At 37.8% G+C, this 72,089-nt stretch overlaps 1 protein-coding gene across 1 annotated transcript; it reads left to right on the top strand.

Moving 5' to 3' along the window:
* The first annotated feature begins 28,437 nt into the window (after positions 1 to 28,437).
* Positions 28,438 to 68,076, top strand: NF-YB11 (nuclear factor Y, subunit B11). The gene is made up of 3 exons (XM_089385131.1): positions 28,438 to 28,812; positions 60,256 to 60,374; positions 67,679 to 68,076. Exons 1-3 carry the CDS (start codon positions 28,628 to 28,630, stop codon positions 67,867 to 67,869), a joined length of 495 nt encoding a protein of 164 aa, XP_089241257.1. The 5' UTR covers positions 28,438 to 28,627; the 3' UTR covers positions 67,870 to 68,076.
* Positions 68,077 to 72,089: the final 4,013 nt, after the last annotated feature.

Genomic DNA, 72,089 nt, shown 5'->3' with positions numbered 1-72,089 from the left:
TATGATATAGAAATCAAGCCCACCAAGTTGATCAAAGGACAGGGATTAGCCAAATTAATGGTTGAATCAAATTTCAATGCTTTAGACATCAACATGGTGTTTTCTTTGGATGATCTTGAGGAACTGGCGACTCCACCCATAGATGAGGCATATTTAAATTCTCCCTGGTATGCAGACCTTTTATATGTTCTTTTCAATTTAAATGCTCCTCTTGGATTATCCAAAACAAAAGCTAGATTTCTCAAATTGAAAGCTGTCAAATTTTGTATTGTTGATAGTATATTGTATTGGAAATATGTTGGAGGTGTTTTACTCAGATGCTTGTTAAAGGATGATGCTAACAAAGTTATGCAGGAATTCCATGAAGGTGACTGTGGAGGCCATCTTTATTGGAAGGCAACTGCAAATAAAATCCTTAGAGCTGGTTATTATTGGCCTACACTATTCCCAGACATCCATAAGATGGTAACCGCTTGCCACAAATGCCAACTTTTTGAAGGAAAGAGAAAATTGTTACCCCTGCCTTTGAAACCCATCTCTATTGAAAGCCCTTTCCAGCAATGGGGACTGGATTTCATTGGTGAAATTCATCCTCCATCCTCTGCCCAACATAAATGGATCCTAACTGCCACTGATTATTTTACCAAATGGATAGAAGCCATTCCTTCAAGAGCTACTACTGATTCTGTCATAATAAAGTTCCTAGAAACCAATATCCTTTCTAGATTTGGTTGTCCTAGGAAACTAATCACTGATAATGCTGTAGCTTTCAAGTCAAAAAAGATGGTGGATTTTTGTCACAAATATCATATCTCTTTGGGACATTCAACAACTTATTACCCTCAAGGTAATGGGTTAGCTGAATCTTCTAATAAAAGTTTGGTGAACATTATTAAGAAGATATTGGAGGACAATAAGAAGTCATGGCACAACAAATTGGTCTATGCATTATGGGCTAACAGATTGACTACAAATAAATCAATTAGCATGTCCCCATTTCAATTGGTTTAGGGTATAGATGCAATATTTCCTTCTTCCATGGGAGTACCAATTATAAAGATCATCCAGGAGATACAAAGTGAACCTAATGATATCCAAAGGAGGATATATCAAACCATTCAATTACAGCAATCCACAGAAGAAGTTTACATCAAAACACAGGTTGTCCAAGAAAATATAAAGAAATTTTTTGACAAAACAACCAAGGTTGATGATTTCAACATGGGCGACAAAGTGTTAAAGTGGGACTCAAGAAGAGAAGACAAAGGAAAACATGGTAAATTTGAGAATCTTTGGAAGGATCCATATATCATTTCAGCTTTCAAAGAAAATAATGCATTTTTTCTCAAAGAATTGGATGGAACAGAATTATCAGGAGTTCCTATCAATGGCAGGATGTTGAAACATTATTTCCCATAAGCATAGAAATTTCCTCACTCCATTGTAAATATCACAAATTTTAGGGTTTTTTATTAGTTTATTTGATAAAAGAAATCAGATTGAAGACAAAACAAATTTGAAAGACTCAGCGCTACTCGTCATGTGTTCTTAACACTTCAAGCTGAGAAGTGCCATCCCCAGCTGGAGCCACTGTTAGGGTCCTATAATTTATAGGATCTCAAGGTGATTAAGCATTTCACAGTTTCCAGGTTTCAAATTGTTCTTAGATTTCAATTTTCAATTGATTTCATTAAAAAAAAAGGGAAAAAGAAATGAAAATAGGGTAAAAAAAAAAACACAAAAAAAACGCCAACAAAAAAAAAAAAAAACCAAAGATTGTTCAAATCATACAGTTTAAGCATGATTGAACAAATTTCAATTTATGTTGATAGGTTAGAAAATAAAGAGTTACCAAATAGTTAAATCTTGGCAAATCAGTAGCTAAGTAGAAATGGAATTTGCTCCATCTGTTTAATCTGGACCAAAGAGGATAAATAAGTGATAGAGTAGGTTAGATATTAAAAGAAAAGAGATCAAAAAGAAAAAAAGAAAAAAAATAATGAAAGGATCTGCAAGTCTAAATGCACCCTATAAATGGAAAAGAATAGCAAATGTTAGGATAGAGAATAAGGGTAGGTAGAATCAGAGAATAAGGAAGGAGTATCAAAGGACCTTCTTAACAATTGGAAGACATTTCCTAAAGTTTGAAGAAAAAACGATCCTTCTAAGGTTGGATAGAAAAATTTGTAAGGTCAAAGGGGTTATGACACATTAATAATCATTCCCCCCCTTTTTAAACCTTATTTATTTGCCCTTTCATATTCCTATAGTCTACTCCCATTCATAACCCGACCCCACCACGCACTCACCCGTCACGTCATCGTTAACCAACCCACCATATTTCCCCTCATCTCCGCTCACTCCGCCCGATCGAATGGCCCACATCTTTTTTCAGCCCCCCCCCCACCATCCGAAAGTTAATCAGGGGGGTCCAAAGTCAGCGGTTTCCGCTCCCCTACGTGTCGTGCTCTCATGAGTTCGCACACCCCCCCCCCCCCCATACCGCCTACCGCTCTGCAGGCCCCCCAAAAAGTTGTATCCAGTATCGTCCAAACCACTCACCCAAGCGACCGTTGAAAACTCACCACCTCACCGCGCCAAATCGAGCCAATCCAACGACCTGATTTCAAATCATAAAACCACCAAAGTTGCTCTTGAGTTCAAACTTTAAATGTTATTGTTCACTTGTAGGCGCTTCCTCCCACTCCATTCATCTATTGCAGAGAACACAAAGCAGAGCAAGAGAACAACAACATAGTCCAGGATTACTAATTTTCAAGCAGTGATCATCAATTCCTATTCTTGAATCCCATTTCTATTCAAATCCCTTTCTTTCTTCCTCACTAAAAATCCCACTTCTTTCATCCTTTTCTGTTACAGAGTAGACAACAATGGCACCTAAGCGAAAAGAACCAGAAACCTTCAACCCAATGGTGCACCCACCACTGGATTTAGATCAGTTAAAATTAGCCAACATGGATTTCAAGATCCATGAAACCCTCTCAGAATTTGATTTTTTTAATATATATTGATGGTGGGAGGACAAATTCATGGAGGAAATGGATGACATAGACCTGTGGGACACCAACCTGCCTTTTCTATATCTTCCCTAAAACACAGAGTTGTCAAGAACTGATCAGGAAGTGCCATTCATGTTACAACCCATAGCAAAGGGCGGTGATGGCCCCAACATGACATATTTTATTCACAATTGATGCTCAATCAATCATGCAGATGATGCAGGCCCCAGTTATTGAAGTAGTTGTTCCTTTTTTCACATGAAGTTTTGATTGAAATGTACCCAAATCTTGATTTCTCCAAAAGAGCTAAAACATTACAGCGTTTCATGGCCGAGAACACGCCTCTGCTAGGAAAAAACCCTCCTTATTCCTCCTATGTTTTCCCTGACAAAACCAGGCATATTGCCTCAGTTCTTTCCTACCTACTTGGTTATTATTCTGATAAATGGCTTGATGAAGATATTATAGTTTTCTTATCTATCCTATCCACTGAATCCAAGCCCTCAATCATTTTCAACTTCAGCCAGTTTCTAGCAGATGTAATTCATGAACAACTTGTCAACTTTTTCACAAAAGAAGTCTTTCATTATTCCTTAGTGTTGGTTTACAAGTTTCTGTATTTTTAGGTAGACAGGTTTCAGTTTTCATTGAGCAAAATGAATGAGGAGGGTGAGCCTCAATCAATGATATTTTGGACAACATTGGTTATGAAATATCAAAAGGATTTTAGTTACAAAACATTTGTGGAAATGTTTGTACACCTAGCAATGAGCCTCCTCAGTGGAACTGCAAAACCAAGGATAAGTGAAGACATAAAAAGAATTATACAGTTGTCTGATCAAGCCAGAACTGGTGATTGGTACTTGTACCAAAACTACACTGAAATAAGAGTGTATGGCTGTGAATTGGCCCCCTACAAGCTGCCAAAGTTCCTCCCCATGAGGATCTTTGCATTAGAGTATATTAGACAGATGATCAGTGCAGATGAGATGCATCTTGTAGCAGCCAAGAAGAAATCGCAATTTAGGATCAAGTCCCAAATGGGTCCCTTCATTTGCAATAACAAAGCTGCAGGGGAGGAGGCAGATAGAAGACTAAGAGAGATGAATTTCACCCATTCACTTGGTCTTATGACCCTTGGGGTATTATTTCTAAGAAGAGGGTGGAAAATAAATCCACGACCTACATCCACACTCAAAGACCTAAATTCTAAAAATACATGAATCAAACAGAGTGGATTCTAGATACATTACAGGAGGCCAAGGAGCAGGTAATCTCCTCATCCAGTGCACAAACCCCAAGGCCACAAGAGAAACAAACTACAAAAGAAAGGTCTGAAAAGGGAAAAGAGCCAGAGCAAGGAATAACACGAAAGAGATCCAGAGAAGAGCAGTCACCAAGAACTGATATTTCCATAAAAGAGTTCAGATTGAAGTACAAAAAGAAAGTCAGAAAACAACACATGGATATAGATAAAGGATCACCACCACAGACAATGATCAAAATAATTGATATTCCAAATTCTTCACCAATTGGAGGACAATCATTTCCTTCTACTCCTACTTCAGAAAGACAACAAACTCTTCAAGTGTCCTCATCTACAAAGGTGACTAAAGAGAAAGAAGAAATTGTATTTGATACCTTCAGGGAAATCAAAATTAGGAATGAAATGCTCAAGAAGAGCACTTATGCTCAGTTTTGGAAGCAGAGTGCAACTACACAAGGCAGACTTCTCTCTGCCTTTGACTCAGAGAAGGGTAAGATGCATATGGAATTTTTGGAGGCACAAACATGAGAGCCTAAAACTCCAATAGACTTCATTTGAGTTTGATGTCAAAAATGTGCATCCAATTGATCAACTGGAGATGCACAAGCAAACAGGTGAAATGATTTCATCTACTTTGACCAACACTTCCATGAATTTGTTCAAAATGCAGGTAGCCCTTTCAAATGCTTAGTCTCAGTTGAAGATGGAGAGAATTTCATCATTATCAAAGGACACCAAGATTAAGTCTTTGGAAGACTTAATAATAAAAATTGGGTATGACCCCTCAGATACCAAGGCAACTGAAGAAGTGATAAAGAAGAAAGAGCTAGACATTGCAGCCCTGAAGAAGCAGCTCGAGTTGCCTACTACACATGACCCAATGACCAAGGAAATAGAGGAAACAAAGAGCATAAAAGCTGACATGTTGAAAATTTTAGTAGAGCAGTCCATCCAAAGCAATCAGTTGGAGACAGAGATGGAAAAGATGGTGCAAGAAAAAGAAAAAGCAGCACATATGCCTATCACCACAATGGATACCCTTCCTCTAATGGCCCTCCCCATAACTACTCCAGCAGGTACAGCAACAGGAGCAGGAAGCAATACAAAACAGTTGGCAAGATCTATGGAGGGAATGAATCTGCAAAATGAAGAAATTAAAAGGCTGGAATCCCAAGTTAGTGTGCTACAATATCATATTAAAAGGGCTGAAGACAACCACTTGGTAGAGATGCAGAGAAAAAAGGCATTGATTGAGAAGCTTCAGAAGTCAGAAAAAGAATCATCCATTGGGAATACTCTAGGGAGGGTTAAGGAAATCATTTGGCACAATATCATAGATCGGATGAATGAAATTTGGCCTAGCATCCAAATTATTTTTTAGCAGAAAGAGTTGCTAGAAAAAGCCAAAGAAGCCATTTCAGCCACCAACACAGAGTTGGGAGATATGCCAGTGACAACAAACAAAATTATCAAGTTCTTGAATGCAAGAAACAAATATGAGCTGGAAGACTTGGGAGTGGCAGACAGGACAGAGACCATACTACAAGTCAAGAAGGTGCTGACAAAGAAGAGTTTAAATGTGCAGCTGAAGGAAAAGTGCCAAGTTTTAGAGTTGACAGTAAACAGGTTTTTTAACAGAATGCAGCCTCTACATCAAAAGGGTCTTCCCTCTCTGTTTGTTATAAATGACAAACTCATGGACAGAGGGGATTATGTCAATAAGCTTCAAGGCATAGCCACAAATGCTAAAAATATGTCATACATCAAAGGTAGCATAACAGGAAAAGCTTTACTAGAAGCAGTCAACAATCAGATTTACATTCAACATGAGCTGAAGCATGTATTTTTGGTCAAGCCATAATTTGCCAAATACACTGATGCTAATGAGGTGTACTAAAGGTTAATCAAAATTAAGATCCCTGAAGGGGAAGCGTGGAGTGACTTATGTGACTACCAGGAAGAACGAGACAAGGATGACTAGAGTAGTCATACAGGTTTGAGTCAACACTAGCCACGTCAGCAAAACCACTCCAGTCTAACTAACACTTCAGGCAACAACATTCCAGAAAAGGAGGGACACATGTCCCAGTCTTCTCAGCGTGGCTACTCTTTAGCTACATTAGTCAATTTTTCCTTCATTGTAATAAATAATAGATTTCCAAGTGTACAAGGCAAATCGTTGTAGTTTTTGTTTAAATACTCCATGCATTGGGAGTATTAGGGGTTGGACCCTAGTCATTTGAACTATTTTTCTATTTGGAGCATTGTAATTTCGAGTTGGAGCATCAATAAAAGGATAGTTTACAGGATACTTGATCTGTTTTGACCTGGTGATGTTTTTCTCTCTGTGTTTAATGTATTTCTGTTTACTTATCCATGCATTTTCACTTCTCATTGTAAAACATAAATTATAGTTTAAGATATGTTGTTGAAGCACCTTACTGCTATTTGTATTTACAATCTCTGTGTTTTCTTCTGAAGTATGATTACAAAATACTTAAATGCTTTGTAATCCTAACTGATATCATTATCTATCATTCCATTTATCATTCTGCTTTAAAGATCCAGTGAGGACAGTTAGCTTGCCCTGTAAACGCTCTGTAAAATTGATGTTCCACCCACCCTGTGACTCCATTGCCCAGTGGAAAATGTTTAAAAATGATCTTTTCTCCAAAAAAATGAATAAACAAACAAACAATCTTTTTATTCATAACATCTAGCCTAAAATATACCAGCACTAAAAACAAATGTAAAACATAATTGTATAAAGAGAGCCCTCTCTAAGTCTAGGAAGGCTAGGTCCTGCACTCATAAGTGGTTTGATGTATCTTTTGTGACCTTTTGTCTTGCCAGTCTTCAAAATCACAGAACGATAACATAGTGGTGCTGAACAAAAACCTCTTCCAGAATTTACACAGGTGTCAACAGTTGTGAGAATCAAAGCCATCTTTGAGCCCGATTTTTCAGGTTTCTTGTTCTTCCTATTTTGGTCATGATTTTGCGGCAGATATTTTGGCGATCTGGAGATGGATTAAAAAAAACGGAAAGAGGCTTTTGTTCATCATGGGATGAGGAACAAAAACCTATCCCAAAATTTACATAGGTGTCTTCAGTTGGGAGACTCAAATCTCTGAGTTTACCCTATTTTCAGCAATTCGACCCGTTTTTCATGGCAATTAGTCCAATATTTTAAGGGATTTGTGTCTATCTATGGTTGAGGTCATTGAATTCGACCTCCTGATCCTAGGAGAGGATCTCTTTTATATATTGTAATAATTCTAATTATAAAGAGGAGGGGCGGAATTCATAAGGAGGGAAGAGTCCCATTCTGTAATGGTTCTCACTGTGTTTCAAGTGACTGTTTGCAAAGAAATAAAAGATTAGTTGTTCAGGATTCAAGAGGTGTACCAAATGGTGAAGTTTTCTCCTGTTGTTATGTGTTTATCCATTGTATTTCTTTCTCTATATTTATGAATCCTCAATTATAAAATAGAAAGTGAGGATTAAGATTTGCTAGTTGAGCACCTTATTTCTAGTTATGTTACAATTTACATGTTTTCTTCTAAAGTCTGATTGGGGAATTCTTAATTGCTCCTCAGTTCCTACTTGATTCCACTCTTCTTCTATCTTCCCAATCCATTTAATTCTCAAAAAATCCAAAGTAGTACACCTATCTTATGTTGTTTCTCTCTTATTTGTTGTTTCTGCTAGTTGATCACCCCAAGCCTTTGACTCCATTGCCTAATGGTCTTTTCCCCTTGCTTTCCCTACCAAACCAATTCAAGATCCACATTTTGAATCCATTATCTAGCCTAATATCCATTACAACAAAGCTAAATTATAAATAAATACCCCTCTCTCGAGCTGGCAGGGCTAGATGCCAGCTCTAAAAGCGGTTTTGATGTTACCTCAGTGATTTTTTTTTCAGCCTCAAAATTACAGAGTGTTAACAAACTTTACACCTACAGGAATAAGAACGTTCACCAGTTTACTATCCTTCATATTAAACCTCTGTAGTATTGTCTTGACAAAATTCCTCTGGTTTAACCAGAGCTTCCTCTTTGCCCAATCTCGTTTAATTTCCATGCCCAAAATATAGTTTGTAGCACTAAGATCTTCCATGTCAAATTTGGAGGAAAATTGGGTCTTCAAATCCTGGATAATTTCTTTGGCATTTCCAACTAGCAACATATCATCCACAGACAAGACCAGATAAATAACATGGTCACCAACTAATTTAAAATACACACAGTGATCTGCTTTGCTTCTGGTGAAGCCAAGTCCCTATATAAATGTATCAAATTTCTGATACCACATCCTTGGTGACTATTTTAACCCATACAGAGACTTTTTTAACTTGCATACTAGTTCTTTCTTACCCTTCACCGCAAAGCCTTCAGGTTGCTTCATGTAGATCTCTTTTTCCAAATCCCTGTGAAGAAATGTTGTCTTCACATCCATCTGCTCTACCTCAAAATCAAAAGCAACAGCAACAACAACTGATAAAATTAATCTAATAGAAGCTACCTTGGCAACAGGAGAAAAAATATCACCAAAATCAATTCCCAACACTTGGGAATAACCTTTTGCTACCAACCGAGCTTTGTATTTCTCCACCTTTCCTTTTGTATTCATCTTCTTCTTGAACACCCATTTGTTGCCAATGGGTTTCCTTCCAGCCGGCAACTCCACCAGATCCCAAGCCTCATTTTTGTGCAAAGATGCCATTTCATCAACCATGGCCGCCTCTTTTCCAGAGTTTGCCATCCTTTGAATCTGCTCCTTCCCTCACAGTTCCGGGATCTTCATCAGTAATCGTTAAAGCAAACTTTGAACAAAAAGTAGAAGGACTATACCTTTCTCATTGCCTTCTTTCTCGAACTGATCTTCTCACAGCTAGGGTTTGTGGCTCTTCATGTTATTATTCCTCTTCTACTATAGAGTCTGGTTCTTCCTCCTTTAGCTCAAACTCTATCTTCTCAGGTTCCTTTGGTAGGACTTCATGTTTAATAACATATTTCACCTCTCTAAACACCACATCTCGGTTGTACACAACCTTCCTTGTTTTTAGGTTCCAAAGCTTATAACCTTTTAAACCATCCTTACACCCAATAAAGATGCACTTTTCAGATTTACTATCCAACTTTGTTCTTTTCTCCTTTGGAACATGTACATATGTATCACCTCCAAATACCCTCAGGTGTGAAAGAGAAGGTTTCTCACCAGTCCATACCTCTTGTGGAGTCTTACCCTCAAATGCTGATGAAGGTGATTTGTTGACTAGGTAACATGCAGTCTCCACTGCCTCTGCCCAGGATTCCTGTCCTAACCCCACACCACTGAGCATGCTTCTTGCCTTTTCCATCAATGCCTTGTTCATTCTTTATGCAACTCCATTTTGCTGAGGTGTGTTTGGAGTAGTCTTCTTTCGTGCTATACCACACTTCTTACATAACTCTTCAAATTCCTTCTTGCAAAACTCTCCACTGTTATCTGTCCTCGGCACCTTTATCTTTTTATTTGTCTGGTTTTCTACCAGAGCCTTAAATTCTTTAAACCTGTCAAAGATTTCAAATTTCTTCCTGAGGAAATATATCGATGTATTCCTTGAGAAGTCATTTATAAATGATACATAGTACATAGACTTACCCAGTGATGGGACAAACACAGGTCCAAACACATCGTTGTGCACGAGTTCTAATATCCATTTCGCCCTCTTAGCACTGAAGGGGAAACTCACTCGATTTTGCTTCCCATATACACATTTTTCACATAAATCAAAATCCAAAGAGCAATTAAAAATACCTTCTATCATACCATTACCATGAAGTATTTGAAGGCCCTTCTCTCCAATATGTCCAAGCCTTTGATGCCATAGCATGGTCTTTTCTCCAGAGACTAATATATTTTCTGCTCCACTTTCAAGAACCACATAACTGTTGCACCCATCAATAACAATGCTACCTTGAAGCTTGTACAAAGTTCCAATCCGAACTCCCCGCATCAATACCAGTGCTCCCCGAACCATCTTGCAGGTATCTTTCTCGAACATTGTTTTTACACCTGCATCATCCAACTTGCTTACAAAAATTAGATTTTTGGCCAATGCAAGAATATGCAGAACACTTGGAAATGTTCTAATCCTTCCACCTTGCAACTTCAACTTGACTTTTCCGCGAACATCAATTCTAGCCTTCCTATCATCCCCTAAGAAGACATCACCACCATCATATTTCTCATACTCGCAGAACCACTATATGTGGGGAGTGAAGTGAAAGGATGCACCTGAGTCAATCAACCATGCCTCATGATCTACATGTGTACTTGAAGAAGAAGGCAAGTACACATCCCCACCTTCATCTGAGGTGGTTTTCACCTCTGCAGAAGGAGCATCATTAGATCCCTTTCCTTTCTTAGGAGCTTTAGATTTACAGTTCCTTTTGAAGTGCCCTTCCTTTCCACATTTCGAGCACACCTTTATAGGTTTTACTGGAGATTTATATCTCCCTCTAGATTTAGATCTCCCACCCGAGGACTTAATTTTATTTCTGTTCTGGGACGTCCTTGTACAGACAAAGCCTCACCATTCTAGCCCTCCAATTTTTTCTGTCTCATCTCCTCCAATAGCAAGGATGAGACTATTTCATCAAACTGCAAGGCAGTTGCATTGCTAATAATTGCAACAACCAGACTATCCCGCAAATCTGGTAGAGAACACAAAAATTTGATGCAATTATCTTCATCTGAAATTTTGATATCAAGAGATAATAACTGGCTTACCATAGTATTAAATGCATTCAGATGCTCTGTCACCGAGTCTCCATCCTTCATCCTTAGGTTATACAGTTTTTTCCGTAGGAACAGTTTATTCACCAAAGACTTAATTGGTACAAATTCCCTAACTTGTCCCACAAAGCCTTCACCGAAGCTTCCCCCAATGCATTCAACAATACTAAATCTGAGACAATGCAATCGTATTGTGCTCTTTGCCTTCCGATCCAACTTCGTCCAGTCTTTAACTGACATTGTTGTTGGTTTAGCACCGAGATCTACTGCAATCCACTGATCTTTATCCACCAGCAGATCCTCCATCTTGAGTTTCCACAACTCAAAACTCTGTCCATTAAATTTCTCGATCTCTATATTTCCAATGCTTGCCATATTCTTTCACCACAAGAATCGATCTCGCAAATCTCCCACTGAATAGGGTCTACCACAGGCCCGAGAAAAACAACCCTCATCAGCAAGGCGTCCCCTTGAAGCCAAAACAACTCTGATACAAAATGTAGGTTTTAACCCTGTACATAAATTACCTGCATACGAATTCTAAAAACATAAAATAAATAATGGCGAGAGCATAAAACATAAAACATATATACACAAAGATTTTCCCTTGGATCCCAAAATCGGGACTACCAGATTGATTTTTCCTTATATTCCTTTCAATGTTACAACACATATATATACATGTCGAAGCATCCATAAACCCTGGATTAGAACATAATCATAATTCCCTTGACCGGATCTACAAAATACTATGGATAGAAAAACATCATGCCCAAAACCATGTGTGAAATCCATGCACAAAACCATAGGTAGGTATGCCCACCTAATATAGGGTCCAAAAAAAAATTCCCAAGGCATTGCCCCAGACCTCGTGTAGGGGGGATACCCCCCCCCCCAGGAGTGCCCTGTACAAGTGGAGCTCCTGCCCCCCCTGTGACCCCCCCCGCACGTCGAGTAGTCATGGAAAGAATATAACACTACTCATACTATTGCTGCAATAATGAGTCTAATCTCCCCAGATCTTGAAGTACTAGCTTCCATAGGGATGCTCCCTCTGAAACTATACTCCCTTTCAGTCTTGGTCTCCATGTGGGAAATCTCTCTTCTCCTCAATCTACCAATGTCAATGATCACAACTCCTTTTTGTGTCACTAAACATTGGCTCACTAATTTGCCCACTAGAAGCCTTTTAGCTGCATTAAGAAGTTTGCACATAGGGTCTTCTGGATCTGCCCTGAATTAGGGCTCCATAACTCAGCCTCCTAACAACTCATTAGTTCTTCAATGATCATTGTACATGAGGACTTAAAGGACTGGTTCTAATGTGAATCATGCTCCGATACCATCTAGAAGTTTCTACAAATATAACTTTGATATCATGCATAAATTATTGTGTAGATTCGAAACTGGTCATGAAATTTACTAAATCACAAGACTCGAAGCTACTCTACTACTCCATGGAATACAATTCACAATCTGGAACACAAATCATAGACATGCAAAAGGAAACATCACACATGCACATAGATTTATCTAGGGGAAAGCACCTGTTCAAAACCCTTTGCTATCTATATTGCATTAATCAAAGAATAAAGATGAATACATATGCTTGCTCAAGCCTAAGCACAACCTTCAAGTGTATAGTCTATCTTTCTACCTAACTGACTGACTCTGGTCAACACTTAGCCAATTTTCAAGCCCTCCAAGCTCCTATTTCCTTGCCTTGTTCCTTGAGGAATTAGGCCCTTGTTATTTAGGAAATTCCCTCAATTGGATTGTGCAACTCCTCTAGGATCTTCCTCTGACTGCATGCACCACCTATACACATTGGAATAGTCTACAACTGATTGTACATTGCCTTCAAATCTCCATCTCAATTGGGTAACTCAAATTCTCTTCATGCATGAGTTAATTTAGGTTGATTAATTAGTTAATTGGTTGATCATTGAGTGTGGTTGAAGTTACACTTCCACAACTTGACCTTCCACTAGTTCCTCCAACAGTTAGAACTAGTTTAACTAACCATAACTCAATTTAACTAAATTAAATTGCTACAACTGAAAATTAACTCAACCTACGCTCCTAAAATTTAGGAACCTACTACACAAAACTAAACTTCATGTCCCTAACTCAAAGTAACTGAGTTAAAGTCCTATGTTTTAGGAATCAAATCAAGTAAAATGAACTTCAACTCATTAGCTCGAATTGATTGTTCTTAAATGAGTGACAAGAGCCATGCCACCTCAGTGAACTCCTCCAAGTTGTCCGTTGATGTGGAATTTTGAATTTCCTCAATTTGATTAAGGTAAAATCAAAATTGAGACTTTCTTGTTTCATTTTCAATAAACTTTTCGTCACATGTTTACCTCGGTGGAACGGTTAGATTGGGTAAATGTGGGAGGAGGGTGTTACACCCTCAATAATGGCTATTCCACCTGTTAAATTAAGAAGGCCTTTTGCTCAACTTTTCATTCCAAACTTAAAAACTTTTCTTCAACATCCAAACATCTAACTCTCATTTCTCTTTCCCATATCCAAAGTAGTAGAGATTGTATTTCTAAGATTTTAGCCAAATGAGCACTAAAACCTTCTTTAAACCCTATAAAACATATAAATAATTATTTAGAATAGCCAAGGATAAATCTAACCCCGTGATTGGCCAAGGACTCTATTTAAATTTCATGATTAAGAGCGACATTGTTTTGAAAATTGGCTTTACATTCTTGTGATCTTTGTTTGCTTATCCTTATTCAACCTAATTGATACACTTATCCTCTCCTACAATGTAATATTGGTTTCCATTGTTAGATTCACTTGCTTTTGAGGTCTTCTGCTCCAATATTGAAATCCTTTGCTCGAGCCTAGTGATTCTACTATGATGTGTAGTGATGATCTCTCCCAGTGTAGAAATTTCCTTCTCAAGGTGCTTGCAACGTTGATTGCATCAATTGAGAGCATACCTAAGAGAGGTTGTGTTTGCTTGTAAACTCTCAAATTTGGAATTACAGGCTGCCTCACATTGGGCATTCCACTACTTTTGAAGTTGAAGCTCTTTGGTTTGGGCCAACTCTGCCCGCAAGCTTTCAAATCATTTACAAGAAGAAATCATGGATCCATAGGGCTCCATTTTAAAGAGAAAGTGAGTAGAGGGGAGCTTAGAGGCAAGGAAAAGTCAAGAGGTGGACCGTAGAACTGAGAAGGAATCCAAGGGAAGGTAGATTTGTAGCCTAACTTGGTTAACTTGTGTGTGATATACGAGAGGCTCGAGAAATCGTGATCCATGATTGATTTAATTTGAATCAAAGAGGGATATTTTCTAGGGGATTGGATCTACAACATCTGTCCTTTTAATTTTTTTGGGAGGAGAGATGGAGGATTACAAGATATCATTTTCTGATAATTAGGTTCGCGGACACCAAATCTGGAGGTATCGATATTGGAGCTAGGTAAAGATGGAAAAAGTTCCATCATGATGTTGGCATATGTTCTCGTAATCATGGAATAGGGATGAGCTTTGTTTCAATGTTGATTTGAGCTTCTCCCTACTTTATTTGGCATGCTCTATTGGCTTGTATATCCGCAACTTTGTTGTTCACTCTTAAAACATGGTAAAATGATACCCCTTCCAAATGAGCTAAGTGATGCCTGATCCAAATTAGGATTTGATTAGTCTCTGTGTTGTTGGCCCTGGTTCCTTTGATGAGTTGGCTTATAAGCATAGTTGAGTCACCCAAGATTATGGGGTGATATGCCTCTTATTCTTAGCGGATTATTACACCTAGAAGAAGGGCGTAAGCCTCCACACGATTGTTGGTTTCTTGCCTAAGACCCCGCTCAAAATAGTTTTCTTCATCTCCTTCAGAGTTGTTGATGATTCCTCATGTCATAAACCTTCCTGGATTATTTTTGGATGCTCCATCAAACAAGAGGCTAGGTTTATGTTGTGTTTTGATCCAACCTTGTAAATCCTATTCTTTAAGCTTAATTTTCACTTTGGCAAGGTGGACGGTTCCCTAGGCTGATTGAGAGCATCGTGGATGAATTTTGGTAGAACAAAGTGGAACCAAGTCAATTTAGTTTCTCGAAGAATGTTGTGGTCCAGATTATATTTGCCTTTTGACACAATAAGCTCAGTTATAAGGCCCTGGGTCTTGACCATGACCTTTATTTGCTTAGGTTTCTTTGAATCAAACATGCTTTTGTTCCTGACATGCCATAATTGCCAGCAAGGGGTTATTGGAAGGGTGTGTTAGAAACATTTGATGATATTTTTCTTCTTGAGAAAATAGGGGTAGTTGGTATTCCATTGGGTGAAGAATTCAGGTAGGGGAAGGCTGAAATTTATATGGGTTGGGAGGGGATTGAGTAAGTATTCCCAATAAGTTTGAGAGAAAGGGCATAGAAGGAATAAGTTCTACAGGGATTCTTCAAAATTCATGCAAAGGGATATTACATTTCCTAAGGTTTTCAACGATCAATATTTCCCCCCTGAGGAGCATCCATGTGAAGAGCTTAATGTTGGGCAAACTTTAAGATTTCCGCACTATTTTCCAATAGGGCCAAGTTGGTTGTTGGATTTATTATTCTTGTAGTGCCCTATATCCACTTTTCATAGTGTATTCTTTCCCTGATAAGTTCCACTTGAAGCCATCCTTTTGAGTGGTTGAGGTAGGGAAGCCCCCATTAGGTTTTCTACAAGCAGACTCTAGAGATGGTATAATCCAGTTAGAAGAGGGGAGGGGGGTTTCCTGGCCCTCTTGATGGCTCCCTCTTTCTCCAATAGAGAAATTTGCTCCAGGTGAGAGATGCCTCTGGAAACACACCAAGTTCTAAGAGACTGAAAGGCAAGAATGGTGGATAGTATGGGCTTACCAAGAATGCTTTCTTCCCAGAAGTCAATATCATATCCACTCCCAGAAATGCGGGATGTATGGGATTTTATGAGAGGAAGGGCCTTTTTGCAGAGCTTCCACGTGAAGGAGTAATTATGGAGGGGGATAGGGGTATTGAGTAAGCATTGGCGAGATGTGGAGAGATATCTACCTTCCACGACCTGTTTCCACTAGGCTTTTCCTTCTATGATAAGTCTCCAGATAAATTTTGCTCCCAAAGCTATATTTGTTAGTATTGGATGCCTTATTCCAATTCCTCCTCTTTCGTAAGGGGAAATGACCTTGTTCTAATTGAGGAGATGATTTTTTTTTGTTTCTTCCTTAACCCCTTTTTAAAGGAACTTCCTGATGAGGATTTCAATTTTCTTTATTATTCTAGCTAGAGCTTGAAGGATCATGTATTCATAAAGAGGAAGAGTTAACAAGGCTGAATTGATTAAGATGCGTGACCTATTAAATTGATCCATTGTGTCGCCAACTTTTGCATTTTCTTTCTAATTTTATCCAATATCTCAACACCAACCTTTGATTTCATTGCATGCATAAATATAGGCATCCCCAAGAAATTGAAGTGCGTCCACTCTATTTTGTAAGGGGCTTTAAAGATCTGAGAAATTATTTTTAGAATTCTAGGGGTGGTGTTCCAGCCAAATATGTTGCTTTTAATTTTATTAAGGATTCCTCCTAATGCTTTGAGAAAGAGGTCCATAATTGCTTTGAGCCTTCATTCCACTCTTAGTGAGGCCCCTACAATCATGAGGGTATCATCTATAAATTTTGAGTGGTTTAGGCCTTTTATTACTCTGTTGAGTTGAATGCTTGTAATCATTCCTCTGTCTTTCATGTTCCAGTTTCCTGCTGAGATCATTTGTCATTATGACATAAAGGAGAGGTGAGAGATGTGTTGAAGAATGTAACTAGTGTCGGTCTTCATAATTGTACTTGTCAAAAAATTATTATTAAAGAAAATGAGTTATTAAAGCACAAGTTTCATGCTTGGATCAATGTTTTCTAGGTTAAAGCCTCCATTGAAGGCTTTTCGGTTTTGTCTTGAGTAATTAGAGTCATTATCATTTTTATTAGACCCTTATTGGGCTTTTGTATGTAAAAAGAATTATATTTGAGTCGAAAAGGTTATTTGTCACCTCGACACTAAGTCGTCCCTATTCCCATGAAGTCGACCTACAATAGGGCAATTCGATCGAGTAGAAAGGTTATTATAGCAATTCACCCTATTTGGAGAATTCACTCAATAAGTTCGGTCTTCAAGGAAGAGAGGCAGAAAAGAGAGCGAAGTAGCTAGAAAAGGACACAATTTGCTGGGAAGACATAATTTGAGTTTTTGGCCTATATATCTCTCATACGTTCGAAGTTTTTGGGTCATTGTCGGGGATGAAATTTTGTGTCTACTGCAGGTCTGAAATTCTGTTGCTGGGGTCAAAGTTCTGTTGTTGGGGGATTGAAATTCTAGATTGAAGTTGTTGTTTGGGAGATGTCACTTGGATTTTTTGTTATGGATCATCTATTGAATCTAAGGGTTAACTTGGTGTTTGGAGGAGGTCTTTTCCTAGGTCTAAGAAGTATGGAAGTGTCTTATCTTGTTTTGAATCTACTAAAGAAAGACTTTTTGACTAGGTTTTCCCCTTGAATGGTTTTTGCTATGACTGAGCGCCTACATCTTGTGTCTCTTATTCGTGGGGTCTTCATATACATATAATTTGGTAATTGCTTGATGAAATATAAACTAATTGAGAAGCAAAATAATCCAACATAATTCACAAGTAATTATCAAGAAAGAGGAATCAAACCCTAATCCCTATAAGCATTGATTTCTCAACATGGTATTAAAGCTAAGGTTGAAGATCACATTGTTGGCTTGGAAGGAAAAGTTAATCCCTATATGGAAAACTAATTGAGGATAGGATTCAATATCATAAGGATTATTGGAACCTGGATTGGAAGAATCATCTACAATCTATCTAGGAAAGTCAAGAGTGAAGTATTCTTTGCTGCACTTATAGGTACTCTTGATGATGACAATGCATGGATCATTGATAGTGAAGGATCAATACATATGACGGGAGAAAGTGGACAATTTAATACTCTATCAAAGGAACCATCACCTCATGCAGTGGAGCTAGGAGAAAACAACAGTTATCCAGTCAAGGGCCTTGGATCTACGTCATTGAAGCCATAAACTGGAGCAAAGCTACATCTTAACAATATACTCTATGTCCCAGGTTTGAAAAAGAATCGGCTTTCAATTTCTTGTTTAGAAGATAAAGGAGATAGGGTTACCTTTGTAGATGATAAAGTTTTGGTTTGGGGAAAGGATTCAAGTATTGAAAAGGCAAAAATTATTGGAGTTCGTGAAGGAATGCTATATAGAGTTACAACACCATCTCCTCAAGCCCTAGTTCACTTGGGGATCAACACTACCAAACTATGGCATAGAAGATATGGGCATTTTCATTACAATATAATACCCTCACTTAATCAAATGGTAAAGGGCATTCCCAACATCAAGGAAGATAATGAAGGAGTATGCAATGGATGTTCTTTGGGAAAGAATACAAGGAAACCTTTTACAAGTAGTTATACAAGGTCTAAGGAGATATTAAACCTCATTCATTCTAATGCGTGTGGGCTAATGTCTAACAAAACTCTTAGATGCCATATTTACTATGTGATCTTCATTGATGATCATTCTAGAAAGACATGACTCTATCCTCTCAAGACAAAGGACAAAGTATTTGAAAAGTTTGAGGAATTTAGATCCGAAGTGGAGACCTTAACTGAAGAAAGATAAAAACTTTGAGATCCGACAATGGTGGGGAATACACTTCAAAATAATTAATTTCACATTGTAAAGAAGCATGTATTAAGAAGGAGCTCATTGTTCCCTACAACCCAAAGGAGAATGGAGTTGCAAAAAGGAAAAATAGAAAAATTGAAGAATGTATATTAAGTATGATATTTGATTAAGATCTACCAATTTTTATATGGGGAGAAGCAATAATGACAACAATATATATACAAAATAGAAGTCCTCATAAAATCCTTGATAATATGACACCGAAGAAGCATTCACAGGGAAGAAGCAATGTGTGACCATCTCTTAATCTTTGGGTGTCCTGCATACATCCATGTTCCAAAAGACAAGCAAAAGAAATTCGATTCTACAAGTATAAAAGGGATCTTCATTGGTTACAATCTTTCTTCAAAGGCTTATAGAATCTACATCAAAGAAGGGAGACAAATTGAAGTTAGCATGGATGTTATATTTGACGAAAATTGTGCCTACAAAATATCCAAGGATATACCAATCAAATACGATGACGAATATATACCACTATTTGAAGAAGAAGAGCATCGTGAAAAAACAACTGCAAACCAAGAAGAAGAAAAATAAGGACCAAGTGAGCCTATTCAACCTGTAATCATTCTCGAAATAAAGAAGAGGCCAAATTGGTTAAAGCTACACTTGAAGATGTCGAAGGACATGGAGCTACTAAAGGAACTTTTAGAGAAAGCAAAAGACCAAAGAGATATCTAGGTTAGCAACATATATGACAAAAATGATAAAATTTGAAGCAAATACAATTGAAGAAGCTGCTAAACAAGAGGAATGGAAAAAGGCGATGCAAGAAGAATATCAATCCATCATGAAGAATGGAGTCTGGGAAATTGTTTCTAGACTAAGTGACAAATTGGTTGTCACCTCAAAATGGATCTACAAAATCAAACATGTTGTTGATGGAAGCATAGGAAAATACAAAGCTATATTCATTACAAGGGATTTCTCACAAAAGGAAGGTATAGACTATGAAGAAACCTTTGCTCCTACTACTAGGTATACTACTATAAGATCTTTGGTTTCACTAATTGCTACTATGGGATGGAATATCCATCAAATGGATGTCAAAACAACATTTCTAAATGGAACCATTGATGAAGAAGTATACATTGAACAACCAAAAGGCTTCGAAATAAATAGCAGAAATACACATGTTTACAGACTCAAGAAAGCCCTATATGGCTCAAATTGAGCTCCTAGGGCATGGTATGCAAGGATGGATGCATATCTCTTAAGAATTGAGTTTGTCAAAAGTTATGTGGATGAAAACCTCTACATCAAGGTGGTGAAGAATGAACCAATCATTATACTACTATATGTAGATGATGTGTTTATTACAAGTGTGGAGCATATAATACTATAATACAAGAAAATGCTGGCAGTTGAATTTGAGGTGAAAGATTTGGGACTCATGCACTATTACTTGGGCTTGGAAGTTTGGCAGAAACCGAGTGAGATATATTTGGCTCAAGGTAAATACATAATCAAGATGTTGCAATAATTTGGTATGATGGATTCCAAACCTATGACTACTCCCATGATCACTAATCTCAAAAAGTTGAGAAGCTCTAACTCTAGTATCATCGATCCTACTAGTTATCGTAAGTTGGTGGGTTCTTTGATGTACTTGGTAACTACAAGCCCTGATATATGTTTTGCTGTAAATGTTCTAAGTCAATTTCAGTTGGAGCCTCGTTATGACCATTGGATAGCTCCCAAGCATACCTTGAGATAGCTACATGGAACTATACATCACTGCCTAAAGTATGATGGAAAGAAAGTCAGGTTAACAAGTTTTACTGATTCGGATTGGGGTGGCAGTGAGAGTGATGGAAGAAGAACTACCGATGGATGTTTCAATTTGGGATCTGCAACGATTTCATGGATGAGTAGAAAACAAGATCCTACTGCGTTAAGTAATGCTGAAGCAGAATATGTTGTTGCTTGTGAAGTAGGAAAGGAAGTTGTTTAGTTAAGAAAACTCTTGTCAGATTTATTTGGCAAGCCTCTGGATCCTATAATGATAAATTGTGATAATCAAAGAAGCATCAAGATGTCTGAAGACCCCGTATTCCATGCAAGGAGGAAGCATATGAACAACAAGTACCACTACATTAGAAGTTTGGTACAAGATGGAGTCATAAAGCTACAATATATCTTGACAGATGAATAGGTAACTGATGTGATGACTAAATCTCTTCCGAATAAGAAGTTTGAATATTTTAAGAGCATTCTTGGGTTAGTTGATGTTACAAATTTAGTTGATAAGGAGAGATGAAGCATATTATGGAAAGATGCTTGGGAGGACATATGGCCGGCGTATGTGTTGATGTCTAGATCTCGAAGAGGGAGGGTGGTGTTGGTCATGGAGCTCCGACCTTGGATATGCACCTAGATCCCTAGGTTGGTGGTAAAGTATAAAAGCCTGATGGTACCTAAAATGACTAAAGATAGAGTCCCCTTAGTTCCACTCAGATAGAATACCCTAGTGAGGTATATAATCTGCAACAGTGAGTGTGTTAGAACTCTTCGTAGTTCATTTCATTTTAAAATCTTCCATGTACTCTTACATGTATGTAATTATGAATACCTCCCTAGTTAAGAGGGAGTGTTGAAGAATGTAACAAGTGTTGGTCTTCATAATTGTACTTGTTAGAATAAATTTTATTATTAAATAAAATTACTTATTAAAGCATGGGTTTCATGCTTAGGTCAATGTTTTCTAGGTTAAAGCCTCCAATGAAGGCTTATAGGTTTTGTCTTGAGTCATTAGTGTCATTGCCATTTTTATTAGACCCTTCTTGGGCTTTTGTATCATGTAAACAAAATTATTTTTGTGTCAAAAAGGTTATTTGTCACCTCCACACCAAGTCTCCCCTATCCCCATGAAGTCAGCTTACAAGAGGGCAACCCGAACAAGAAAAAAGGCTATATGGGGAGGCAGCTCAACCTATTTGGAGCATTCACTCAACAATTTCGATCTCCAAGGAAGAGAGGCAAAAAAGAGAGTGAAGTAGCTGGAGAAGGACAAAATTTGATGGGAAGACCTAATTCGAGTTTCTGGGTTATCTATCACTCACACGTGCGAAGTTTCTGGGCAGTTGCTAGGGTCAAAATTTTGTTGCTAGGGGTTGAAGTTATGCCGCTAGGGGACCGAAATTCTAGACTGAAGTCGTTGTTGTGGAGATGTCTCTTGGAGTCTTTGCCAGGGATCATCTATTGAAGGGAATGTCTGACTTGGTGGTTGGAGGAGGTATTTGTCTAGGTCTAAGAAGTCTAGAAGTGTCTCATCTTGATTTGAATCTACTGAAGGAAGAGTTTTTATACTGGCTTTTTCCCTTATAGGGGTTTTGCCCTAGCTGAGCGCCTATTTCTTGTGTATCTTGTTCTTGTGTTCTTCATATACATATAATTTCGTAGTTGCTTCGTGAAAGATAAACTAATTAAGAACTAAAAGAAACCAACATAATTCACAAGTAATTATCAAGAAAGATGAATCAAACCCTAATCCCTATAAGCATTGATTTATCAACAAGAGGGAACCCTTGCCTTATCCCTTTAGTGCTTTGGAAGAATTGATCGGGCCTTCCACTTACAATAAATTATACTCATGGCTTATTGATGAATTCTTTAAGCATGCCTATGAATTCATCACCAAAACCAAATTGCTTCAAAACAATAAACACGAAGGAGTGTTTAACCCTATCAAATGCATTTGCCATATCTAGTTTGAGGATGAAAACTTGTTCTTCTTTGGAAAGGCTGCAATGCATTGCTTCTTGGACAAGGAGAATGTTGTCTAAAATTTGCCTATGCTAGATGAACCCACCCTGGTTTTCAGATATCAAGCCTGAAAGAATGTCTTTGAGTCAGTTTGCAAGAGTCTTGGTTAGGATTTTGTAAGAGGAATTGCATAAGGATATTGGTATGAAGCGATTGAAGTATGAGGGTCTAGTTTCTTTGGGAATTAAGGCTTTGGAAGTTGAATTGGTTCGACCTCCAATTTTGAGTTTCTTTTGGGAGTATTAGATCATTTTTAGGAGGTCTTTCTATATGATCCCCCAAAAGGATCTATAAAATGATATGGAAGAACCATTAAGCACTGACACTTTGTCAAGATGCAGGCTCCATATGACTTTTGTATTTCTTCCTCTGTGTTTGGCTTAAGTAAGATTTAATTATACTATTCAATTACTAATTTTGGAATAGCGCTGAAAATTTCCTTAAAATCAGTTGGCTTAGGGTCAATTGTCAGGAGCCTTTTAAAACATTGATACGCTTCCTATTTTACCTCCGCAACCCCTTTGACCAGAATATTCCCTTCTTTGTAGATAGATTGGACACGATTTTTTATTTCTCAGGCCTTTGCTTGATTGTGAAAGAAGGTTGTGTTTTATTCTTCTACTTGGAGCCAAAGACTTTTAGATTTGATTCTCTAGTCATCCCCTTCTTTTCTATTTAGTTGGAATTTTTTTCCAGAAGAGCTCCTTTTCTTGAGATTGGAGTTCCTTTGTCTTTGTTTCAATCTCCATTCTTGACTGTATTGTTTCCAGTTCCCTTTGGATGGAGCTCTTTTCTTGAGTAGGTTCCCAATAGTTGTTATTTTCCCATATCTTAAGGGAAGAATTTACCATTTTTAGTTTTGACTCCCAGATAAAGCTAGGGGAACCATATATTTTTGTGCACCGGGCTTGTTCAACTAATGGTTGCACTTCCTTATTAGTGGACCAAATTGGATTGTAATGAAAAGGGAGAGAACCAAAGTTTCCTTTTTCTTCGAAGGTAATACTTACATGCTTATGATTTGATACTGTTGTAGATAGAATTTGGAGGACATTGTGGTGGAGCCGACTATAAGATCAGTATGGAAAATGAACATGTTCAACCGTTCTTTAATATTGTCGGGAACTAGGCACTTGTTGCTCCATGCAAATTTGGCATTTCTTGGTTTAGTGTCTATGAAACTGTAGTCGACCACGATGCTTTCCAATCTATCTCTGCATGGATCAAGGAGATATTTACCACCTATTTTTTCTTCATGGTTCATTATCAGATTAAGATTGCCTGCAAGTATTGAGGATTGACTGCCTTCTTAATATAATTTCAGATCCAACGAGTTCCAACACTATTCCTGATCTTTATAATAGACAGGGCCATAGATGTTATAGATCGTGAATGTCTTTTCATTGTCTTTGTTCCAGAAATAAGTCTTCACCTAACACTTCTTTCGATGTGTATTTAAAATGTTTAAGATTATATGGTTCCATATCATGCATACGCCGCCTGATGCACCCCTAGCACTGATCACTATTCCTTTTAGATATTTCCCTATTTTCTTGATTACAGAGACCATTTCTTCCTCACTTGATTTGGTCTCATGAGTGAGAAGGACTATGGGGTTTTTTTTATCTAACTATATCTCTTATTGCACTTGTTTTTGGGTTGTTCCTAGTCCTCTGCAATTCTCAGAGACCATAATCATCATTTACCTTGGGAAGGGGTGGCAAAGCCCTTGCCTCTCCTTGCTTGGATCAATGATTATTTTGGTGCTTGTCCTTTTCCTTAATTATACATGGGTTGCAGAATGCCCAATGCCATATCCTTTTGTGTTGCTTCATCACAAAATTCCTTGTTGGACTTTCTTCCAGTTCTTTTTTGTGAACCCTTTAGGGGCGTCGAGTGTTCTTTAGACTTGGTTCTGGTTAAGATGCCTGCAAAGGACGAGGAAAATTGAGATGGAGGAATGAGGGGTGGAAAGGTTTATTCAATGTGCATTGATTCGTGAGGCCTTGTGGATTCTTCATGGTTTTAAGGAGGTTGGAGATTATCATGGGTTTGAATGAGAAAAACAGGTTGGTGAATTAGATTCAAGGGGGATATGGGAAGATTGTCCTATGAAGCTTCCCCATCCTCTTGCTTAGAATATATGTTTTGACGATCCTCGAGATCTATAGGGGTATTGACCATGATTTCGAAAATATTAGAGGTGCATGGGATATAGGCTCCAGAGGAGCCTGCAAGGCTAGTATTGATTGGATACAAGATAGATGATGAAGGTTGAGAAGCCAAAGGATAGACAACATATCGAAGTTTCCCATTTGAGGATGGGTTTTTTCTGGTATTATTGGATTTACGCCCAATTGTTGCCTATTGCTCTTCTTTACTTTATGGAGATTCACATGTTCATCGTTTTGGGCAACAATTTGCAAAGTGATTTGCTGAATCCATTTATGCACGCGGAAGTGCATTTGAAACAACAAGAAATCACAACTCGGTCAAGATTGTATTGCTATATTCTAGCTGAAAAAACCATTTTTTCTATTAGTTAGGCTAAGCTTATTTATATTTATTTGTATCTCCAATCACTATTACTTCTCCCCTAATTTAACTTCTTTTTACTTTGCATAGCTCCTTGTTTTTGACTTTTTCTTAAGTTTTAAGTTAGACATGTTTTATTGTTATTCCCCCCTTTCTTTTATGTTTTAGATTTTAAAAGAAATTTTATGTTGGGAGCTAAGCGTGCACACACACACATAGAAGCCATAACTAGGAAATTATATCATGCAAAAATCAGTGTTTGAGACGCACAACTATATTATATAAAAAAAACTTGTATGCCCAAAGTCTGAAGCAAAGGGATCTAAACAAGTGATTGTCAAAATGTCCAAAAATAACATCATTGACTTATGTTACAAGATACTTACAAGAGCTACATTCCAACATTTCTTACATGAGTATATTCTCATAAATTGGTTACATGACAAGATACAAAAGCAATACTGTGCTTTGGGTCTAACTTCTTGTCACCATTTGTTGAGATTCTACAGAGAATTTCTTCTTCTTCTTCCCTACTTTTGTCCATGCTTCTTTTGGAGTAGGTGGATGACTTGTTGATTCTTCCAAGCTTGGACTATCTTGAACTAATGATTCTTCTTGTTTCAAAGTTTCAACTTCTCTAGCTTGGTCTGCCCAACTTGTCTTGACCAAGGTCCTAACTTTCCTTGAGTTTCTTGCCCTAAATCATGTGGGATTGGATCTTTTATCTTTAGGCTTTAAAACACCTGTTCTTGTTGTTCTTCTTGTGAAATTGAATTCAATTGAGATAGAGGATCTGCAGGTGCAAATTTATCATTCAAGACGATTTGCTGATCCTACATATATCTAACCCAACTTCCTTATTTTTCTAAGACCCTTATGAGCACTGAGCTACAATATGACCTATTTTAAAACAAACCCTACAATGCAAAGACACTCTCTTATAATCAAATTTATGGGCCCAAGAAAAGTTTTACCGGTCAAAATATTTTCCGCTAGAAACCTTAAACCAAAGTCCATTTCCACACATACTCTTGCATATGTTGCTATACTGCAACTTTGAGTTTCATGAAAGCCAAATGGAACTTTCCTAAAGTTGATCCAATGGTTTAAAGAGTGGGTAAACCCCAAAGGTGAAGTGACAGATTGGGAAGTATCACCAAATAGGCGTTGTGGCCATAACGTCAATCAAAGGATTAAAAGAGGGAGACTTGGGCTTCATGCACAAACATGTGTTGCCACAAAATTACGAACTTGATTTAAGAATCAGATCATTATTTTATGTAGTGTCAAACTCAATGACAAAAAAAGCTTTTCCACAATGGTGGATGAAAACTTCTTGTTTAATCGCTGGAATCCAATATTTCAAATTCCAGTTATGAAGGTCCTCTGGCTGAGGCCCAAACTCACAAAAATGACAAACCAAGCTACTAGAATTGAGAAAATCCACCTCTTCAAGAGCGTTAGGGGCAATGGGGATGGAAATAGATGGGGCTTCAAGCACCAAAAGAGAGGGCGAGTAAGTGGAAGACTTTTGCAACACAATATCTTTGAAAGAAAAACTTTTAGAATCATCACCGGTGAGATTAGATGCAAATGGTATGCTAGAAGGCATACCAAAAGGAAGGCACAACCCATATCGACAACTGAAGAAGTCACTAGATTTGTAAACACCATGGATTTGATAGTTGGCGATGTGGATTGAGTAGGGAATGGGAAGGAAGGGCAACTTGATTGGCTAGGATTAAACCCTAGCTACGATAGCTAGGAGGAGGATCTCCATTCAAAATTTCCACCATTCATCTACAACAATAACATTGAAAATTGAACTCTAGTCACATTCGGTGTAGCCTTGTACCTCCCTAATTAAGTAGCAATTTTATTACCCGACCATTACATTGGCTTCAAGCATTTTCAATTATTGTTGACAATTAATTATTAATGTTATTACCCAATGTCTACTTTGTTATCTTATCTATTTTTTTTACAATGACTCCATGTTTTTTAATCATCATTGCTATTTACTTACCAATGCTATTACTCAACCATTAATTTAATATTTTATTTATTTTTACAAGGATTCTATGATTTTTCAATCATCCTTAGGAATTAATTTTCAATATTTTATGCAACAATTAATTTAATATTTTATTTTTTTTAAACAATTTTTTTTAGCTATCAATGTTATGATCCAACCGTTATTTTAATATTTTATTTAGTATTATCATCCAATGGTTACTTGAATATTTTATTTGTTTTTTTCGATTCCATATTTTTCTCAATTTATTTTATTTTTACAATGACTTTATAGTTGTTCAATCAACAATTAAATATCAATATTATCATCCAACGGTTACTTGAGTATTTTATTTCTTTTTGTGCAACTTCATATTTTTTCAATAATTATTTATAGTAGTTGTTTTAGCCTTATAAATTTCCAATTTTGTACTATTTTCTATCATTTTAATCTTATAAATCACTAACCTTATACTCTTTTCTATCATTTTAGTTTTATGTAATGATTACTTAAATATTTTATTTATTTTTTTTGCCAAGTTCTATCATTTTAAATTTATGTAAGGGTTATTTAAATAATCTTTTTTAAGATTTCATATTTTTGTTAAATTAATATTTATAACCATTGTTTTAACTTTATAAATATCTAACTTTTACTCTTTTCTATCATTTTAGTCTTATAAATCTCCAACATTACACTTTTTTTTAAAACATTAATATTATAAATCTTTAACTTTATATATATATTTTTTTATCCTTTCAAAGTATTTATGTTTAAAGATGAAAAGTTTAACTTTATAAATTTTTTTATCCTTTCAAAGTATTTATGTTTAAAGATGAAAAGTTTCCGGGTAAACCTTATATAATTATAACTCTTTTTTTTAAGAATATATTTATATAATAAATTCCAAACTCTTACTAGTATTAAAAATAAAAATAAAAATAATTTTAATAGAAATTAGGTAATTTAGTATATTAAAAATCATTTTGAATAGAGGTTAAAATTAAAAAATTAATTTAAAATTAACCCTTTTAAAGTTTTTCTAAGGAAGGTTTTAACAAAATTGTAATGTTGGAGTATTATTGTTTATAATAAAAGATAGATGCTCTTTCTTAAATATTGGTTTATAATCTATTTTGTTATTATAATAAATCCAAATTTGCAAATTCAAAATAAACCATAATTAATCCAAATTTCGAAATTTGTTAAAAAACACACCCCATCAAATGATATATCGTCGAAAACTTTAAAAAATGTATCTTTTTTAATTAGTTTTCTAGTATTAGGTTTAACTTCTGATAGGCTGTAGATCCCGATTTGAGTGCCGGGGCCTCTCAAATTTTCTTCCCGGCGCCCAAATTCCAGAAATTAAAACACAACGAAATTAAATTCCCGTGGAGGCAAAAACTAACTCTCACAACTACTGCCTGGGCTATTAGCAGAGCGGGCCGGGGTTTGAAGGCATTTGCTACAATGGCGAGCACCAGCGAGGTAGAGGACCTTCCGCGGGCCAACGTTAGGAGAGTGGTGAAGGGGAAGCTGAGCCAGCTAATGAAGGACAATCCTTCTTCCTCCGCCAAGGACATCGCCATTCACAAGGAGGCCCTTTTAGCTTGCTCCGAAAGTGCCCGCATCTTCATACACTACCTCTCTGCCACGTAAGTCAACTCTCTTCTTATATCTCAACTTGATCCTAAGTCATGACTTCATTCCATATGCAAGCCCAATTACAGTTATCTTCTTATTTTTAGCTACTATGCTATCCACCAAACTTACCATTTCTGTTCAAGTTGTGTTGGGGGGTTGATTTTTGACGGGTTTCATTCTCTGACAATTTGCTGGATAGACAGAGCCGAATTTGTCTCAGTTGTTGTGCTGAGAGTTCCGTACCCCCTCTGTCCCCTTAGTTTTGGCCTATCAGTTCGAATTTGATGGAGTCCTAAGAACGCCAAACAGAGTCAGAACCCCAATTCCCGAGTAATCTATTAGATTGTAATCTATTATATTGATATTCGGTTAGGACTTTTTGTGATCATACCTACATTCTGGTTTTACCGTTGCACTGGGTAAGTTATTAGCGAATTTATCATTTTTACTAATTCAAGAGCACGGGTATTCATGTGGAATGGATTCCGAGATAAGGATATATCACTGTAGTAAGATAGCTTGCAACATCACATATATAACAGTCAGAGGTCAATATTGGGATTATATTTCATTTTGTCAAAAAAAATTGGATCCCGTGGATTGTAACTTACACATAGCTTGGAGCAGTAGATTTGCCTCGTATTCAATAGAACTTAGTCACTGTCTTCTGCATGTAAATGAGCAAGGCTGTGCATGAACCTCAGGAGATCAGTATCCGTGGTGACAAAGGTGCCCTCCTTGGCGTCGGGTCCTTCCTTCCTGCATTCGGGCGCAGCCTTTGAAGAATGCTGCCCGTTATATTCCCTTTTTTTTCAGTGAGGAGTCAGCTGCAAAGTTTCCATCCAGTGTTCCGGCTTTGGAGGGTTCTAATCCAGTTTCTTCAATCAAGGGTGCTTCTTTTCCTTCAGTGATATCAGTTAAAGATGTGGTTATATCGGCCAATGGTTCTCAACCCTAACATTTGTCTCATGCTGGAAGATTCGTAGTGGAGAGATCAGGGCGTGTAAAAGAAGAAATTAAATCCCATAGTAATCCCTATGAGAGAGAAAAATCAATCTAATAGAAGTGGATTGAGATGGTTTTCAAATAGTTAAGAAGAGGTGAAAGACAAGACGTGGGGTGAAATTCAATCTGAAGCAAAGAGCTGCACGAACTTCCTCAGAAGACAAAGACCAATAAGCTATAAAAAAGTGGAAATTCTAAGGATCCCAACAAGAAAAAATTCTCTGCAGAAGGGTAGGGAAAAACAGGAGGGGAGAATCCAACAGTGATTTAGTTAATGAGACAAGACCTTATTTGTTCAAGTATCAGCAACAAAAAAAATCAGATTCAAAATGCAAGCAACTAATAGGGATAATAGGATTATTAGCTCAACTGCTCTACGTCATAGCTTCTCTGTCTGTTATACTGACGGGTATAGGTGTAGCAGCTTGTGGTTTTTCAATTTTTAATAAGGTTTTTGTTTATATGAAACTAATGAAAAAAATATTCAAGAATTACAAGGTAAGCCATCCATTGTCATAGCCACGGGACAAGTTAAGCATAATTAGTAATTACTAAGCAGATTAACTGTGAAACCGTGTTACTACGAAGCATGATAGACTATAGTCCATTTAATCATCATACAGAATTAACAGCAACCAGCGAGATAATCCAAGCAACTGAGCGCACACATGCCTAATAATGACTGAGAGGGCACAACCACACAGTTCTTCACCACTGCTCACTTGCTTGTTGGTAGGTCCTAATAGTCGTAGTCCTTTTGACTCCATCCATCTTTAGCAGATGCCTCGAGGAGCAAGGGATCTTAATTATTGACTTCTTTCATTATCACTGATTAAAGACTAATATGAACATATAAGAGGATGCTTACGTTGCCAGGGTTGTTTGTTGTTTACCTAAACACAATAGTTTTATCTATGTCAGTAAACCTATGCTTATGTGCTATTGAATATGTAAGCTCACAAACATAGATGACTTACATAGGGTACAGATTTTCTGTTCTGGTACACAACATTGTTGCATTGACTAAGTTTAACACTTTCCCTTGGAAATGGTGGATTTGTAAAGCCCAACACTTGCCTTGGGTGAGATTTGTCAAGTGGCTTTCTGTGGGGGTTATGATGGGGCCACCTTAGAGGCTCCTATCATTTCATTAGCCACGGAGATAATTAAGGAGTTTATTTATTATGTCTGACCAAGGAAGATAATAGTGTTCCATAGAAAACATTAATCAAAAGATGTTCCGAGATCCAGAGGAGGGGTGCATTCTCTTTATGCACTCATTTCCTTGACTAGTTACTATAGATGAGCTTATTGTTGAAGAAACACCTAATGAGCCCATATATAGAAAAATGTTAAATTGCTTATATGCATATGTATAATGTGGAATCATTCTATTTATTAATTCTAGCAACTCTTTAGTTACTTTATTAGCATTACTTAAAAGCGTATTCTCTATAGAAAATGAAAAGGATCGGTGTAATATTATTAACTCTTTAGTTACCCTACGAAATGTCATTACTGTAGTAAGACTAGAGGATATTTCAACAATTCCTCTCCCTCCTATATATGTAGAGCCTTTCACTGGTGGCATTCCCTTTGGAGTATGGGGTGTATTGCCTTAAAGGACTAATAAAGTTGCAAACTTGCTTTTCCATGGACACCTTCTCCACATGGTTTACAATCCACATGGCTTGGTTAGACATATCATTGAAATTGTTGATGGAAGACAAGGAGTGTTGAACAAGAGTATGTTTGTTTATAGCATGATTTTTGTTCTCTCCATAAAAATTATAGAGTCCTAATTTATAATAGTTTTCATGCAGTGTAGGAATCATAAAAAAAAGCCTAAGATAGCCTTTAGATAGCTTGAGATTGGCACTTTTCTTGGAGGAGCATAAGTATGTTTTATAGTGCTAAAGCACTTGAGATTTTGGACCAAACCAAAAAAAGGAAAGTTTCTTATTGCAAAAAGGACAAATGAGGGAAGCAATTCCATCTTTTGTAGTTGTGATCTATAATGGATAGACCTTGGAAGTTACAACCTAAAAAATTGAGGAAATAAGGTATTCTTGGCCTTCACCATCAAAATTCAAATTGTATTTATTTTGGTTAATGAGATAGACAGTTTAAAATTGGTATTCCACTTTCCACTTAACTTATCTAATGTTCTATATTGAGATCGACATAGTCATTCATTTATAAATATCAAATGATGAAAATATATTAAAGGGTGTGGCCTAGTTCAACTTGACTTCTTCTAGTGATAAAATTTTAGTCATGAAGGAATATATCTTTTATTTTTTGCAAAATGTCTTTATTTGAGTTCCTTAACTTATACTTTGCTTTTTTATTTGAACCACTCTTCTAATCTCTAGTTATTTATTCATGTAAGGTGCAAATAGTTTTAATTCCCTTTCTATAGAATTTCAGGGTCTTATAGCAAGGTATTTCTCCTAAGGAAACTCTTTGAACTAGAAAAATGTCATTTACCTATAGTCCTTGGATCGGGGTACTTTTTTTGGGAGAAATGTATTATCTTCACCCTATTGTGTATTAAGCATTCATAGTGATGAAGTTGGTACCTTGTCAACTTGTTGCAAGTTCCCCCCCTCTTCCATGTATTTTTGAATGGAGGATGATATTAACTGCTAGTTGCAATAGTTATTGGTAACCTTGTAGGACTTGGTGGGGATAGATCCCACGATCTTCTTAGTCATGATACCTTGGTAGAAAGGGTTGAACCAATTGAGTTATCACTTGCGGCTTGGTTTATGGGGTGTGTTTGTGTGTTCACAATAATTGAAGAAAATAGTTCAAGTTTGACTAAACACTGTGTCAACAATCAGTAGTTAACATCAATGCTAAAAAATTCTTGTTTAAATCATCTTTCAAATGCAACTTACTGTGCTCAATGTTGACTTTGTATGAGCAATATATGCCTCTTGGAGCAATGAGACCTCAAAGATCCATTTAGTGCAAAAACCAAGAATTTCATGGATTAACAACTTAGTCACAACATCGACAGCAGATCATATGCACAAGGACATATTATAGTTCTTTAAGTTAGGAGCTCATTGCAACTTATAGAATAAAAACTGGCACTCCAGGTCAATGTTATGCTCCTTACTGTGCAATGATTTTTTTAAGCAAAATGGGTCATTTATTACAAAATATCATGGTAAGCCTTTAGCATATTGCTAAACAAATTTTAAGAGGTTGGTTCTTGTCTATGCTTTATCGAAAATTGACATGTAGCTAGTCAAAATCACCATTATTGAGGAATAAGCTAGTCAACCATGTGCTTGGATTGGACCTACGAAGTCATTAAATAAAATATTTTAATCCAAAGGAAACCAAAACTCTAGTTCCCAATGAGAAGTCAAATTGCTTATATTTTGAGCTATATTCCACTGTTTGGGCCTATTCAAATCGTGTGCTGGGAAATTGGTAGGAACACATAATATTTTTTGGCATAAAGTAACTAAGTGAAGCAATTAAATGCTTAATTGTTCCCTTTACACCTTTGTGGTAATAAGTTGACAATGGAAAGGCGACCTTTGCCACATTGCGAAATGGAAATTTCTTTTTAAAGTAGCTTGTGTATTTTGATTAGGTTGGAGACATAAGTGGCAAGAAGAGTACTTTAGTGTTCTAATTTAGTTTGGGCTTGGATATGATATCTCGGTTCAACAGGAAGCAAGCAATAGTGGCACTTACTTCAATAGAGGCAAAGTACATGACAACCGATTGTGCTAATTGTGAAGCGTAGCCAATTTTGCTAGTTGTGAAGTTATCTATCTTTGCAAGGTATACTCTTTTACCTATAGAGTTGTATCAAACTCTCTTGAAATCCAGTGCTTCACAATCGCTACAAGCATAGAGATATTTGGTAGCATTTCCTTGGGGACAAAGTTTAGAAGGGTGTAGTGATCCTAGAGTATGTTCCTTTAGACTCATAAGCTGTATGCATTTTGACTAAGCCATTGGCAAAGGGGAAATTTGAGATGTTGAGGGAGAAACTTGGCTTGGTAGAGAACACCTCCTTTAGAAAGAGGGAGTGTTAGAGTTTTTGCTTGGTTTCTAGGTTGTTTTTTCTCATTTTTCATTGCATAGTAGTGACAATAGGTCCATATCATGACACAACATATCCATACCTCAAGATGTGAACAAAACTTGGATGATTGATGGGGTTAGAGGCAACACTAGTTGCGTTTAGAGGTGAGTTGTTGTTATGTAGAGGTCAGTTAGGAGTGCATGCCTCCAACATGCATGTGCCATTATCTAGTTCAGAACTAGTTTGGTCTAATCTTTTGTACAATTAGAGTTACTTCAATTTTGCATGCATTTCCATAATTAGCGAGGATGCATATGCTTGAGAGGTTTTTCCTAGTTTTAGGTATATGGCATAGGTCTCAAGGAGGGCATGCTTGTATGTATGCTTCAACTCATCATCTATTTGAGGTTCTCTTCTCTTGGTACCCTTATCCATTCAAGGAGTGTGCATTAGGCAATCAAATTAGGGTTAGGGTTTTGCATATGTTTAGGTTCATTGTATTTTTCCTCTTCATATTCTATAAAGGAGATGTAGGGCACGTCATTGTGTTGGTTGGAAAGTGTTAGGTTGGAGCTATTATGGTGTTTTTTATTTTATTTTTTATAGTGTTCAATAGAAGATAGATGTGATTAAGGGTTCAGATATGCATTTTTGTAGTTTGAATTTCCAATAGTATGTTTTTGAAACTTAACGTGCATATATATATTTATATATATTTTGTTTGATTAAGGTTTTAGTTTTTAAGGTATCTAGGTTTTTGTTAATATATTTAAGTGAAAAATTTGCTTACCATTGTCCAAAATTTAACATAAAGCAACATAGCTATCCCCTAATCAAACAACAATCTATAGATACATTAACTTACAAAAGCATACTATTGGAAATTACAAACAACACCAAAATTTAACATAAAACAACATAGCTATCCCTAAATAGTGATTTCCAAATGTGCATGAAAAGATGCAAAGATGTGTAGCAACATAGCTCTAGCCAACACCTTTCTTTCCAAACGTAATATGCATAATAAAAAACATCAAACCCTAAAAATATTTCTTCCAATAATATCAAGCTCAAAAGCATGGCATGCCAATAAGCGTAATTTTAGCAAATGGGAAGGTGACAAATACTTCTTCAAATTATGGGAAGTGGGTAATTGTTTGATGTCTTTTCCACTCTCTTCTAGTTGGGCTACAATTCCCCTTGTTTTCTTCAACTTCCAAAAACTCATGCAACCACTTAATTTCTGTTAATTGTTCATGCTTGATGTTATATGTTGGAGCCCATAACGGGGCCACTCAATATTAAACTAGGCTTAATTTTGACATGAGTAAATTCAATATATATTTTCCATCAAGAGGCCAATGTTAATAAAAAATTCCATTATGGCACTAAGGCTTTAGTTTCAAATGTTTCCACAAACACAATGCATAAAGCATAAATTATGTGATTAAAAGAAATTGAAGAATGATTCTAGAGGTTGTCAAAATTATTATATCACAAACGAGTGTCAAATTGATCAAGTGATTATTAAAGGAGAGATTTGAATATATTTGTTTCAATTATGCTCTAGAAAATACTTACAACATCCTTGGCCCCTCCATATACTCTATAAGACATAAATTTTTGTCTTCAATAGAATTTGATGTTCAAAAATCAAAGAATCATAATTTTTACACCTAGGTTTACCATGTGGCAAGTCCACAACAGGGCCACTCAATATTAAACTAGGCTTAATTTTGACATGAGTAAATTAAATATAATTTTCCATCAAGAGGCCAATGTTAATAAAAAACCTATTATGGCACTAAGTTAGTTTCAAATGTTTCTACAAAGACAATGCATAAAGCATAAATGATGTGATTAGAAGAAATCGAAGAATGATTCTGGAGGTTTTCAAAATTAGTATATCACAAACGAGCGTCAACTTGATCAAGTGATTATTAAAGGAGAGATTGAATATATTTGTTTCAATTCTGCTTTAGAAAATACTTACAATGTCCATGGCCCCTCCATATACTCTATAAGGCAAAGGAACTTTATCTTCAATAGAATTTGATGTTCAAAAACCAAAGAATCAAAATTTTTACACTTAGGTTTACCATGGGGCAAGCCTTCTAAGACTTTTCAACCTTCATCTCCTTTAAAGGCTATAATGTTCTATTTGGAACGTTTGGTGACTACTTGAGCTTTAATGTTTATTTATGATAGCTAGCCTTCTTGATACTCCTTGGACAGGAAACACATATTGCAATTAATCCTATAGAATCCTTTTTTGTCTTTCAAGATGGTTTATAGAATTGTGTAGTTGCATACTTATATTATACGCTCGATTGAGGAAAGCTAATAATTCAAAACATAAACATGTGTAGACTCTAGTACTTTCATATAGATGTAGAATTTCCTTTCCAACATCTTGCTCATTAGCAAAAACTTTTATCTTTGGCAAACCTTATTACGGATGAAACCTAGATTATAAAAGGAGGTTTTTTTTTATAATATGGGCTAAAGGCCTTTATATTAATTGGTACAAAAATTATTTTATGCCTTTATTTTATATAAAGCTAACGATTATGTCATAATTGGTAGACATTTAAATCATTTTTGCTTTCAATTTATTAAGCACAAGAGTTTGAGACATTGTAGTAGTAGACTAATCCTCTCACTTATGTTGCACTTAGATTGATGATCTTAGGAGAGAAAGCCCCATAATTTGGAAGACTTGCCATTTAGGTGGAGGAGAAGGTTGATCACATCTCATTCCTCTTGTGCCATTGCTCTATTTTTTTAGCAGGCAAGTACACACCTTCCTATGCCTACAAACTTATGTAGTATGGAAAGGGGTGGGGAGGAAGATGTGTCCACCCCTTCGCATCGTCACATTCTCTAACAACAGATATGTGGCATGATTATGTGCACACGAGGAAGTGCAAGCAAATAACAAGAAGAAAAACTTGCATACCAATAGCAAAGTAAACAACCATGAAATATGTTGACCCCTCCATGATGTGGCAAGTGGATGGGCCACATTGATGCAATCTCACCTAGAGCTCATTGCCACATTAAATGATGCCATCAAACATGTGAACTTTGAAGAATAAAATTAATATTTCTCAAAGAATTTAGAGTGTAGTGTTAAGGCCATGAATTCTTGTTTAAGCAACTTAATCAACACGAGTTCTTTGTTGATTGGTGGCCAATCATTTCCCCCATTGTAGTGTTATAATGATCAAACCAATGTTTTAAAACCGAGCTGATTTGACTTAGATTTAGCCTGGTTGACTGAGTCATACCCCTACTTGGATTGACTTGGTCAATTAATATGTTCGATGGCTGGTGCTGAGTTGGTCACTTACTCGAGGTTCGAGGCCAGACCAATCGAGCTCGATATAAACTGGCCGGCTTGGCGGCGGGGAATAAAGGTGGGCTAGGCAGACTTGAAATCAATTTTTTGTTGTTGTTTAAACTAATTCCTAGCCTTGTCTAGCAGTAGTGATTAGTGATCACTAGTTAGTATTTTGTATTAATGACTTGTAATCATGCATTTGTATTGTTTTGTTGTAGAGGCCATTTAGAGCCTCCTTAGTTATGTGTTTTTGTTCTGATTTGTATATATTACATGTTTTGGACGATGCACTAGGTACCATTTTTATATAATAGATATATTCATGAGCATACTTTGATCATATGTTGTCTTCTCTCTATTATTCTATTGCTTTGAGTTTCGAAACATGAATGAAAATCTTTAAAAATATGTTTTTTCATTAAAAAATAAATATTTAATGTACTTTTTACAAAGATCGAGTCATTGGAATCAACTAGTCCGAGTCGATACTGAGTCAGAGTTAACCCTCAGCTAGTGCCGAGTATGAGTTCGAGTTTTAAAACATTGGATCAAGCTAGGGTCAAATGTTCTTGGTGGAAAATGAGATGCAAAGGAACAGATATGTGGGGGAAGACCATTTGTTATACACAGATGGTCAGAGGTGGAGACTCGTGGAATTAATGCATGAAGGTATTGGAGGAACTATGGAGAGACCCAGAGTTATTTTAAGCTTTAATATTGCTAAAGAGACAATGGTGTGTTTAGGATATGAGTGTAGTCACTTGACTTGTTTAAGCTTTACATTGTGCTAAAATAGTTGGCTTGTGTTAAGCAAAAGGCTCTAGTTGTTCACAAGCCAATGCATAATAGATCCATAAGTAGAGGCACGACCAAAAACTAGTAGAGCAAAGGTCAATATATTGGTGACTCAGTGAATGAATATGAATTGTAATTTTGTAGTAGAAGCAAAATGTAGCTTAAATGCATTTGTTGTTATATAGATCCTTAATATCACTTGTTTTATTCTTCTTGAGGGTTTGTTTGTTTAGAGTGCGTGGTGTACTATGTACTCTTGTTTATATGTTGCTACATTTTGTACTGTTGGGATTCATATTTTTGATCTAGTAAGACAACACGTAAGAGAAAGACATTGAAGGCTAGAAATTTTAAAGTTTTATTTTGTTTAAGAAAATTGTAATTGTTAACATTGGGTGATTTTGACTTGCCCTTTGAAAATATAGATCAATTTCATATTGGAGTTCTTATTGCTTGTGGGATTTGTATAAACTAAACAACTACAGGCAAAGTTCTTAAATGACATAGACTACAAGAGTAACATGTAACTAATAAATTCAAAATGAGAATGAAAATATTGGAAATAATGTTACAAAATTTGGAGGAAAAGAATGAGGAGTTGAAAAATGAATTAGCAAGAGAATCAAACTCCTTGTTGTGATGATGACCAAGATAGAGTAGTGCAATGTGTAATTTTTGACAAGTGGAGAATTCTTTCTTAAAGAGTTTAATTTTGTTGCGCAAAACACCTAAATCACTCACATCCCAGTATTAGAAACTTATGGAAACTTCTTGGAAACCCTTAAGTGCCCACAAGAGGCATGAGATCCATAAGAAGTCTAAAGAATATTGATTTATGGAAAATGAAAAATTAACTTCTAATATATTTCTAAACCTACCTACAAATTAAGCTATCATTCTTACATATATATATATATATATATAGATAGATAGCGAGAGAGAGAGAGAGAGAGAGAGAGAGAGAGATCAATTCCCTCGATGTACATATTGGGGAAGGGGTCATGTTTCAAGTGTTTTCATTTTCAAAACTAGCTCCAAGACATTTTGCTCAAAAGAAAAAATGGGAAAGAAGGTGAAAGCATAAGAAAGAAGTAGAGTGAATGAACCATCGGATAAACCCTCCTCGAGATAATCAACCTTCATTAAATAGACACATCCTCCAAAAATCTCTACCATAATTATTTAATCGATTAGATAGGATAATTAATCGAATTATCCTCCACCCAAACAATGGCCACCATGCAAAAGTCAAACTCTAGAGTAAAAGGTTGGGGTGCGTGATTTGTCTGCTAAATTCAATTTGAGATATGAAGAAAATCTCCTAAAAGAGGCCATCATCGTGGCATGAATGGCAATTGAGACACATGAGTCAAATTGCAGTTAAAAACATGTATTAAATTGGCTTTCATTGATGATCTTGTCTTGGGAGATCTCAAATCATATTTCCCATAATTGTGCCCTCCATGTTGTGTTTAGGTTAGAGATTAGAATGGGAAATACCACAAATATCACTGCTTTTCGTGGTTGTCATGTATGCATAAGATTGAAGTCAATCCCCTCTAATGATGTGACCTCTATGTTGTTGTCACATGTTGATTTGGAATGAACAAATTGTTGAAGGAAATGTAACTAGGTTCGGTCTTCATAAATGTATTTTTGATATTTGTATTTATTCAAGAAAAGAAATATTATTTTTATAATATATGTCAATGAGTTTCTTGCTCATTGAAATAGGTCTAGCACTATTTAAAGTGCTATAGGTGAGTCAAATAGTCAAAAGAATAAGTTGAAGACCTTAAGGGCATGTTATACTTTGTATTTATATGTATTATGGTAAAGAGAATACCTCCAAGCAAAGTCACAAGCATCCTCCAAGCAACAACATCCCTGAAAGAAGAAATCCGAAGCATAAGAGTAGTCCTCAAGTTGGCCTACAAACAAGTTTTTTGGTTGGCCTCAAGTCTGTTTAAAAGAAGGAGCAAACACCTATATATAAGGGTCATACTCCACTCCAGTAGAACGCATGGATAGCTCTGAAATCAGCACAAAAACCGAGGAAGAAGAAGGGTGATCAAAAGACAAGAAAAGGAGCCTCTAGTGCAATGTACAAGGAAGAGTCTAACCCTAGAAAACAGTCACACGTGTGAGAAACAAACCTCTTCTTGCAATCAAAACAATACTATTATTACAATCACATAGTATCGTTGGTTGGGCTATCTAAGCAGGCCTATAAGGCCCCTCACTCAAGCATAGAAGGAGCTCTCACAAGCAAAGAAGAAAGAGGTCTACACCATAGAGAAAACAGTCACATGTGCGAAGGTAAAGAGGCTGTCCCTGCTGTCATAACAACCCTCCCATTACAGTCTTACAAGTTCATTGATTGGTGAAGACAAGAAAGGAATCTTCATATGAAAAGGGTCTCATCAAAGGCATCTTCTCTAGAGCAAGTACAACAAGGTTACTAACAAGTTGAAAGAAGAACGAAGTGCCGGAAGTAGGAGGACGAAGTGCTGGGGTATATGGTGCAGAAGGGAGTGAGGACTTGACTTGTGCTTGGAGGATCTCTTTGTCAGGGGTCTAGGGTTTGGCATTGATCAATAGAAGCTTCAATAAGAAAAATTCACTAAAGGGTTTTCCTCTCAAGAGAAGAGAGGTTTTGGCCCTGGCAGAGAGCCAATATCTTGTGTTCTTGTTCTTATGTTCTGGTAGCAGTTTGATGAAGCGCACACACATGCATTAATAAGCAGAAGAAGAAAGATCAAGCTAACAAGAAAAGTAAAAAGATCCACAAATTGTTATCAAGTAACGAAGAATCACACTACACTACTTTGCGCAAGATTTTTCAACATGGTATCAGAGGGTAGGTAACACATCAAGGAAAGGGCAACTCAAGAACACTCATCAAGGGAAGCATCTACAAAGTTGAAGCATCAAGCCTAGAAGTCTCAATCACTTAAGGAACAAGAAGGGTCTACAGTCCATGAATCATCAAGGAGGTCTACAAAGCAAGAAGAAGAGCCTTACATAAAGGCACCTACAAAGAAGAGTAGATTGAAGCAGGACCTACATCAAGTTACAAGTCTTCAAGCAAATCTCATCACCAAGCAAGTTCACTTGGAGAAGACAACTTGAAGAACATCAAGATCCAGGGAAGACAAGCCATCAAGCCTTCAAGGAGGAAGCAAATCCATTACATCTCAAAATCTATCAAGTACATGCCCCCTTCTGAGCATACATCAATGTCTTTTTGCAAGGAAAGCAATAAATTGGTAGGTACCAATAACTTTCTTGCATGGAAGAAGAGGACTGATCTACTTCTCTAGGGGAATGAACTCCTAGAACATGTCAAAGGGAATATCACTATCCGTGCTAAGGAACAAACTCAAGCCTGAGCTAGGTACAATAAGGATGAGACAAGAGCTCAAAGGATTTTGATAGAATCAATCAAAGACTCTCTCATTCCCTATGTCTCCAAATTTGAGACATCAAAAGAAATTTATGATAAGCTAGTAGAGCTATTATCGGTATCCACAATCAGAGAAGTAATATCTTTGAGGAATGAATTGTACAAGATGAAGATAACAAAGGAAGGAATAGCTCCCTACTAAATGAAAATCTCTGAAATGAGAGATCAACTTCAAGAGCTTGGGGAAGTCATGTCTGACAGAGAGATACCAACTGTAGTACTCAATGCTCTACTTGAGGAGTGGGGAAACTTCACATCAAGCATATATGCCAAGAAGTAAGCAACCACTCTCAGTGAAATGTGGTCTATATGCAGAACATAGGAAACCAAACTTAAGGCAAAGGAAGATGTGGGATCAAAGGAGAAAGCATTTGCTACCATGACCAAGAGAAAGGGTAAATTTGGCAAGTTTGGTCCACGGAGAACAAACAACAAAGACATGTCCAAAATCCAATGTTTTGGATGCCAAGAATATGGACACTACAAAAGGAATTGTCCTAAGCCTAAGGAGGACAACAACAACAAAAGAAAGAGGGAAGAAGCTCACATAACTCAAGAGGTGAAAGAAGAAGGAAAGAAGCAAAAGAAGGAAGATCCTTCGGATCTCTACTATGACCAGATCAAACTCTTTACTTCTAGATTTCTTTTAAAGTTTTGAGTAAGATAGGAGCATGTAGGAATAGATTAAAATTGCTTGGCTAGTAACATCCTCTAGAATTTAGAAGCATGATGTACATAGAATTCTAGATACTCATGAAGATGTAGCATTTATGATAAGAACAAAAATGCATAAGTAGAAATATCTTCTAGAATATAGGAGCATGGCAGATATAGCTCAAGATATTCATGTAGAAGAAGCATACCTAGTATAGGACCTCATACATGATGAAAGGAAAATTGATCATGATTAAGAATCTTAGAAGACCTCCATCATCAAAAGAAAAGAAACATTTGCAAGGCAAGGGTCTTTAAGATCCTTTGATGGAATCTTCAAAAGAAGGTTCATGGACCAAAGTAGATGTCTCATTGGGAATCCCATTCATGGGATTCAAGAAAAGGATGATATGCAGGCAAGCTAAGATGAAGCAAGAAGGGCCACACCAAGGTCAATCAAATGAAGCCAGGATGATCAAAGAAGAATCAAGATGAGGTATGTATGCATCAAAGTTTAAGTCATGTTATCATTTGTATATTATTGAGTCATGGGTATAGTTCTATAACATGATCAAGCATGAAAGAATCTCTTTCACCAAGAACATGCTCGAAGGCATGTACCACAATGCAATGAAGTTCAACAAAAGAATACGCTCACATAAGGAGCATAAGATTGCTGACTAAGAAGCAAGAAGAAATGCTGACAAGTCTAGAAAGCAAGCAATGAAGGAATGCTCTCTCAAGAAGCATAAGATGGTTGACCTATCTAATAAGAAGCTAATGAAGAAAGAGATCAAGCATGTGGAAGAACACCATGATCACCGAGAATCACTATCTGACAAGATACTTTGAAGATATCTCCCGAAAGAAGGCAAGATAACTCTGATAAAGAAAAAAAGGACCCTTGACACCTATGAAGGCCTTGGAGATATAAAAGGTGCAGAGAACTGATTCTACTCTACAGAGATGTCGTGACGAAGAAGCCATCCAACAAAAGAAAAAGCAATGTTGAAGCAATATTGGGATGAAGTCATAATGCGCTACTAGGTCAAAGCATGTAAACAAGCAAGTACAATGAAGTATTCATGAGAAGAATATTCCGAAGCATGGACAAGATGACAAAGGAGTAGCCAAGATGACAAGAAAAACTTGATGTATGACATGAAAGCCACTTTCCACGAAGGAAGCAATGACATGACAAACCAGGAAGGAAAGTGATCGATGGATGGTGCCCTACCTAGAAGAAGTTCGAACAGAGACTTCACGACATCAAAGAAAGGAAGGAGATCAAGCAACTGAAGGACCCAGAAGAAGAAGTTGCTAATGTATGAAGGAGTCCCTAGTTAAGAGGGAGCTCTGACAGGTCCTTGATCAAGAGGGAGTTTTGGATCACCCCTGATTACAAAGGAGTGACAATTGTCCTTTCCATTTCATGGGTCATGCACTAGACCAGGACTAATAGCCGTAAGTCTAGATGAAGGCCATGAATGGAAATGTAGACACAAGATAAACACTACATTCTTGTCTTTACTTGGGAAGAAAGAATGGGAGGATTGGGTAATCATTTGGCATCCAATACTCTTTGAAGATGTGTAGGGCATCCAAGACAAGAGTAGGCAAGAGGACCGATATTCTTTAAGGGCTGGGAACCCAAGATAAGAATAGTCTTAGAAGGTCATACTCGGAGAACACCTAGGTGGGTATGTACCTTGAGAGACAATGATGAAGGTGTCTAGAAATCATTGGTCTCGCCAGCGTTGTAGCTCATGGTCTCGTAAAGAGATGGAGTTGTTAGTCAAGGCCTTGCATTATGACAATGCAGATGGATATGATGCTATAATAGATGGATTACTAATCCAATTTCTGTTATGTGAATTCTTCAAGATTGATAATAGCCAAACACCTTGGTATATGAATACCTCCCTAGTTAAGAGGGAGTGTTGAAGGAAATGTAACTAGAACACATATATAGCTCTGAAATCAACGCAGAAAACGAGGAAGAAGAAGGGTGATCAAAGAAGAAAGAGGTCTACACCATAGAGAAAACAGTCACACGTGCGAAGGTAAAGAGGTTGTCCTTGTTGTCATAACAACCCTCCTGTTACAGTCTTACAAGTTCATTGATTGGTGAAGACAAGAATGGAATCTTCATATGAAAAGGGTCTCATCAAAGGCATCTTCTCTAGAGCAAGTACAACAAGGTTACTAACTAGTTGAAAAGAAGAACGAAGTGTTGGGAGTAGGAGGATGAAGTGCCGAGGTATATGGTGCAGAAATGAGTGAAGACTTGACTTGTGCTTGGAGGATATCTTTGTCAGGGGTCCAGGGTTTGAATTGATCAATAGAAGCTTCAATAAGAGAAATTCACTAAAGGGTGTTCCTCTCAAGAGAAGAGAGGTTTTGGCCCTGGCAGAGAGCAAATATCTTGTGTTCTTGTTCTTATGTTTTGGTAGCAGTTTGATGAAGCACACACACATGCATTAATAAGCAGAAGAAGAAAGATTAAGCTAACAAGAAAAGTAAAAAGACTCCACAAATTGTTATTAAGTAACGAAGAATCACACTAAACTACTTTCCCCAAGATTCTTCTACACAACCCTGAACAAATCACCTCAATGAATGTGTCTTTCTTGTTGTAGATAGCATTGGAAAATGATAAAAACAAATTTTGTAGTAAACTCAGGATTAAGGTGCCCTTTATGTTGATTTTTGGGAGTGTAAATAAGCTAGAAGTGAAGTTGTAGGAAAGACTTGGAATCATCGCGTAATAGTCCTAGAGATGCTAGGAAATGTGGAAATTGGTACAAAATGGCTTTAAAACATTGTTGGTTGTATTTTATGACATTTCCCAATTCGGAAATGTTGTATGGCATGTGCAATGTCATTTCCAATCCATTTCAGTGAAAAGAAGTTAAATTTCCATAGATTTTTTTGTTGGTTTGTGGGCCTGTCCAAGTGCTTATGAAGGGTGTGGTACCCTTAGATAGCTTAAAAACATTATCAGAAAGGGGAGCACCTATGGTTTTATTCATGTCGTGGAATACAATATTTTGGGATTGCAAAAGGATGAGGATCTCGTATTTGTGTATTCAAACTAGGCCTTGTGTTTTGTGTGGTTGAAGAATATACAAGTGGACCTCATAAAGACTAAGATGTCAATGCAAATTGCCTTGTCTTGAAACTCCCTTTTGCTGCTCTTGATATTGGTGGTGATGCAATTGGAAGTGTAGCTATCTCTTCTTCTAGTCCATCCTCTAGTTCTACTAAACAAGCATTATGTCTTATTTTTGTTGATGAGAATGTGATGGATATGTAATTGTACTTGTATTGAGCTTATGTTTGATTTCATTTAGCCTTATGTATAAAGGCTGTTTTTAGGCTCATAGCCTCATTTGTAAAGGCTAATTTTGGATTTTGCATCATCTAATCATCTGTGGGAGTTAATATAGACATGGTTTTCTTTCTAAAATATCGTTTCTATATCATTCTAATTTTCTCACAAGATAATTGTTATTAAAAAAATTGGATATCTATATATATATTTTTTGTATTTAATATGCCACATTTCTCCTAACTTACCCATTTTGTGGGGGTCATAATTCTAGGTGTTCCCGTGTAGAAAACTAGTAGATATTTCCACATTTTGTGCAACTTAGAGTTGAAACAATGTGAGGAAGGAAATGACCAAACCATGAAAATATTACAAGGAGAGTGGTATACTAAAGGAGCCATGTTAGCCAAACTTTGAGAAGGTTGTGAAGAGTGAAGAATCAAGAAGCACCTTCCACTTCAAGAAGGTTTACTTTTTTCACAAAAGATACATGAGACATGATTTATTCGAGTATGGCATGTACTCCATTGGAAGCCCTTTCTCAAATTAAATCAACAAATGTGTCTTTTGCTCTTCTTGAGATGCAAACCAAGGGAATAGGCCTTGAGTTGTTGAAGAAGACGAGCTATTTTGGCCAAGGACTTGGTAGCAAGTATGAAGGTTTGAAAATCTCATTGAGGCAATGACTGGCCCTTAGTATGAAGGTTAGGATATCTAGGTTGTGTGGTGACAGTGGGTGAATTCTCCCATGTAGTGCAAGGCAATGTACATTTTGAAGAGAACGAATGTAAGCCTCTTCTAAAGCGAAACAAATGAGATTCCAACACCAACCAACACATTTTTGTGAAGGCTAAAGCTACTTTAGAGAGAGAGAGCAACTTGCAAATAATGAGGAAGCATAAGATAGGAAAGAGCCACTCCACCCTTGTGCAAGCTCGGGAAAGGGAAACAACACGGTGTCTCAAACATCTCTCATGCACTAATGATTGGACATCCAAGCAAGCGAGTAAACAAGCCCAAGGACACCCCACAAGTATGAAAAGAAGAAGTCTTCAATTTTTTTATCACTGCAAGTGAAGAGGGTATAAGGCATATCAATATTGGGTTTCTCTTTCACATTCTTTTTGTGGATTGGGTAACTATATTGAGGCTATATGCTGAATGAAGAAAGCCTTTTGAGAGCCCAATTTTTCTAAGGAGGTTGTAAAGCCGCCTCTCCATATCAACTAAAAGATAGAAGAGGAAACAATGAGAGTAAAAATGCATAGCTACCTAAGAAGGGAAAGGATCACTTTCCTCGAACAATGGCAAAAATTTAAGATGATTGAATATTGGGATGTGAATTGTTGGAAACTCCATCTTGTGTGTTAGCCCAAAAATTGAAAGGCAAGCTAAAGAAGAAATGGATAGGCAAGATGAAGGGGAATGAAGTAGAGAATGCACCAACTTTCCAAAGGGTTGCAACAAGGGAAGAAGTTCAGGTTTCCAAGAAGGACGCAAGTGGAACAAAGGCTCCATGTGGACAACATTATCACCAATGTTGACCTATAGACTGTTGAAAAATGTGTAACTAGGTTCGTTCTTCATAAATATGAAATGTACTTTTGATTCTTGTATATTGTAAAATGAAAGAAAAATTATTATTGCTATTTTGAAGCATGGGTTTCATGCTCAAGCTCTTTTATTTTAGAGATCAAGCACCCATTGAGTGCTTTTAGGGTTTGTCTTAGGTCAAGAAGTCAAAAGAGTCATTGTCATATGTTGAAGACCCCATCAGGCACATTGTAACTTGTAAAAATAATTATTTTTGTATTTAAAAGTGTCAAAATACCCTCCAAGACCAAGTCGGCCTGCCAACTAAGAAGTTGGCCTAATTTGAGAAGGCATGTTTGCAATTTCAAAGGTATCCCAACAAAGTACGATAGTCGTGATCATTTCATGCATAGAAATATCCTTAAACTTTGGAAATGTTGGATGAATAGAGGCTTATGGTAGTTTGCCAAGAGTTCAAGGCCTCGTTCTGCTTAAGAACTGAATTCATTAGTAATTGAGTTTGAAGGGAAGCATGTTCTCACATGGCTATGGATGGTGAGAAAGACACTGTAGCGCAATTTTTTATTGTTTGTGTTGAATCTACACAAGATTAAGAAATATTTCTATGTTTAAAGAGGATATTTGACAACAAAATTTAAGGAGTCAGTCATAATATATAGTCACACATCCTAGGGAGAGATTCATGCTAGCAGTGTGCTCTATTTTGGGCATGCTTTTTGACTTAGATTCACACTTGTAAGAACTCGAGAATAGTTGATTATCAGACTTGCTCTTTGTTGCAATCTTTAGGTCAATGTTTGAAGTTTGATGATGTACATATAAAAAGGAAATGATGAAGAGGAAGGTATATCAACAAAGTATAGAAATTGCCAAGGAATATGATGAAAGGTGCAACTTAACCGTGGAAAAACTCATAAAACCGCAAACAAATAAGGCCTAATGATGGGTTAGTCGTCTCTTAATGAAGTGCACTTAAATTTTGGACATCATGTGTATATACGTGTGCAAGCTTCTCTCAAGAAATTATAATTCAATCGTCAATCGATGTACAAGATAAATGATGATAAATGATGAGTCGACCTATTCATGAAGGAATTGGAGTCGACCTACATTTGGTTTAAAGATGACTTGTAAGTAGAAGTAAAGCTAAGTTGACTTGTTCACCATGGGAACTTGAGTCTTTGAATACATGGGGGTCTAGTTTCAATATCATTTGATGGTTGAATGGCACATCTTGGGGGCATTACTTAACACCATTTGTGGAGATGCCCCATCACTGGGGATTTTTGGATGTTGAGTAATTTCATTGAAAGCTTGAGTGCCCACTTTGGGACTTGTCACAAATATTTACTTGCAATTGAAAACATTGCTCGCTGACCTTTAGAGGACTAGAAGAATCACTTTGAATGGAGACTTGGGGCTTTTGTTTACATGTTTTATGGAGGTCTTTGAGGATCAAGTATTGCATGTTGGCAACTGATATGGATGGGTCAAACCCCTATTAATGAAGGTGTCTTATCATTGGAACATGTGTCTACATTTGGAGGGCCTTTGTAGGTCACTATGGTGCTTTGGAAGTCATCCTTGGAGGAGAGGCCAAACCCCTTAGGGGCTTGTGTGTCAACTTTGGAGGGTTTCATGGTAAGTTTGAAGGCTAATTAAAGGATACTTGTGTGTTGAAGGGCCTTTGGAGGTTGGATACTACACCAAAACCCCCTTGTGCCTCTCATTAGTGGAGATAGGTCACCTTTTGAGGGCTCTTCTTCTTTTGCTTTGTACATGTGGCGTGGCTGCCCCTCAATTTATGTAATTTAGTTTAACTAATTGAAGAATAGGGCCTTTTGTCCCTCCATAGTCTAGAATAGGGATTTTGGCTTAGAAATTATTATTTTAATTTTAAAGCAAGTTGAGCGCCTCCTCGATAAGTAGAGGTGCACTTCCTCTCATTTTCTTATGGTTGGATCGGGGGAGAATTCCTTTAGCAAGTCTGAAATTTCTTGCAATTTTCTCTTTTTATGATTTGGCTATTTATGTATAGTTGAGAGACCTCTTGGATTGACCATGTTGATGGGGATTTCTATCTTTTCTTGGATGGATATTGGTGAAACTTGGGTGAATGCATGATAATCTAAGTTGGACTTTCTTTATCTTGGTTATGTTTATGGATGATGGAAATTAAGTATTAAGCAAGTGGGCATGGTATTTTATTTTTGTTGTTCCTCTTAACAAATTCTTCTTCCAAGTCTTTATGGAAGGAGCAGGTCGGTTCCTTCCCTTATCTCATCCTTGAAGATTGAAAAGTCTAGTGATAGAGAGTGGACTTACCCTAGCCTAGTGAACCTAATTTTACTCTAATCCTCTTCAAATGTGTTGATCTTTGACCCCATATGCCCCAAAACTATATTGGCAAGCTAAGGCATTGATCTTCTATCCTCCCATCACTTTATTTTATGGCTAAATATTTTATACCATTTTATTTGGGTATACTCTCCAAAATCGTCTTATAATTTCTTAATTGTGTGTTTGGGGATCTTTCTTTTGAGCTCAATTCTTGAGATTACATTCAAAGCCCTAAAACCCTTGCAATCCTATCTTTTGGAGAACTCCCCTTGAGTTGGAGGAGAGTCGTCCAGAAGTGAGTAGAGGGTTGGTGAGGTGATAATGCCCCCTCTTGAATTACATGGGGTCTTGTAATTGAGCTTTTGGACTTTTTCTCTAGAAGTGCGAGATTTTGCTATAACCAGCCACCTTGTTGCTACTTTAGTGCAAGCTCGTTACCACATGAGATGATGTCATCAAGCATGTGTATATTAAAATTAGTATTTCTCCAGGAATTTGGAGGGTATTGGAAAGGCCATGAATTATTGGTGAAACAATGTAATTAATACAAGTTTTTTGGTGATTGGCAACCAACTATTTTCCTAATTGCAATTCTATAATGTTTGAAGTAGGCTCAGATATTCTTGGAGGAAACATAAACATAAAGGATTGGGTAGTTAGGGGAAGATCATTAGAATTTGTTGAAGCTAGATAGTTAGAGATGCAAAGCCATGGAAACAAGGCATGAAGGTATTGCAAAATTTGTGGAGAGGTCGAGATACCATAATACCCACATATCATATGACCGTATCAACTTTCATGTCATTTGAATTCGAGTACATTTTGATGTTTGGTAAAATTTCAATCACAAATAAAGCTGGCTAGGTTTATTGTTTCTAGGTTGGTTTTTGCAAAACAATGGTCAAGGATTGATTTCTCGACAAACTGAAATTGGAATCACATAATACAAAAATGTCTAAGCAGAGGATGAAAGCATATTTGAAGATGGTAAGAAGATGCTAAACAATAAAACTGCGTGCTTCGTAAAGAAGGAACTCTTTGAGATCTTAGTTACATTGGTGCTACTGATGGTTGCAACTTGCAAGCCTCGGGGAGGTAGCCTATCAAAGAAACACTATTGTTAAAGTAGGGGTCCATGTTGAAGAATGTAACTAGGTTCAGTCTTCATAATTATATTTGAGTCATAATGAAATGTATTTATCAAAAGAAGAAAAATAATTTATTATTATTATTAATATGTCTTATTAAAGCATGGGTTTCATGCTTGGGTCATCATGTTTTAGGTCGAAGCTCCCATTGAGGACTTCTAAGACTCATACCAAGTCATTAGAGCCATTGTCCATTTAAAAAGACCCTTCTTGGGCTTTTGAATCATGTAAAAAGATTTATTATTGAGTCAAAAAAGGTATTTGTCACATCCATACCAAGTCGGCCTTAAACAGAGTAATTCGACCTCACCAGAAGCCTATACATTGACGCAGTTTGAATTCATTTGGAGCAGTCTCTCAAACACAAGTTCGATATTCAAGGAGGCAGAAAAAGTGCGAAATTCCATGGAGAGAAGGAGAAGTGGTGGAAAGATCAAAATTGAAGTTGTTGTTGGGCTAATTGCTGAGTCAAAGTTGTTGCTAGGCTAATTGTTGGGTCGAAGTTGTTGCTGGGCTAACCGCTGGGTCGAAGTTGTTGCTGGGTTAACTGCTAGGTCGAAGTTGTTGAAGTCAAAGTTGTTAAGTCGAAGTTTTGCTGAAAAGGCCTGACTTGGTGTGGAGGAAGTCTGTGTCTAGGTCAAGAGTCTTGGATCATCTTGTGAAATTAAGGAAGAGTTGTTGACTGGGTTTTGCCCTAGATATGGGTTTTTTCCTAGCTGTCTGCCTACATCTGGTGTTTGTGAACTTCGTGTTATTGCTTGATGAACTAAAGATATAAAAGAACATAAGAAAACATAAGAAAGTCACAAGTAATTATCTATATAAAGAAAATATTTTTGCGTTTCCGATTTTCGAACAATCCAAAAATAATACATGCAGTATAACTTAATTATCGAGAACAAAACATTCCACATTGTTTGTAATGTAATTTCCATCATATGAAATATGAGTAAGGTAAGAAAGGTAAACTAATAATATCTGTATAGGGAAAAAACCCTAAACACAAGGTTGAAACAAGGATGAACAAGACTTAATCTGACAATAGATACTATCTAGAAGCCAAAACGATAGAGACTCTGTGTCATCTTGATATCCTCCTTGCAATAAAAAAATCAAGCTTCTATAAGAAACATATCAACCCAAAACTACTACCAACATTTCACTTAGACAACTTTATCAATTGGAAAGTTGATCCAGGTGGATATTGGTGGCCACCCGCCAATTCCACTTGGACCCCCACCATTGTTTCTTTTAGTTTTTAGTTTCCTTAATTGTAGCACAATTTACTATTTTTAGCAGTTTTTTCAGGTCCTAAACTTCCGGAGCTGTTTTGAGGCCCTAAACGATGTTTTTTTGGCAATATATTGCCAACGATTTTTTGCCTAAAATCGTCTTTTCTGTCGTAGTCCTCGGAGAGATCTTTCCAATGGGTTATCATGTGCGTCAAACTGAGATAATATGACCAAGTCGTGACTCCGGGAAGTTGGCTGTCCAACTCACCCCAACGGGTCCCATAAACTCTTGGTGTTACATCTCCTCGGGTTAGGGTTTTGGTTGTTTAGGGTTTGCTCTTATTGTTCAATAATAAAAAGGCCCTTGAGCCTCATTGTAACGCAGTTTAGAGGCATGTAGCCGCCATATCTCTTCTCAGAGATAAGCTACCATCGCCTGAGCTTGTCTTATTTCCATTCTGTTTGTAAGCATATTTCAGTATTTGATATTAATGAAATGAAGTGTTATTTCTACTGCATCTTTGTATTTATGGTTATATCCGTAATTTGTTGCGTTCTTGTTTAAATCTGGATCAATGGTATCAGAGCGGATTGCTCTTTCTCTGTTTTTCTTTGCATGTCCCAAACGAGGTCGGGATATAAGGAGTTAGGGCTTGAACTGGTCGAACCTTTGCAAGACTAGCCTCGCAAATCTCGACGGCCTCCCATGGCGGATGAAAAGAAAGACGAGGGGGCAGGAGATCCTATCAAAATCTTGCTCGAGGAAGCCCTCGAGCGACAAAGGAACGTGATGATGGACAACTTTGCCCAGATCCTTTAGCAGCTACCCAAGGGTGACGCATCTACTTTCGACAGCTACTCTGGAAGCGCCACACCCTTTAAGGTACAAGTTAACTTTGACATTCCCATATTTGAGGGTCAGATAGATGCAAACACTGTAGATAAATGGTTAAATATGCTAGAAGGATATTTTTCCGTTCATGATTTTTCCAGCTGGGAAAAGATCACCTTTGCACTTCTCAAAGCAGCCCCCCACGTCAAGGACTGGTGGGAAACCTATTGTGAGCAGAAGGATGAAAGTACGAACTCATTTTTTTCAGCCGCACCCACTTGGAACTCATTTTGGGATGCCATCAAGGAGCAGTACTACCCTGTCAAGAGCTATGAGGATAAATACATAAAGTGGACAACGCTGTGACAGGGAAGGGACCAAGATGTGCTAGAGTTTACCAATGTTTTTCATACCCTTCACACGAAGTTGGGTATCAAGGATTTTGAGAAGCATTTGGTTCTCAAGTACCTTGGCTCCCTGCACAGGGACTTCCAGGACGAGATGGAATTCTTGGACATCTCCTCCCTCGGCACGACATATCGATATGCGGTCAAGATTGAGCAAAAGTTTAAACAAAAGAAGCGAGACTTTGGATCTGCAAATCCGAAGCAAGGGAAAGGTGCCCCCAAACCGTAGAACAAGAGACAAAGCCAAGGCGGGGTGGCTCAGGACAACTTGCCAAAGCCGCAAGCAAAGAACAACGCCGCGAAGCCGAAGGACACGAGAAAGTGGTGTGAGTTCCATAAGAGCTCCACTCACAACACAAGTGAGTGTCAGGCCAAGCAGTCACTAGTGGCCGAGCTAAAGGCTTCGGAATCAGATGCATGTTACGACTCTGAGTCAGAACCTGACAAGGGGAATGAAAAAGGGAAGCAGATTATTGATGCGGAGCCCAATGCCACCGTTGCCACCACGAAGATCCAAAAGGAGGAACCTGAAGATCCAGAGGAGGAGGAGCGCCTCTTCCACTCCCAGATGTGGGTAAAGGGTTCCTCGCTACAATTCATTGTCGACAGCGGGAGCCAAAAGAACCTCATTTCGACAGAGGTCGTGAAGCGGTTGGGCTTATCGACCACAGCACATCCACAACTGTACACCATCGGGTGGCTTCACCAAGGATGGGATCTTCGCGTGAGCCAGCAGTGCCACCTTCCATACAACATCAAGCCCTTCACGGATGAGGTATTATGTGACGTTGCTCCCCTTGATGTTTGTGATGTATTATTAGGCCAACCATACTTATGGAAGTGACATGATATTTATGAGTCAAGGCCTCGTGCTGTTATTGTTACTTTGGAAAATAAGTTGTACAAGATACCAGAGGTAGCATTGCCTATCGCCATCTTTTTGGTTACTGCAAAACAATGCAGTAAGCTCATTTTCAAAACCGGGAAATTTGTTTTCCTGATGATACACCCTCAGGGAAAGAAGAAGACGGTGGCCACGACCTCCAGACAGGGCCCCTCCGCACGACAACAACAGATGGACAAGGTTGTGGAGGAGTACGAGGACATCTTCACCTCCCCCACAGGGGTGCCTTTGCACTGTTAAGTCAAGCACTCCATTGATCTGACCCCAGGTGCGCTGCTGCCCAATGGACCAATCTATCGACGCTTCGTTCTAGAGAACGACGAAATCAAGAGGCAGATTAAGGAGCTGCTACAGAAAGGTCACATCTATCCAAGTCCATCGCCCTGTGGGAGCCCAATCGTGTTGGTATAGAAGAAGGATGGGACTTGGAGACTCCGTATTGACTACCGGGCGCTAAACAAGATCACTGTCCGAAATTGGTACCTGATCCCACGGATTGATGACCTTCTGGACCAATTGAAGGGGGCAAAATATTTCAGCAAGATCGACTTGAAGTTCGGCTATCACCAAGTACCAATCGAACCCTCCGATGTGTGGAAGACTGCTTTCAAAGCCAAGGAGGGCCTTTTCAAATTGTTGGTTATGCCTTTTGGGTTGACAAATGCTCCTGCAACCTTCACGAGGCTGATGGATGACATCTTGCGGTCATTCACTAACTCATTTGTAGCGGTATACTTGGATGACATCTTGATCTTCAACCAGAGTTGGAAAGAGCACCCCCACCACATCTGATAGGTTCTCCAAACAATGTGACACGCAAGCTGTGTGCCAATTTGGAGAAATGCACTTTTGGCATGACCCAGGTTCAGTATCTGGGATACATTATTGATGAACGAGGGGTGCATGTGGATCCAGCCAAGATCCAAGTCATTCGGGATTGGCCAGCCCCAACCACTCTGATAGAGCTCCGTAGCTTTCTGGGTCTTGCCAATTTCTACCGCAGGTTCGTGTTGGGATTCTCTCATATCACTTGGCCCTTAAGTCAAGTCACCAAGGGAGGAGCGAAAGCAAAATTCTTTTTGTTTGAATATCAACAAAAGGCATTTGTAGAGTTGAAACATCACCTCTGCTCTGCACCAGTGCTCACTTTACTTGCAACAACCATTTGAGATTGAGACAGATGCCTCTGACTATGCTATTGGGGCAGTCCTTACTCAATAGGGGCATCCAGTGGCATATTACAGTGAAACACTTTTAGACACAGTTCAGAAGTATCCCACTTATGACAAAGAGATGTATTCCATTGTGCAGGCTTGCTGACAATGGAAGCATTACATTTTGGGGAAGGAAACGATCATCCACATAGACCACCGACCCCTGCAGTTCATACGGATGCAAGGGAAGTTGCAGAATGATTGCCATCAAAAGTGGTCCACATACCTGCGATAGTTCCGTTTGAAGTATAAGAAGGGTAGCACCAATAATGTTGCAGGCTGCCTCAACCGACCACCGATCATGGCGTTAACCACCGTGCTCAACTCTTGTGGGCATGAAACTTTTGATTGGCCACTTCTCTACAAAAGCGACCCAGAGTTCGGCTACACATACCAAATGCTCTTGGAGGGTCAACAAGTTCCAGATTTTCACCTCCAAGATGCCCTGCTATGCCACCTGTGACACCTTTGTGTTCCTTCAAGTGAGCGAGCCAAGATGATTTGGGAAGCGCACTACAGTCGGGCCGCTGGTCATTTCGCGTTCAAGAAAATAGTGGCAGTACTGCAGAAGTATTTCTACTGGTCGATTCTTTGACAGGATGTCGGGAAGTACATCAGATCTTGCATTGCCCGTGCCATTGCCAAACCGACCATCAAGAAGCAAGGCCTCGAACTCCACTGCCTACCCCTAGTCGACCTTGGGAATCCATCTCCATGGATTACATGTCGGGCCTTCCTTCTACTAAGCATGGCAACGACTATGTTTTTGTGGTCGTCGACAGATTTTTGAAGATGGCCGTTTTGGACGACCTGCAAGAAGAATATCACAGCAGAAGCCACTGCTAAACTCTTCTTTGAACGAGTGTGGATACGCTTTGGGATCCCATAGTCTATCATCTTAGATTGGGACAACAGTTTTCTTAGTACATTTTGGTCCAGTCTCTGGTCGATGCTGGACACCAAGCTCGCTAAGTCCACAACTTTCCATCCCCAAACTGATGGCCAGACAGAGGTCATCAACAGGATGATCATACATGTTCTGCGCATGTACAACTCAAAGCACCCACGCACATGGAATGAGAACCTTCCCTATGTCCAACACAGCTATAACCGGGCTCTCCACAGCTCAATTGGCCACAACCCTTTTCAGGTGGGCTTGGGATTCCAGCCACTATGTCCCATTGATGTGGCCATACCATTTGCAGCTACTCAGGTAGATTTGGCTCATGTCCAATCGGAAGTCGATAAGGCAAACAACTTCATTGAGCACATCCAACATATCCATCAACAGGTCCATGAAATTTTGGAGAAATCAAATGCCAAGTACAAGCAGCGACATGATCAACATCAGGTGCCACACAAGTTTCGGGTGGGTGACAAAGTCTGGTTGCATTTGCAGAAGGAACGCCTTACCGGAGCCTATCATAAACTCAGACCACTCCGATATGGTCCTTACACCATTACCAAGGCTGTGGGCGACAATGCATTTGAGCTCAACATTCCCCCATTCCTTGGCCTGCACCCAGTGTTCAATGTGGACCGCCTTTGACCATACTTCCCACCATTACTGGACACATCAGACATTGCAGAACAACGCACACCTATAAAGTTAAATTCAAATTACATGTAGCAAGCCACAACTGATCGGATCATGGACACGCAGATTAAGAACACTTGCCAACAGAAGATCCCACTGTATCGAGTTGTCAAAGCAGACCAACTCCTTCACTAGGGCAAGTGCTTCACCAAGGACCGAGTTCAACAGAAGTTTCCTCATCTCATGGAGGAACTCAACCAATGGGGACCATTGCTTCCTAAGGGGGTAGGAATGATCCAGGGGGATATTGGTGGCCATCGACCAATTCCAATTTGACCCCCACCATTGTTTCTTTCAAATTTTCAGTTTCCTTAATTGTAGCACAATTTACTATTTTTAGCAGTTTTTTGGGTCTTAAACTTTCGGAGCCGTTTTGAGGCCCTAAATGACCTTTTTTTGGCAATCTACCACCAACGATTTCTAACTAAAATTGTCTTTTCCGTCGTAGTCCTCGAAGAGATCTTTCCAACGGGTTATCATGCACATCAAACAGAGATAATATGACCAAGTCGCGACCATGGGAAGTTGGCTGTCCAACTCACCCCAACGGGGCCTATAAACTCTTGGTGTTACGTCTCTTCGGGTTGGGTTTTGGTTGTTTAGGGTTTGCTCTTATTGTTCAATAATAAAAAGGCCCTTGAGCTTCATTGTAACGCAGTTCAGAGGCATGTAGCTGCCACATCTCGTCTCAGAGATAAGCTACCATCGCCCGAGCTAGTCTTATTTCCATTTTGTTTGTAAGTATATTTCAGTATTTGATATTAATGAAATGAAGCGTTATTTCTACTGCATCTTTGTATTTATGGTTATATATGTAATTTGTTGCGTTCCTGTTTAAATCCGGATCAAAAGTCAATAAACAATAGCAAGATTAGAAACAACAAATCGATGTTGCAAAACTAGATGATGGATTGCCCCTAACAAAAGGCACAACATGTACACTATACCAAAAAAGCAATATTGAGGATGAACAAGACATAATTTTGAGCTCTCTGGCATTATTACAACACACTCTACATATATCGGATAGTAGTCAAGCCTCTTTGCAAGTTTGAAACAATTACTATCATTGAAACGTGTAAATTAGGAAATTAATAATGACTCTAGATTATTATTATAGGACCAGATTACAATAGGATTAAATTATACCATGAAACAAGGATGCCTTTGTTTTGGATATTCCTAAAGTGATGATGGAACACCTCAAGGGAAAGTTGTGACATACCTTGTGCCACCCAGTGTTGATTTTTAATGTACCTTGGACAAGTGGTTTCCCATGGGTTTGTCTCTACCTAGGGAAAAGTGTCCAAAATAATTCTTTTTTTTAAGTGTGACTTTATAAGTGGTAAAGTCAATGTTAAATTATAAAGTGAAAAGTGACTTTAGACATAAAGTACAATGTGGGTACTTGTGAGTTAAAAAATAGAAAGTGAAAATTAAATGCACATTTATTTTCATCCCTTGATCTAAATGAATTTGAGTTATTAGATCTTAGGGTTGCCCAAAAGTCATTTCTGGAAACAAAAGGGGGAAAAGAAAAGAGAGACTGCATTCATTCTTCACGAGCAGATTGGAGGAAGGAGGCTGAAAGTTGGAGAAAAGCTCTGAAGGAGAAATTTGTTGCAGCAAGCTGGAGTGATTTCTGGGCAAAGTTGGGCATGGAAATCAAGACATAGAAGACATTAGAAGGTACAATACGAACAACATTGAATGCTGTGAGTTGCACGTCATTTGAGAGAAGCTTTTGATTTTTTTTTTTGAAAAAATATCTGTACAGCATTACGGAAATCCATACAGTCATATCCGTATAGTACATATTTTCAGCTTCAAGTGGGCACAAAAATCGAGGCAAAGTCGGCAAGGTTTTCAAGGAGTTTTGCACTGAAAAGATAAGTTGTATTTTGCTGTTTTGTTTTGTCTGCAAATGTATTTTTCCTGAACTTGAAAGATAAACAAATTGAAGAGCTCTCTAACAGGGTTTCTTCGGAGAAAATTGAAGGGGTTTTGCCTTGGTTTAAGTTGACCAAAAATCTGTGTGTATTTTTATGTGTGTTGCTGGTCTGATTATGTCCATATTTATTTTCAGCATGTGTTGACAGTCCCATGTGTTTTAATCTGTAAATTTCATTTCCAGAATTCTATATGTTGAATGTATGTTTATGGGAAAAGACATTGAACTGAATGAGAGTGATAAGGTGAAATTAAAACCGGGTTGGGATTGCATGAATTTTTTTTTTTTTAGTCATCAAATTTCAACACCCAGTAGCTTGGGGGATGTCCTCACAGGGAACAACTAATCATACTTGCAAAAGAACATAAAAATTAAAATAATAAATAAAAGGAAGCTTTTCAATTATCCATCTAAATTGAAGTGAAATATTGTTCTTTCTTTTGAAATATTTGATCATGAAGGGAAAATGCAGAGAGATCAGTCCAAAATGGATATCTTGAAGACAACTACTGAAAGGATCCGCCAACATAAGGAATATGAGGTGCAGCAAGTTTTTGTCTGAAAAACTTTGAAAGATTTTGAAAACTGATACCCAAAAGACTGGGAAAATGAGTACACATATCATCTGTTGTTCTATATATTGTTACGCCATACCTTGAAGTTGAGTTGCATAAACATATGTGTATTTTCTTCACAAGTGACATATTTGGTAACTATGATTTTGAGGATTGAAGTGTAACTATCCTAAAATCAGTACTGGGAACAATCTTTGTGAAGTATGTAATCTCTGACATGGTTGCTACATACAGGTGCTATCAAACATTATTTTTTCCCAATATTCTTTTCTATCTATTCAGACCCTGTCAAGTATGATAGAGGTATGTCCTTGTAGATAAAATGTTGCTTGTTCATTAGTATTTTTCTACAAATAGTATTAGAAGTACTGGACATCATCACATACCTATAATGTGGGGATCCATACCAGGAACTTTATACCTTTACCCGGCATACACTTGTATGCATGCTCCTGCATACAATATTAGGTCTGAAAGAAGTTATTTTTGTGAGTAGATTTTAGTAAAAAAAGACCAGAATTCCAGACACGTCATAAGGATTTCACTAGCAGATGCAACACTAGGTCTAAAAGCAATGGGAAAATCAACCACTCTGCTGGAATATTGGCTTCTATACCTCTACCTCTGGGGAGTTTAACTTAACTGTCTTTCTCGTTTTTTGCAGCATGTTTTAACTTTTATAGGTACAACTCAATTTCAATATTGGGATGTTGCTTATTTTTTAAAACTAGACAGAGGTTTTTTTCTTGCATTTTAGGGGCAATGGAACTATTGACTAAATCTCTTGTAGTTTTTAAGTATACTATTTTAGTTGTCAAAGTTGTAAGGCTAATCTTGATTATGATACTTTGATTGTCTTAGGCTAATTATCAGTCATCGTGAAGTAATATATCATTTTGGATTAATATGCATAAAGAACTTTGTTTGGTATTTTTGTTCTAACTAAACATCTTGATAATTTGATAATGTTTTTCAAAGTAATGAGATTGCCGAAGTCTTAATTTTTATGGGAATACAAATTTTTATGTTCTCATAGTTCAATTTTTTTGCAGGGCAAATGACATATGCTGTGAATCAAAGAGGCAAACAATAAATGCAGACGATGTTCTCAAAGCTATCGAGGAAATGGAATTTCCTGAGCTTCTAGATCCTCTTAAAACTTCCTTGGAAGGTTTTGTTATTTCTTCCACCTATCCTCTTTTAATTGATAGCTCAAGGGAAATACCTTTTGGCTACTTAAGCTTTTATCTTTCAGTGTTTCTCGATATTGAAATAATTTTATTTTTGAAAATTGCACCTTGTTGTTTTTATGTAGTGATGGCTATTTTTGACTTACCATATCCATTTGTTTCTGTAGCTTTTTAATTATGCGCGATATTGATAGATTAAAGCGCATCAGTAATAATCATGCAATAATATCCGTTATGGGATGTGAATGGTATCTAGTTATTTAAATTGGATATAAAAGTGAAAATTATAGGGAAAGTTATCAGTAATGCAATGGAATTTCTTGTGAAAATAGATACTGAAAAACTGCAAAGTGAATTTCTTGTCACATTTAGACAAATGTTATCCGAACTCTTTTCTCCTCGTTCTCAGTCCTTCAAATGCGGCCAAACTATAAACTGCATGGATATCAGTTGAGATAAGGTCATAGGATTGTCATAGAAGCATGAAATGGCACTGGAGAACTTGATGTGTAAAAAAAGGCCGCTAGCTGCCAAACTGGACTTGAAATCTATTTTGAGTCATTTAGGGAGGAGCCAAGTCACTTAATACGATGATACAGAATACAAAGGACATAGAAATACGAGTGTCCGACACGATGACCCTGGAAACAGGACAGGGAGGATATATATATATATATATATATAACAAATTAGTGAATTACATATACAAAAATGAATTATAGACATAGTGATTCAAGACTCAAGGTTTGTTAGAATATATATAACAAATTAGTGAATTACATATACAAAAATGAATTATAGACATAATGATTCAAGACTCAAGGTTTGTTAGAATATATATAACAAATTAGTGAATTACACATACAAAAATGAAATATAGACAAAAAGATTCAAGTTTTATTAGAATTTTGAAACTAAAACACTTATGTGATGATGATAAAAATTCAATCATTTAAGTTTACAACTAGTTACTGCTTAGTACTTACTAATACTACACCAATGATGATCAAATGACAAACACAAGAAATTAGAACCATAAACTGCTGTTCTCTCACTAAGTCATCATAATAAAATAAAAAAATGTATTACATAGATACTGAGTCATTGCTACTGTATTTGGGAATGCCAATGGTACCTAGAGGGGTTCCTAAGAGGGCAACTGCTAGGTTTAGGGCAACAATGGAGGCTTAGCCCACAGTCACCACAACTATAAGTCTCCCTGCTCTTTACAAATTTTCACCAATGGGAGGAGTCTCGGTAGTGTAAGGATCACTTGTAAAGTATATGTCAATGAATAGATGGAAGGTGACCCCAGAAACCCTTTCCCAAGGATGGAGTGAAGAATGGAACTTGCTTGCTCTTTAAGGAAGGGACTTGGTCTTCCAAGGGTAAGGGGTGAGGATTGGAGGGTTGAGGGAGAAGGAATAGACTTACGGACGAGGTTCTCAATCCCTATACTCCTTGGGAAACTTGGATTCCCAAATGGTCCTTGACAAATAATCTTTATTGAGAAGTGGGACTACACAGGGCCAAGTTGACCCATCCCCGAACGCAACAACCAATGATGTTCTTATCTTGGCCAAGGTGAGGGGAAAGGACCAAACACAAATATTTACTTCAAAAGGTTGAATTGATCTTGTTGAGTTCTAGCCTTGGTGATGCCTAGGCAAAATTCGATCCTAGAGCTAGGGCTTAGGATTCCCAGAGATTCCATTGTTAGAATTGCCTCTAATTTGGAGGAGAGGGAGGTGACCCACTAGCGCAGTAGCCTGTAGGATATCAAAGCTTTTCTTTGGGTCAATTCCTGAGAAATTGATGCCCTAGGTGACGTTTGAGGGCTAGACTTGGGAAAAAGTGATAAAAGGTGAAAATGTGAAGGGGATGACCACCCTTTTTAAGGGATTAATGCCTAATTTACTTGGGGATTTGGAGTCAAGGATGATGACGAGTAAGAACTTGGTTTCTTGATCAAGGAGGCCCAGAAAGTCAGCTCCATCCAATGTTGAGAGAAAAAAAAGAAATGTGACCTTCAAGCATTTATACTTCAAAGCAAATGATGCAATCTTATCGAGACAAATAATCTCTAGGACATTTCATTCATATAACATTGGTCCATACATTAAATTAGCTAAAACATGCTCAATTCCACATTTCAATCATGTAACAACTAGCCTTAATTTTAGTAGTATGCAATAAGAAGAATAATAACATCAAAATTTACTTACAACGTTATAGAGTATATCCAACCAACATTTCGTTTACAAGACAAAGCTCCAAGAAAAGATAAATAGCCCAAATCCATACGTCAAAATTCATCCATCTCCAAAAAATATCCTCCAAGGAAAAAATGCGAAGTTCTTTATATTGGAGAGATCCCAAGTCCAGTGATGATCCAAATGAATGTGTCTAACATCAATATATAGCCTCCTAAGGAGTTCGAATTAGCCTATGGGCCTAAATTAGTCCCTAATGATAAAACAATGTGCAAATAAAACCCCTATTGGTGACAAGTCCACCAAACTAGCTCACAAGTGTAAAAATAAGTCTCACAAGGGCCAAATAATAATATGTATGTGTCGTGGGGCCCTCCAAAGGCCTAATAATGTCCTGAAGTGCCATACTGAGGAATAAATTCATCGAAATATGATGGATAAGGGGGTGGCCCCTTGTTCTCCAAGTAGTAGACCTGTGGTGCTCCCAGTGGGTCTGAGGGCACATAAATGACCCCATGGGCCTCCATATGAATCAAAGATGCTTGTAGATACTCGACAAGGGTCTGAGTGGTGGAATGAATGCTGCCATGACATTGTACAAGTCCTAGGACACCTGTCAAGAGTGTGGGGCTCCTGTGGGGGCCTACTGGGCATAATGTACCAAGCATATCACCATCATGCCAAAAGTGGATCGCTAGTAGTCTTTGAGCATCGATGATCTGTGGAGTGTTGTCTGTTGTTGTGGAGGCCAATGGTTCTCTATGCACACCCTATATGTGCCAATGTAGACCTCTGGGGGTTAGGATCCCGTATAGGGAGAGCAAACCCAAATGGAAATCACTTTTAATCCTGCATAAGATCCAATGCGTCCCCTACGCTTCCAGTACAACCAATCATTAAAATAATCAGATAAAAGAGTTTACAAATCATGGACAACAAAGTGGGCACTTCATAATGGCATGCCCTTCTGTAGTGGGCTTTGGCATGTGCTAGTGTCTCCAAGCTCAAAAGGAGGTTAGCCAAATACCTTATTAGGGGGTTTCGTCCCTTAAAGGGGATAGTATGTCCAAGGTACATCCCTCTAATGGGGGTGGCAAGTGACAAATAAGTGAGATGGAATAGGGAATGAGTGGGGCAATCCTGGGCCACATAGTGGGGCAGTCCTGGGCCACATAGTGGGGCATAGGGGTAGCTAGTTAAGGGGAAGCCCACACTTGGGTATGTAATGTATAGGAGGGAGAAATCGTGGTACATGAGGTGCCTCGGCCTTGATTTTTCCACCCTTGTTTATATACATTTTTCCTTTTATGAATTTATTTAATTAACTGAGGAATAAATTCCTCGGAATATGATGGACAAGGGGGTGGCCTCTTGTTCTCCAAGTAGTAGACTTGTGGTGCTCCCAGTGGGTCTGAGGGCACATAAATGACCCCATGGGTCTCCATATGAATCAAAGATGCCTGTAGATCCTCTGCAAGGGTTTAAGTGGTGGAATGAATGTTGCCATGACATCGTACAAGTCTTGGGACACCTGCCAAGAGTGTGGGGCTCTTGTGGGGGCCTGCTGGGCATAATGTACCAAGCATATCACCATCATCCCAAAAGTGGATTGCTAGTAGTCTCTGAGCATCGATGAAGATCTGTGGAGTGATGTTTGTTGTTGTGGAGGCCAATGGTTCTCTATGCACACCCTATATATGCCAATGTAAACCTCTGGGGGTTAGGATCCCGTATAGGGAGAGCAAACCCTAATGGAAACCACTTGTAATCTTGCATAAAATCCAATGCGTCCCCTAGGTTTCCAGTACAACCAATCATTAAAATAATCAGGTAAAAGAGTTTACAAATCATGGACAACAAAGTGGACACTTCACAATGGCATGCCCTTCCGTAGTGGGCTTTGGCATGTGCTAGTGCCTCCAAGCTCAAAAGGGGGTTAGCCAAATACCTTATTAGGTGGTTTTAGCGCTTAAAGGGGATATTATGTCCAAGGTACATCTCTCTAATGGGGGTGGCAAGTGACAAATAAGTGAGATGGAATAGGGAATGAGTGGAGCAATACTAGGCCACATAGTGGGGCATATGGGTAGCTAGATAAGGGAAAGTCCACACCTGGGTATGTAATGTATAGGAGGGAGAAATCGTGGTACATGAGGTGCCTTGGCCTTGATTTTTCCACCCTTCTTTATATACCTTTTCCCATTTATGAATTTCTTTAATTAACTGCTCGGGGCTCAAAGGACAAGAGCATGATATGTAAGATATAACAGTGATCAGTGTTTTAAGATTCGGCCGACTCGGCCGAGTTGGTCTGAGTCAAGGCCTCACTGGGTCAACTTAGCCAGTGAACCGGTTCGGTTAGCTCAATAATAACCCGACCGGCTCGACTGAGTCTGAGCCTACTTGGCTAGGTTGGATGACAGTGGCCCGTGAACTAAAAAACACTGATTTATTTTTTTATTTTTTTGCTTTGGGGGACTCCAAATTTTTCACTATGATACTTTAATGGTTTTTTGTCCCTAAATAAGTTTATCTCGCTTGATCTTGAGAGGTTTGTTTAGGTGGTATCACATATGTAGTAGAGATTCCTTAAGGGATAGCTTCATTCTTCTCCAAAACCTTCCAAAAGGTTCTTTTCCCCTTTCTTAAAGCAAATCTAACTTTGTGGCCCCAACCTTGGCCCTCCAAAGATGAGCATCGAGCCTTGAGTTGATTCCATGTGATGCTACACCCCTTGATGAGCTTCCAAATGCTAAAACTCTAAACGCAAAAGCTTGGATGTTGGACTATTTGATGATATGCCCAAATGGACTGAAGATGCCCCCTCACTAGTCTTGACCTTGTTTTGGTGGATGGTGCCTTCTTCCAAAGCACAAATGAGGATGGTTATCATTGAGATGACTTAGGAGGGCTAGCACATCTCTCTTTGATGACAATACTTACCTTCAGGGGTGCCATGTCACTCACATGCTTGAAAAGGGTGACATAGGGTCTCTCCTAGATGACATCATGGTGGAGGATGCACCTTTTGAAGATGTACACATGCACTTTGGGACTTTCTTGGAGTGAGGAACACTCTTGGACCCTTGTATTAGTTCCTTGATGACTTACAATCTATTTTGGAGGATAACTCCATTTCTAGCCTCCTTGGTTATGTGTTTTTGTTTTGATCTCTATATCACATCATGTATGTATTGGAAAATGCACTGGGTGCCATTTTGATATAATGGATATATTCATGAGCGTACTTTGATCATATGTTGTCTTCTATCTATATTCTAATGCTGTGTGTTTGGAAACATGAATGAAAATCTTTAAAATTATGTTTTTTTATTATAAAAACATAGACATTTAATGTATTTTTTACAACGACCGAGTCATTGAAATCGAGCCGACTGAGTCGATGCCGAGTCGGAGTCGACCCTCGGCCAAGTTGGAGTTTTAAAACATTGGCAGTGATTACCCCCTTTAGGTAGGGTGGTTCATTTCCCTCCAGTGGTTGGGACAATCATGGGTTCTTGAATGATAAAGGAGGCTCATCTACGACCTATGGAACCACGGTGATGGCCATGGATTGGGGTAGAGCTCATGCATTTGCTTTTGCCCACGTCCTGATTGTTTTGTCTTGGCCCTCTTTTGCATTTTGTGGTACAATTTCTTGTTAAATGTGGCCAATTGTGCTTTTTCTTTTTCTTTTAATTGCTTCAACCTCCGGGGCATCATTCTAGGCCTGACCCAAGGTGGGGGCAAGGGGATAGGGATGCTAGCCCTATGTGGACATAGAATGGGAATGTGGACCTAGGTGGGAGAAATGATGAATGGGGTATAGTGAGTGGAAAGGGAGTAACATGTGTGGGTAAAGGAGTGGGACCACGCACCCAAAGTCGGGATTTCGCAAGTAGTACCACCCTAGAACCAAAATGTCAATAAAGGAGATGCCATGGGACTAAGATCCAAGAGTAACAACCAAAAGAGATCAAGGGGACAAGAGCACAAACTAAGCCCACTCTTTTCGCTAAATCCCCCCATCAATCCATACCAAACGTATCCATGATAAGTAAACCCAATACTCAATTACCAAATGACAAGACATACCTTTAGATTCAGGAGGCCCACCTTCAAACATATGATTAATACTGGCACAATGAGCTAGTAAGAGGCATCAAGCGGCTGCTGGCTGAGGCTCATCATGGAGAAAAATTTCTCTTGGGGATATCACCCACAAAGTGGTGGGTAACAAGACACATGTAGGGCATGTGTCAGACACGAGTTTGGCACATGTACTATGAATCCATGTCTGAACGTGGGATTTATGATACGAGACCCCCTATATCACCCACAAAGTGGTGGGTAATCGGACACATGTAGGGCATGTGTTAGACACAAGTTTGGCACATGTACCATGAATCCATGTCTGAACGTGGGATTTATGATACGAGACCCCCTATGGGTGTGTCCAGTGACTTGGGGGAGGAGTGATGACTGGTCCACAAACAAGGATCTTGATCAATGAAACTAAGTTAGGTTATGCATATTTCCTACCCTGAGATACAGATTATAATGGAATTTATATCATAAACTGATTAAGATTTGCTCATGGCAAAAAATAACATTCGGAAAATTATCAGTATTAACTTCATTTACAATTGATCATAGAGTAAAATCGTTTAATCTGATTATTTGTGGTACAACAGGATGGTTAGCATCTACAGGCATTCAATTTACCATTTAGTCTTATAGCAGAAGTCTTCTCTTTCTGTGGTCAGGCTGGCAATGATTGGTTTACAAGCTATTCATATACAGACAGATTGCAATAGCCATCAAACCGAATTACTACTTTCTTTTGATGCTCTGCACATCCTCTGTGAGATATTCTGCTTTCATTTTAACATATGGCCAACGAGGAAATTTGTGATGCATTGTTATGAACTAGTTAGGAGGTTTGATCTTGTCCAAGTCTATTCCTAATTTTATGGTTGACAACTTGACATGCTTATTTTAAATAGTATAATTTTTTAAAAGGTTCTTGTATTTGTATTAGTTATTAAGCATGACTTTTGCTTTTATTGCAGCTTTTCGAAAACAGAATGCATCGAAGAAGTCAGAGAGCAAGACAAAGAGCACAGATCGGAAGAGAAAAAGTGAAGTTGATTTGGAAATGGAGAATGGAAATGGCAGTCACGCAGAAGATGCAAATGAAGCACAAGATGATTTTGGCGAAGAAAATAAAGAGGATGAGAATGAAGACTTAGAAGAAGATTAGCTGCTTCTCTTGTCATTGACGATAGTTGATTCCTTCTTAGTTTATCTTTTTGTTTTTGGCGGCAGCTTGGTAGTTTACAAAAGTATTGAATCAATGAAGTTTAAACCAGCTTTTTCTCCCTGTGTTGAGTGGGGACCCGACATGGTGTTTGTATAGCACATAGTTACAATTAATATATGCACAAATGCGTGAATGTGTTTATGTTAATGAGTGGGCAATATATGCTTGTAGGGAATTTGCACAATTCTAACGAGGCGCAAATAAAATACATGAATATTAGCATATGTCAATTGCATATTCAACTTAAATTCTGTTGGTAGTTATGAATATCAAATGCAACTTGAGAGTTACGGAACTATTAAAGACTGCGAAAATTCAAAGCCATGGAAATATTGAAAGACTGCAGAAATTTAATTTGGTAAGTTTCTAGGTGGCAACCTGTACCATTGTTTCTTGTAGCACACTTCAAATCATGTTGGCAAGTTTTTAATTTCAAAAACCCAAAACTGATAGCATTGGATACCTTTAATTGACCTAAACTTGGGCATGGTATATAAGCAGGTAGGTATAACTAATCTACCTGCAGGAAGGGGCTTTGTGGTTATGATCTCAAGTGTCTGATTTGTAGAGGACATATGAGTTGTTTGATTAATCTCTTTTTTTCTGCGTCTATTGTGAGTGATGCTACATCGTTACATGGTAAGAACTATCAACAGTGTGCTTTTGTGGCCTCAGTTGCATACAAAGGGTCAACAGCTTAAATATGGTCATTAGGTTTTGGCTGACAAGCCACTACAGGGGTGTATGTGTTTTGCCAAAATCGCCCAAGCCTTGTGCTTTGATTGCCCTGCATGGAGTGGATCCCCCTTAGATTGGAACTCTTCACTACGGAAATGTACCAAGACATCTTCACTAGTGAACCAACATCCTATTGCCATTCGTAGTTTGTTTTAAATTTGACATGTTTCAACATCTGTAATGACTAAAATTCCGTGTACTGCAAATCAGGCAAAGACCTGGTCATATTGTCACAAATTTTATTGATTTTAAATTGAGTGAAAGGCACGCTTATGTGTTGGTAAAGCTATGTTTTGCACTTATTGGAAACTTGTTATTAATGGTTAATATTTCAGGTGCTAGGGGGCTGTATATTGCAGTAACTGGAGATTTTGAAAATGTCGATAATTCTTGGGCGTTCAACAAGGCCATTTAAGTTTTTTGGTTGATGGCACAAGCTTTTGTGTGTTGAAGGCATCCCAAGGCTGAAGGTAAGTATTAATGTTAATAAGAAATAATTGGACAAAAAGGTGAAATGTTATTTCCTTTAAAATAAATGACAATTGACGATGTAGTGTTAAATATAGAAACTTTTTTCATAGATGCTAGGCCACGGCTAACGATTAAAAAGTGTTTTATCAAGATAAGTATTATTTCCATGGCACCAGATCTAAGGAATATTTGACCTCGTCATTAATTATTGTGAGTGGAATACGGGTGTTAACGCCGCTGATTCTCCAATCCCCCCCCTTGTCATTAGGCTACAGATTCATGTTCAACATAATTAAGGCTTTTTCGTAGAATTGCTTTTGTTATGACAAGATCTAAGTAATATATGAATTATTTCTTGGCTACTGCAAAATGAATAAGGTTTTAAATAGAATTGTTTTCACATATTATGTTCGTGGAATACAAACATACATATATAATGATCTATTGGAGTGTTTTGCACATCTTCTGAAGATCTGAATAATATTTTTTCTACACATGCTAATGGCTATGTCTGATTCTATATACAAGTATTGTTGCTTTCTAATTCTGTACTTCAAAGATATTGAAGTTGAATATAACGATGCAAACCTAGGGTAAAGGAGAGGCACCACCCATTGCCACCTTGATGATTGTTCCTTGGTTTTGCCTGTTTTTTTAACTATTTACTTTTTAATAATTATTTCTATTCACGACAGGGGATTCCTTATGAAGATTGTTAATCTGTCCTAGCACTGTAATACTTTTCAGATTGGAAAGTTATAAAAATATATGGAATTTTCGATATAGTTTGTGGTGGATTTCAGTGAATGGGTTCTCTTCACAAGGTTTATGAAGTCAATAATAATGAAACTTGATTACAAAGAGGACACAACAAACTCGCTAACAACAATAATTAGTACAAATGCTTAGAAAGATACACAAGCATCACCATTAAATACTTGCGTATGATATCAAAGCATAGAGCAAATATGACAACTTTCTATTGAATACCAGCCGCAAAATGCAGTGCATTACAGATTTGATATCATAACTCATTAAAATTGGCAATTAGGGCCAAACTCCACTTTGGACAGCTCATATGATGGAGCTGATATTTTTATTGGATTCTTCTTTCCGAGAATTGTAGGATTGATTTAAAGATCATTTCATTCTAACATGTACAAATGGAATTATGAATTTATTTCTGTTATGGACAAATTGTTAAAGTCGGCCAACAAACTTATGTAGTCTCAAAAGCCCAAAAGTCATGTCTTTCATCATCAACGTTGCATATAAATAGAAGGAGCATCTACTTCATTTGGACACTCATCATCACTCATATCTCTCTTCTCATTTGATTGGGTTGTACAAATTTCTAGGCAGCTTTTCTCCTTCACGCGTGCGGAGGGCTGGCAGTACTTTTTTGTTTTTTTGTTGACCAAGTTGTAGCGAGTTTGACCAGCTTTGATCAAGCAGATGTTGATCTTGTTTGATTGTGTTTTCCTTGGGAGAAATTTTGTTTGGGTAGGCCACATGGCACAAATTTCGAGGTTTTTTGGGCTCTTTGACCAATGTTGATCACATGTTTGACTTTGTCTTGACTGAGTTTGGCCGACTTTTTTTGGATGGTTTTGGGCTAATTCAGGCTGTTCTTGGAGGCCGAATTGACTATGTTTGATCAATCTGATTTGGAGGAGTAATTCTGCTAAGTTGACTAGCGTTGACTTTTTGGTTAGGGCATCTTGTTGATTGCCGTTTCACTGGACATATTTCACTGTGTTTGGGCAAGTGAATTTTGTATATTGTACTCACTCTATTGAACTTCTAGAGAATAATAAGAAGACTTTAGCAAAGGGTTTCCCCACATTGAGGTTTTTCCCTGGCATCTGCCAAATATTGTGTCCTCTTGTCTTGGCTTGTTTTCTGCTTTTTATTTATGTTCTATTTGCATTTACTGTCATGTTAATGTGATTGCTAATCTGGAAATTGATATTGGGCTAATAAGAAAAATTGAAGTAAATTGCTATGAGGCATAGAACATACCATTGTTATCGAAAAATTAACATGGTATCAACGTTGAGGTGAAGACAAAGCTCAAGCAAGAGTGAAAAGAGCAATCACTAAGATTGGTTGGACAAGGACACGATTCATTGACCTTCACATCTTCAAACTTGATGACAAGCTCAATGATAAGTCTGATTATTATGCATGGAAGATGTCTCTTGATTTGACTTTGGAAGAGTATGATGTTATGGATTATGTGCAGGGAAAGGTTACTGAACCTTCTTCAAATGCACTGGCTGCCACTAAGACAAAGTATAAGAAAGGTGAAGTCAAAGCAAAGAAGATTATCAGAGATTCTATTTGGTTGCATACATCTCCAATTTGAACACATTTAAGGAGATGTATGATAGGTTGATTGGCATGTTCAAGGTTAGTAATGCAAACCAAGTCTTTTTTCGAAAAAACAAGTTGAAGGACATAAAGAAGGGAAGAGGTGAAGATATCCAATCCAATCCTAGTTCATGAGGATTACCGGGATAAAAAATGATCTTTGAATTGGAGAAGTTATTGTTGATAGGGATCTCACTTTCATTACCCTTGGAGGTCTCCCTCGTGAATGACGTGTTTAACACTACTATCCTCAATAATGACAACATTCCAGGTTTTGATGAATTGTTGACTAGATGTACTGAAGAAGAAACGAGAATGATGGAGAGAGACATGTCTTCAAATAGGAATGAACCTACTGCATTCTCCGCTCATGCTAAAAAGAAGAACAATGCATGTTCAAAGAAGCAATGTCAAGGAAGACCGAGATTCAAAGATGGAAGGGAAGATGCTTCATTTGTAACAAGTTTGGCCACTATGTTAGGGAGTGTCTTAATAGAAGGGATACACTCTCGAGATGATGACAACAACCACAACAATTTCAGGGGCAATAACAATCAAAGGAATGACAGATTCAACAA

This window comes from Pinus tabuliformis, chromosome Q (assembly GCF_031772625.1).
Source record: "Pinus tabuliformis cultivar Carrire ecotype Pingquan chromosome Q, CPIR1, whole genome shotgun sequence".
NCBI classification, from domain to species: domain Eukaryota; kingdom Viridiplantae; phylum Streptophyta; class Pinopsida; order Pinales; family Pinaceae; genus Pinus; species Pinus tabuliformis.
This window is presented reverse-complemented; position numbering and strand designations above follow the sequence as displayed.

Bases quoted from the DNA above. Each gene is read 5' to 3' on its own strand.
- NF-YB11 (XM_089385131.1), top strand. From the start codon at position 28,628: ATGGCGAGCACCAGCGAGGTAGAGGACCTTCCGCGGGCCAACGTTAGG. The intron at 28,813-60,255 runs GTAAGTCAACTC...ATTTTTTTGCAG, and splicing joins ATACACTACCTCTCTGCCAC to GGCAAATGACATATGCTGTG. The intron at 60,375-67,678 runs GTTTTGTTATTT...CTTTTATTGCAG, and splicing joins TCTTAAAACTTCCTTGGAAG to CTTTTCGAAAACAGAATGCA.